At 43.7% G+C, this 71,826-nt stretch overlaps 1 protein-coding gene and 1 long non-coding RNA gene across 3 annotated transcripts; both read right to left on the reverse strand.

Annotated features, from left to right (window-relative positions):
- Positions 1 to 1,169: 1,169 nt before the first annotated feature.
- RGMA (repulsive guidance molecule BMP co-receptor a) lies at positions 1,170 to 31,828 on the reverse strand. 2 transcript variants are annotated; one of them, XM_087941313.1, is made up of 4 exons: positions 31,762 to 31,828; positions 31,405 to 31,721; positions 6,435 to 6,946; positions 1,170 to 5,875 (listed from the first exon to the last, which is right to left on the reverse strand). In XM_087941313.1, the coding sequence occupies exons 2-4, from the start codon at positions 31,484 to 31,486 to the stop codon at positions 5,162 to 5,164; spliced, it is 1,308 nt and encodes a 435-aa protein (XP_087797439.1). In that variant the 5' UTR covers positions 31,487 to 31,721; positions 31,762 to 31,828; the 3' UTR covers positions 1,170 to 5,161. The 2 variants fall into 2 exon arrangements, with proteins under 2 accessions (XP_087797439.1, XP_026565221.2); XM_026709436.2 differs by lacking the exon at positions 31,762 to 31,828 and having other exon boundaries at positions 31,405 to 31,715.
- Positions 31,829 to 57,716: 25,888 nt separating this feature from the next.
- Positions 57,717 to 64,695, reverse strand: LOC148124716 (uncharacterized). The gene is made up of 3 exons (XR_015745167.1): positions 64,496 to 64,695; positions 62,056 to 62,176; positions 57,717 to 60,441 (listed from the first exon to the last, which is right to left on the reverse strand). It is a non-coding gene; the product is annotated as an uncharacterized LOC148124716 (long non-coding RNA).
- Between the last annotated feature and the right edge of the window lie 7,131 nt (positions 64,696 to 71,826).

A 71,826-nucleotide genomic window follows, 5' to 3' on the forward strand; every position in this document is an offset into this window, starting at 1 on the left:
ACACCAGTTACAGGGCCATCAATGCTGGAACCAGAAAGCCTGAATACAGTGCTGTAGAGCTTTGGGTTGTAAGAATTGGAAGGGGGTCAAAAGAACTGAATCCACCTGAACTTTAGCCCAAATTTGCCTCCCATCAATATGCTGGATGAACACTGGGAGTGGTCTTCCTTGCACCAAGGGATCTGTAGAGAACAAGGCCAGGTCTACCACCTGTTTCTGCGTTTTTATCCATGATGCCAACTTGAATTCTGGAATTTGATGCATAGTCATGGATTAACTAATATTAATGTGTATTTGTGACAAAGGAATTTGTCACTGTCGAAGTGATTTCTGATGTAAATATGTGGTTTATAAAGTATGCATTAAATTTTTTCTATGGTTAAGCTCCTGTAATTTGGATTGTTATACAATGAAAGTTGAGTTTTTCAAAAATTGGAATTTCCGTCTCTTTTGTTTTTCCCAATAGTTGTTATCCTTTTGGACATCAGGGACCACCAAACTCATAATTTTAAATCCCACGGACCACTTATATGAATTTTGACTGACAGTGGCTTGCTGACATTTGGTGGGAAAGTCGCCCCCATATTCCAGAGCTGCAGTAGTCTGCTCCTCCACCTGGGTGCACTGGCCTGCTATGGACTGGAGGAGGTGCTCCGGGATGACCAAAGGGCCAGTCCTGTGACTACTGCAGCTCTGGAATATGGGACCGACTTTCCCATCCCCCCTTGCTTTGGAGGTTTGTGGTTTGGGGGCGACATTTCTCTGCGGATCACCAAAATTTTCTCGTGGACCACCAGTGGTCCCTGGCCCACCGGTTGGTGACCACGGATGTAACTGATGGGGTTTTTTTTTGTTTGAAATTGTGTTGAAAATATTGAAGAAATTTTTTTACTTCAGTTTAAAAGCCTGATTCTAGATAGTGAAGACAAAATCTTCCTCAGTCATTTCTTCTTCTTCTTCACCTCCTTTTTTTTATATTGCTTGACATTTCCTGGACTTATTTTTTTTTCTTTTTGCTTCTGACATCAAATTGATCTCTTCTCTGAAAAGTATCCCAGCAGTTTGAAAAAGATCTCAACGCAGGAATTTGAAATTAGGCCAAAAGTTATATATAACCTAGGCACCTTCCCCATAACAAAATCTATTCTAAGTGAAAGCTGATGACACACTTTTTAAATTTTTTTTATTGATCTTCAGTTTTCTGAAGTTGGTAATTATTTTGGCAGCAAGGTGAGCTGGGTTTTACAGGGAACTAGCCAATTCAACAAACACATCAAATGTGATCTGGTTCATACCATTTTTTTCACCCTAAAGATTGCATCAACAGAAATTCGGGACTGTGTTATTGGGAAGAAAAAGAAATTTATTTGCATTTTTTTATTCAATAAATAATTTACAATATTTACATCACAACACCCCATACAATTTCCACACACATGCAATAAGCTGGAGAGGGAGGCAGTGTGTTTGTTAAACGCTTTCCCTGTTTTTATTCAGATTTTCATTCAGAGCCTCTTGGGTCTTCATAGGCTGAATTCACTCAGAAGCCAAAATATGACTGAAGATAATACAAAATAAAGTGCTTTGTTAACAACTAGAGGGTTAAGAAACAATATTCCAACACCTGGGAAACGGTTTTAGAGCTCACTGTAATCAGAGAAATAAGTTGAGGGAAATGGAAGATGACAATTGGTTAAGAAAAACGTCCCAATTTGTTAAATTTTACTCTTTCCAAGAATTTTGATTTATGAAATGCTAAAATGAAATGCCATTTTGATAATAGCCAGTCAACTTGGATTAAAGTCCCCCTCCTCCTGTAGTGACATCATTGGCAGGGGAGTTATAGGAGTTGCAGTTAGCAATATGGTTTAGCAATTTCATATACAGTTTATCCAGTTCCCTAAATGCTACTTTGGCAAAAAGACTTTTTAAAAAATCACACTGCATTTCTTCTGTCACAGCTTGGAAGAATTTGAAAAAGCTGGGTGACTTTTGTGTTAATGGGTTGTGTTTCAGAACTGAATGGAAATGGGTGCCATAGGTTTATCCAAGCATGTATGAATTATGAAGGCAAGCTGATCTTCACTCTTCACAGTCACTCATCCCCGGGATCTACCTACCATCTAGGATTTTTCCTCCAAGCCAACTTGCCTGAAATGCCACCTAAATAGGGTCAATGGTGATAAATCCTGGTAGCCAAGCACTGTGTGGAGAATATTCACCGCCTCTCTCCCAGCGCCACCAGGCTCTGTAATGAAATGAAAACTATGGCAGCCAACCTGGGACACCTTATTGAACTAGTACCGAGTCAGATATCGTATCTTTCTTCTCCAAATATATTGGGGTATCCACCGTAAAATCAAAAAGGCCACGGTAGGAATAATCTGTTTGCACAGAATGTCACCTGTGTTGTGATTTCATTATGAGTGCAATTATACAGTGATTTTTGTGGTGTCCTTCTAGCTTGTTTTGAACACCTACGCAACAGTTGGAGATGGTCCATCAAGAGTACAAGTTTGCAATCACTCTCAGAGCAATTGCAGTTACAACTTTAGAAGGTGGAAGATTGTAAGCATCTTGGTAGAGACAATAAAGGAAGTCCTCGACTTACAAAAGTTCATTTAGTGACCGTTCAAAGTTACAACGGCACTGAAAAAAGTGACTTACGACCATTTTTCAGTTACAACCTTTGAAGCCTCCTCATGATCCTGTGATCAACACTCAAGAGGCTCGGCAACTGAGCCCCAAGGTCATGGGATCCCCTTTTGCAACCTCTTGACCAGCCAAGTCAAAGGGGAAGCCAGGTTCACTTAACAAGCCGGTTAAGAACTTATCAACTGGAGTGATTCACTTAACAACGGTGGCAAGGAAGGCCATAAAATGGGTCAAAGCTCACTTAAAAGATGTCTCCCTTAGCCAAAAAAATTTTGGGCTTCATTGTGGTTGTAGGTCAAGGACTACCTGTCCTGTGGGATGAACCATTCACATGACATTCTGACCTGGACTTTCTAGACATCTGAAAACGTGGGAAGAGAGCACCCTGTCTCCCCTAGGACCCTCTCTAAATGGCCCCAATTTGGTTTCCTCAAACTGACACAAAGCAATGGAGAAGACATTCATGTCCACTGGTGAACCAATCATGAAGAGAAGTAATAAAAGTATTCCTTTTAATATTTTAGGAAGCAGGCAGGGGAATCCCATCTCTTTGCTAACTCACGCTGAACCAACACAACACTCTATGCATCATAATAAGCAAATACCTGCATCCGGTGGCTACACCCTTGTGTTTCTTTGCTGAATGCGTATTGCCCACAGTGAAACTGGGATGAAAATGGCAGTCAGACAGTGAAAATTGGCCCAATGAACTTGGATTGTTCTTGGTAGAAACAAGTCACTGATTTCTCCAAGAAGCATGTGAAAGCAAGGCTTTGTGTATATCTATCTGGATGTCCTTCTGCTGGTGTGGTGGACAGATGCAGTTCACAATTTGGGAGCAGACTGAGCTCACTTTCAAAGGTTTCCCTAAAACTTGCAGGTTGTCAATATACACAGCAAACACACCCACCTGATATGTCCCCAAGAATGGGAATACACCCCCTATGGTGTATTCAAAATAGACAGGGATCCGGATCAGTTTTAGGATGGGAGACTTCTCATCTGGCACCTTGACCTAAACCCAACATAATGATTCAGAGATTCCTTAGCTCAGGTGTTGCCAAAGAAAAACCCAGAACTAAAGAAGCTGCATTTTGTAAAACGGTATTTCCAGAATACTGAGGCAGACCTTCCACCTCCACCTTCATCCCTCAAATAAAACAGTGGCATTGTTTATGAGGCCTACCCACCTTGTGGGAAATGCACAGCCCAATTTTTTGCATAAATTGCCGGTCAATTTGGAGTGAGCTTCCTAACGATTTATGATTATGACCTATGACCCAATACTTGTTTTTTATGCTATACGAGCTTTTGCACCAGAGACAAATTCCTTGTGTGTTCAATCACACTTGGCCAATAAAGAATTCTGTTCTATAATACAAGACCTGATTGGTAGAGTAATGCCACCAACTCAGCAGGCAGCCTTCTGGGCAGGGGGAGTGACCGGAGCAACTCACCATACCCTCTGCAGAAGCAGAAAGGAACATGTCATTGGAGAAGAAGGTGTAATTGCAGTCTGAAAACCAACACCACTGAAAAAGATATTCCAGCTCTCCTATGGATTGGCATGGTTTGTTTTCCAAAATGAAAGACTTGAGGATTATGTAATCCAGAAGATTTGCACCTAGAGGTGGCACAGACTGGAGTTATACTGGCCTAGTTCCCTAGCTTATTTTCCTAAGTACCAGAACAGGAGTGGACAACGAGTTTGAAAACAGGAGAAGCTTTGTGATTCTCGATCCCGGCCCAAGAGTTGGAAAGAAACACAACCTGCTCACATTGCCCATGAAACCAGGTCATCCCTCCCGCTCCTTCCCAGTTCATCCTCTGCCAAGGTGAAAGGAAGCCATTTTCTATGAAGGAGACCGAAGTAGAGCGAGCGAGGAAGGAAACGAGTTTGTAGGGGTGGCGTCTGCCCAGAGGCGGCAAAGGGACAATCCAAACCTTGCAGACTAGTTCCACGGCACCCACTCAACCAGCCAACAGCAGCTGCCAGCAGCTGCCCAAGCCAAACTGGAGAGAGGCGTGCACCAGCAGGCTCCCATGCACAAGGATGCAACTACGCGAGCCCAGTTTTCATGAGTAGGATGCAAAAGCAGACCCCCAAGGTCATGGGACTCGCCTATGTCTGGCCCACTTAGAGAGTCTTTGAACGGTCTTCTGTAATCTCCAAGCACTATATGCCCGATCCAGGAGCAACAGTTCCGGTTGCCTCTCCAAACACTATTATACAAATGCCGTCGCCAGTGAAAAAAGGCATTCAAGAAAAGTGAGAAGGAAGGGCTCTCCATCATCTGTAGCAACTGGAGGAAGAAGAAACGTGGCTGATGGGACCTCTGACAACCCTTCCACATGGAGGGAGATTTTGTTGACAGGAAGATCCAAAGTCATGTTTTCTAGACGTACCTGGGTCAACACAATCCCCAGTTGCCTCAGTTTCACACCTGCCCCAAACTATAACAGCATTCCTTGGTTTTCCAGCTCAACCAAGTGTGTCTAGACCAGTCTACAAGAAAAGGGATGGATTTTGATTCAAGCAGAGAAATGCCAAGAGTGAAAGAAATAGAGCCATGGAAAGCTCAGAGGTGGCCATACCACCTGACTCCAAGTCTCGTGTCCTTTCAAACAGGTGAAGCTTGTCTTTGTTGGAGTGGAGCATCTTGACGTCTTCAAAAGCATAATAAGCAGCAAGTGTGAAGTTGACATCGCCGGTTGTCAAGAGATCAAAGACACAGGACTGGAAGTACAAATCCTCAACTGGAAGCTTCTCTTTGCATTTGGCTGTGGCTGATTCATAGGTAAACACCTCCGGTGAAGAAGATGGATTTGAGCCTTTCCGGTGAGGACGGTTTTCAGTAGCCTTTGGGGTGGAAGGGAAGGCATGGAAGTCTAGCTGCTGGTTAAATGGACAACCCCGGAGGCAAAGATAGAGGCCCTGGTTGTCTCCATCCTCCACAGGTTTCACGACCTCCTCTGGCATCCGGACGGCAAAAGTGAGGTAGCGACCGACTTGCCTCACTACGATGGTGGTGCCAATGTACTTGGCCTGGATCTCAATGTGTTGGCCAGAGACCTTCTCTGTGATCTTCAGACTGTTGGCACCATGCTTGTCGCCACCATTCTTCGAGCCATCAGCAAAGGCTGCTGGGAGTTCATCCATCTCTGCCTGGTACACTTTTTGATCCACACACTCCTGGAAGCTCTTGAAAATGATAGTGAGCTGGTGGGAATGAAAAGCAAAAGGTTACTGACATTGACAAGACGATCTAGATCTGTTCATCACCCACCCATGTTTGTTGTACCAGGCCTCAACACTCAATTTCTTTCTTCTGCTAGTTGTCCTAACATATTTTTAATCTTAGCTTAGGGATGTGATCAATGATTTTATGATGCCATTGAACTGTGGGAGGCCATTTTTTTCCATTTGTTTAGAAATGTTGGATACCTTTAAAGAGGTATACAAAAGAGGTATACAAAAGAGGTATACCTTTAAATACCCTTTTGGTTCTAGAATCCCTCCAAAGTAGGGAAAATTGCTCTTATTTAAATATTTCAGGGAGGCCTAGAGAGTGAAATGAGAATTCTGAGCCTCTGCAATTTTTCTTAAATCCCCCAAACAAGCAAGTGTTAGACTTTCTTGGATCACAGAAAGATGACGTGGAGGCCTCCAGAACAAGCCAACTCAATTTCGGTGAGAAGTCAAGCAAAATAAGCTTTCCCAAAATGTCCACAAGAGGGCAGATTCCCCAAGCCATGCTAGACTAGGGGGACATTCCTACCTTGGTGGTGGCCGTTGCCAGGGAACCAGGCAAGACAGGAGTATTGGTGACTTGCACATTCAGGTAGTTGTTGTCAATGAGCGGCCAGGCCCCTTGGATTTTGCATGTCTGGAAGCTGTCCGAAAATGTCCGCAGGTGGGGGTCTCCAAACAGCCCACAGTGGGTGTAGTTGGGGCGCAAGGAGTGTTTGTGGAAGCTACGTTCGTAATGGCAGCTCTCGGGGCTGTCTGAGCGCTCCTGGCTGTCGCCCCGGGACAGCGGGGGGAGGCGAGGCTGGGAGGTGGGCCCATCTTTGGAGCAGTTGTGTTGGGTCATGAGATCATCAATGCCATGGACTGCAGAGTGGTAGAAGAGGTCTCCCCGGCAGGTGCGAGCCGTGTGGTGGGTGCAGAGGGCATAGGCGCGCAAGGCAGTGCAGAACTCAGGAGCATCCTCAGCGGCTGGGGGCTGCGTCCCCGAAGTTGCGGCTAAAAATTCGGAGTTGCACTTCATGATCTTGCATGGAGACATGGCTAAGAGAAAGAGAGAGAGAGAGAAGAACACACCTGTTGGAAGTGTCCAGTGAGACTTTCTAATCTACCTGTACAGATAGCCATCAACTTACAGCAGTTCCAATAAAGGAGAATATTTGTACTCAGGGTTGAAGTGAGGGATTCTTGGTTGGTGTCCGAACTTGGTTGTTTTCTTGCAGACGTTTCATTATCCGAACTAGGCAACAGCATGAGTGCTACATTACCTAGTCTGGGTCATGAAATGTCTGCAAGAAAACCAGCAAGCTCAGAGAGCACCAAGGAGGCCATAGTTCTCCTCCTCCTCTTCCTCCTCCTCTCTGCACACTCCATTCCCTTCTAGCACTGATGACATTACCTAGTTTGGGTAATGAAACGTCTGCAAGGAAACAAGCAAGCTAAGGACCTTTCGTTACAATAATTCATTTAGTGACCATTCAAAGTTACAACTGCACAAAAAATGTGACTTGTGGCCATTTTTAACACTTTGGAATGTTGCAGCATCACCCCAGTCACACGATTTACATTCGGATGCTTGACAACTGATTCATATCTATGACGGTTGCAGCATCCTGGGGTCATGTGATCCCCTTCTGCATCCTTCCGGCAAGCAAGGTCAACGGGGAAGCCAAATCCACTTAACAACCGTGTTACTAATTTAATAACCGCAGGGATTCACTTAACAATGGTGGCAAGAAAGGTCATAAAATGGGGGGAAAATTCACCTAACAAATGTCTCACTTAGCCACGGAAATTCCATTGGGTTCCATTGTGGTCGTAAGTTGAGGACTCCCTGTACTGAGTTCCTTGCAAAGCCCTGAGCACCAAGCAAACCAACTTTCTTGGTTAAAGATGCACAATTGCAGCCCTGCATTCTAGACCAGGCTTTAAGAGGAAAAATGGAAAGTCACTAAAATTGTGGGGATTTGCAAGGGAATGCTGGGAAAGACATTATCCTAAAATTCCTGATCGGCTCTCCTTTCTTTAGAGTTAATGAGCTTGCAGGTTTGATATGTAGGTAGTTTAACACCCATCCCTCCCCTAAAATGAAATATCCTAGGAAATATTAAAAAGGCAGAATATTTCCCCTAAAAAGAGAAGTAGAAACTCAGAAGCAGAGGCTCAACCCCCACCTTTGTTAATAGGCAGGCCATTAAGGCCTGGGGCAGAGTATTCTGCATAACAAAGACCTCTACCCATCTCACCACCTGGCCTGGTAAGTGTCAGCTTTGGAATTCTTATTCATCGCTGCCACATAGCTTGAGAAAGTGGGAAGGTGGTGATTTTTATTGAGTAGTTCTAAGTAGACAAAATAGAATTCTTTTGTTAGTTCAAGGTCAACGAGTGTGGCACAGGAAAAAAGGAGTTTACTTTGGGATTGGTTCATGTGATGTGATGATGAGAGAAAAGGGGATAGTTTGTAGTTTGGGACATTATGGGAAGTCTGGGAAACTTTTGGATTCAGGATTCCACAGATGTGCCAGGTGCTATTCTAATAAAGGTACTTTTGAGATTATGCTTGTCTCGGAGTTACTGATCGGAATGGAGGTTCCCTGGAACGCTGACAGTAAGATTGCATCAGCCAGCACTCAGGTGAAGCCCTGTGGTCCAGACAAAGCCTACAAACTTAGCTAAGACCCCTGCCCCTGGGACTCTGACAGCCAATGGGATAAATTTCTTACATAGGAATAGGAAATACTAAGGTGGGGCCCAACAGAGGGTATAAAACAATTGCACTTGCACCTTGTGCCTTCTTTTCTTGCACACAACATCTTGAAGCATGTGATTGTTCTTTTCACTTTGGAGCTACAAGCCAGGTGGTCCTGTCCACCATTAAACCATCTTTCCAAACAGCCTCCATGTTTCCAGTATCTTTTCCCCCACTTGGAACTGAACCCAGAAGGATAATTCTTTCAACAGATAAAATAAAAAAATAAAATAAAACCACTTCTCTGTTCAAACAGAGGCGGGGGGTGGTAGGTAAAAAAAATTGGGAAGAGACCAGGAGGCGCTGCATAAGGCCCATAGAGGGAGGTATCGCTCTACGGATTTTACAGATTTCAACAGAAGGAATGAATCTTATAATATGCTTTGCCGTTTCACTCATCTCTCCATATAAGGCCAAATTTCCAAAGGCAGGTGTCACGCATAAACTCAGCAAGCGTACGAGGGGGGAGTATGCCTCGGTTCTACCGAGCGGGAAAGAGATCAAAACACAACCACAACCAAATCCTTTTCTCAATGTTGCAGACAGTGAAACCCTTGGGAGCCCAGGTTGCATCAGACTCAACAACTTCTGTTTTCCTGGTTTTCAGATCTGCTACGCATGCAATTGGGCTGGGTCTACTACAATTCCCAGGCCATACCTAGGAACCTTTTCAGCTTGCTACAAAAGATGATTTCTTGGAAGATTGTTTTCCAGCAACAACTAATCATTTGGAGTTGGGTTATTCTTTTATGAGCCTAATAATGCCCTAAAATGCTGTTCTCTCTGCACCAACTGGTCTTCTGCTAAAGCTACCCAACTTAACAGAATAACAGAGTTGGAAGGGACTTTGCAGTCTTCTAATCCAACCCAACCGCCCAATTCAAGCAGGAGATTTTCTATACCATTTCAGGCAAATGTTTATTCCGTCTCTTCTTAGAAACCTCCAGTGTTAGAGAATCCACAACTTCTGGAGACAAGTCGTTCCACCAGTTACTTGTAGTAACTGTCAGGAAATTTCTCTTTACTTCTAGGTCGATTCTCTCTTTGATTACTTTCCATTCATTGCTTCCTTTCTTGTCTTCTGGTACTTTGGAAAATAGGTTGACCGCTCCCTTCTTCCTTGTGGCAGCCCCTTAGACGTTGATACGCTGCTAGCATGACACCCCTGGTCCTTCTTTTCATTAAACTCGACGTATATTTTAGTCTCCAGTCACCTAATCATTTTTGTTGCTCTTCTCTGCACTCTTTCCAGAGTCTCAACAATTTTTTTTTAATATATCATGGCGGCCAAAACTGGATGCAACTTCACTAAGATCTTAGATTCAGGGGAAAATCCATCTACTGATGAACCAAATAATCAGACAATCTTATGTGCTGGAGTTCAAAAAAAAAAAAAAAACTCCATAAAGGTTTCTACTAGACTAGCTCAAAATAATTCAAGGAATGAAACAAGTATAGCAATAGCATTTAGATTTATATACTACTTTACAGTGCTTCACAGCCCTTTCTAAGTGGTTTACAAAGTCAGTGTATTGCTCCAACAATCTGGGTCCTCATTTTACCCAGCTCGGAAGGACAGGAGGCTGAGTCAACCTTGAGCCTGGTGAGATTCGAACTACTGAACTGCAGGCAGCCAGCAGGCAGCAGAGGTAGCCTGCAGTACTGCACTCGTAACCACTGTGCCACCATGTCTCTTCTTCATGGTATGTCTTTAATTCACAGACATGGAACCAAATACAGTTCGTTTCACACAACATGTTTAACCAGGTTGCTTACAAACCAAGCAGTTCCATTTGCATCCACCACCTGCTAAGTTGGGTTTTCGGCCTTGGGGTTTTTTTGGGGGGTGGTGTGACTCCAGCCCACTCCGTTTGCGATTCAAAGGGCTGGATAAACTCAGAGAATGTGCTGATGAGATAAGCATGTTAAGCACGTTGTGCGATTCTATCCTTAGAAACCATAATTGGACTAGAATTCACTTTAGAGAGCCCGGATCATCTCCCTTCCTTCCCTAACTTCCTGGGCGCCCCTCCACCCCTTATTCAGCCAAGATTTGGACACGGAGCAACGCTGAGCTTTTTCTGGCCGAGAGCCTGTGCAGCTGCTGTTGGATTACGTTCTGTATCTTTTCCTAGCACAAATGCTCTTGTGACTAAGGCATTTTGGCCAAGAGAGCAGGAAGCAAAGTTCACATTGCTTGCAGGAAAGATGTTGAGACTCTAGAAAGAGTGCAGAGAAGAAGGACAAGGATGATTAGGGGACTGGAGGCTAAAACATGGAAAGAACAGTTGCTGGAGTTGGGTGTGTCTAGTTTAATGAAAAGAAGGACTAGGGGTGACATGATAGTAGTGTTCTAATATCTCAGGGGATGCCCCAAAGAAGAGGGGGTCAAGCTATTCTCCAAAGCCCTTGAAGGCAGGACAGGAAGCAACAGAAGGAAACTAATCAAGGAGAGAAGCAACTTAGAACTAAGGAGAAATTTCCCGACAGTGAGAACAATTAACAAGTGGAACAACTTGCCTCCAGGAGTTGTGAATGCTCCAACACTGGAGGATTTTAAGAAGAGATTGGACAACCTTTTGTCCGAAATGGTATCGGGTTTCCTGCCTCAGCAAGAGGTTGGACTAGAACTCTGTTCTCCTGTTATTTGGGCAAGGATTCAGGAGGAAAGGAGCATGAAAGCCAAAGAGTAAGGCAAGGAAATCTCTGATGACAACTGACTTGTCACAGTTCGACAAGACAAATCTTAGCCCGGAGAACAAAAACCAGAAGTGAAGACAGGCTGGGGAGCAGTTTAGAATTACCACTGCAAGGAACAGTATCCAGCTGTCCTCGATCAGGCTTGGAAAAAAAAAAAAACACTAAGCAGGATCAGACCTGATTATGTCAAATGAAATGGTTAGTACTGCTATGTACAGGTAATTCCTATAAGTATTTGTAGAGGGCATTCATTTTTTTAAAAATAGATATTTATTATGTTTTATCAATAGGAATAAAATACAAAACAGAAAAAAAAAAACCAGAAAAGAACATACATCCAACAGTAACAACAACAAAAGGAAAAAATGTTTACAAAAAAGAGGAAAAATAATAATAATAAAGACCAAACATCCAACATTAAACATAAAAAAAAGTCCATCCTGACTGGATGCTGAAATTTTTTTAAAATAGTAAATCCTGATAAATTATCTTCCCTTTACATAACGGGTCTGCAAATAGTTACAAACTATTTAAACCATGTAAATTTTTCTTAAATAGTTATCACATTGCTCTTATTATATTGCTTTAGCATTTTTTTTCCCAACTCTTTTGGGGTTGTTAATAAATCCGAAAGTTTTATTTGGAGCATCCCGTCCTGTGATCAGGCTGGAAAAAACACCCTGCACTTCCCTCCCTAGCAACTGAGCTACCCCCCTTCTCCCCAGCCCCCCCAAAAAGTCCTAGCCAAAATACTTCTGACAGCAGGCAGTGCTGGCAGAGCTCTGGAAGAACACTCAGTTGAACAGTAGCCAAGAAATCTCTTGTTTGTTCAATTCCGCATAATCCATTTTCCATCGACTCAGAAATGCATTTGGGTTCCAGCCACGGATGACTTAGCATAGGCTGCTTTGTGTCTGCTGCTTGGAAAAGTAACACAAAATGGGTGTGGGGGGGAGGAGCAATATTCAGGAGGTGGGGGAGGCAAAGTCTGCCCTGGGCCCAGAGTTTCCCCAAATAATTGTCTCTTATTTGCAAGCAACGTGAAAGTGTTTATATATACAGGATGCAATTTTGCACACGCACGCCAATTAAAAATGAAACTGATACGGAACACGATGTGTGTGTGTGGGGGGGGGGAATCTTGAGCATTTCAGTTCTTATTCGATTTTATCCCTTTAAAAGCAGCCAGATTCTCGTCCTTTTGGTTGATCCGACAATCTGCTCGCGTTGGCATCAAATGCTGATTTGCAAAGTGGCTCTAATTGAATGAGCCTCTCCGTTCACAGGCAACGACGTTCATTTGTTTAGACACCTACTCTCACAGCGAGAAAAAAAAAATCACATTACAGCTTTGTAGATTTTTGTGCGTGTCAATCACAGTCACCGTACATTGGATGGATGATCTGTGCTGAGATTTGCAAGCTGGCTAAGCAGTTTGTCTGGGGGAGGGGGCTGGGGTGGGGGTGGCCAGGGAATAACCGTCAGCAAAACCAGACGAAATGATGCAGCCAAAATAAGAGGAAGCCAAGAAAGGCTACACAGGCATCCTCAGGGCGCAATGCACAGGCAAGTCACAGGATTTAGGTAGAGCTTCTCAGTCCTCCAGGTCATGGTTGTCCCAAAAAGTGCTTTTTTTTTCCAGGAAGCAACTGGACTTTCTTGTTTTTGCTTTTGAAGACATTTTGTTTCTCATCCAAGAAGCTTCTTCAGCTCTGACAGGATAGTGGGGAATGGAAGGATTTATATTCGTTGCAGACAGCTGGTCATTTGCATCCTTTTTAGAGAGTCGTTGAGGCCACCTGGAGGTTTATCTGTGTCCTCAGGGTCACCTGATAGTGCAAATGGTTCCTTAGAGTCTGCAATTTTTTCCTCTGGAAATCCATTCCTACTCCCACACCAAAAGAGGAAAATATTACAGGAACCAGGAGCATTACTCCGGTGACCTTGAGGAGATAGATAAACCTCCAAGTGCTTCAACGACCCTCCAAAAGGATGCAAATGACCAGCTGTCTGCAAGGAATAGAAATCCTTCCACTCCCCACTATCCTGTCAGAGCTGAAGAAGCTCTTTGGATGAGAAGTGAAACATCTTCAACAGAAAAACAAGAAAGTCCAGTTGCCTCCTGAAAAAAGCATCTTTGGGTAACAGAATTCATATATTCTGAGTGCAGAATATTCCCTGGATCACAGAGTATCTGTAATCTTCCTTTCACAAAAACTAAGACATCTTTGACATATGTCAACATTGGCATCCACTAAGACAATGGGTGTTGTGCAATCAGCATGGATAGAGGGCGGGGCCTCAGCCATACAACTGCAGCCACCATCTTGATTTTTTTTGACCCACCCATATCCAGACAACCTTGCATTCCACTAGCCCCATTTCTTCTCTATTTACAGATGAGAAAGTGTTAACCCACTGCATGCATACCTCCAAATCTTTGACTACACATCCCAGTGTCTACAGCAAGGGTGGGTAAGAACGAGGGATGCTGGAAGAAGTTAGCTGCAACATTTGAGGCTTGTATGCTAAGTGCCCAATGCCTAAACAGCACATTTGCAGCTAAGCTGTGAATTTCCTTTGCGGGGGGCATCATGGCCACCAGGCTTTGCCCCCCAGACCTGGCTGAGTTCACCCCATGGGTAAGTCCGAGCAGATAGGTGGTACTTTCTGTTACAACCAGCCCATTTCTTCAAAGGCAGAACATAATTTGTTTAGCAGCACATTATGGCAACAGTGCAAATTAGTTTTACAGCATGTTGTACCAGAACTGTGGCTTATCTCTGATAAACTTGGGGAGTTTTACAGCCTGAATCCACCCTCTCTGTGTGTTGCGGAGAGGTGTCATCACAGCTGGATTTGAAATTTGACATTTATTTATTCAGTCAATTATCAACAGCATAAAGTAATAACAAGAGAGATAAAAGACAGCAATTACAACCAGGATCTACAGGGAGATGTGGGTGCAATTATAGATTAGCAACTGCAAAATAAATCAAATATGGTATATACTCTACGCACCCATATTATAATACTACATGTAAAACTAATAAAACTAAACTTTAAAAAATACTGTATGTCCTGTAAAATGATTAGGAAATAACTAAGCAAAAGATTAATTAAAAATAAGGGTGCTTAATTGTTTAGCCAGTGTTTCCTTATTATCATTGCACAAGCAGCACAAAATTCTGCTACTGCACGAATGGTGGCTGGATTTCAGTCCAGGAGAAGATGGTGCATGTAGAAATTATCTGATCTGCCTAAATATCCCCTGCCTTTGAATAGGGAGGGCAGAGCTGAAAAAAGAGAGCCCACCTCTCTCACTCATTCTGGCCACTCTAGGCTGAAAGGGAATCCCTGCTTCTTAGAGGCCTTTCATCCTCTGGCTCTCTGACCTGGGAATAGCAGCCCACTTTAGATTAACAGAGTTGGAAGGGACCTTGTAGGTCATCTGGTCCGATCCCCTGCCCAAGCAGGAGGCTGTACACGGCCAAAGAAGAACTGAACATCCCGTCCCTCTGGCAGCACAAAAGGTGGTTGGGAGGGCAGAGCAGGTCCTGCAAAACTGATCGAACGAAGGGAGAATTGCAAGCGGAGGCAAAAAGCCCTGAAACAGCAGCTCTGAAAAACTGAGGACAATGGGAAGAAGTGTCTATGGAGGTTCTTGGTCATCCAAGTCCTGGTTTGTCCCAAAAGTGCTTTTTTTTCCCCCAAGAGACAAATGGACTTTATTGTTTTCTCTTTGAAAACATTTCACTTCTCACTCAAGAAGCTCCTTCAGCTCAGAGCACCTTTGGAGACAATGCCGGCTGGGGTCTCTAGCAAAGGAAGAAGAGGAAAAAGGCCCATAAAAGGTAAAGGTTCCCCTCGCATAAACGTGCTAGTCATTTCCGGCTCTAGGGGGCGGTGTTCATCTCCGTTTCAAAGCCAAAGAGCCAGTCCAAAAACGTCTCTGTGGCCACATGTCTCCGTGGTCATGTGGCCGGCATGACTAAATGGCAAAGGCACATGGAACGTGGTTACTTTCCCACCAACATGGTCCCTATTTTTCTACTTGCAATTTTTTACGTGCTTTCAAACTGCTAGATTGGCAGAAGCTGTGATACGTAACGGGAGCTCACTCCGTTACGCGGCACCAGGGATTTGAGCCACCAACCTTTCTGATCGACAAGCTCAGCGTCTTAGCCCCTGAGCCACCAAGTCCCCGTCATGAAAAACAAAGCAGACCCCTTTTGAAAGGCAGTAGGAGGGGCACCATGCAGAAGTGTGAATTAATAAGCCAGATGAAAAGTTTTCCAGGCACGGCATACAAACAGGATTCTGCATTAATAAATTGACAACAGAAGGCAAGGGGGAGAAAACTTCACACAGGGCCCAACGGTTGAGTCAAGCACCAAAGGAACCGCTCAATTCTCCGTCCAATTTTCAGGGCCAGAAATTGGATTGGACAGCTTTTTTTTTTCAAATTTCTCTCGGGGAAAGAAAAATCCTTCAACCACTTCTCGGTGACCTTCAGCGCTAGGAGTTTCCACCTGAGGATTCCGCCATTCCTCCCGCCTTGGAGTCTTTTTTTAACGGAAGAACAGAGCACTGCGGAAGGGACTGTGCAAGGAGAGTGATAACATGTATGTGCTCTCCTAATTAAATCCGAGCGAGAGTGTAAGATTTTGCCAAGAAAAGAGAAGGCAGCATAGATAGTTCTCGACTTACAACAGTTCATTCAAAGTTACAACGGCACTGAAAAAAGCGACTTATGACTGTTTTTCACATTTATGACCATTGCAGCATCCCCATGGTCATGTGATCAAACTTCAGACACTTGTCAACTGATTCCTATTTATGACGGTTGCAGAGTAGTGTCCTGGGGGGGGGTCATATGATCCCCTTTTGTGACCTTCTGACAACCAAAGTCCACGAGGAAGGCAGATTCGCTTAACAACGTTACTAACTTAACAACTGCATTGGTTCATTTAACTACTGGGCCAAGAAAGGTCATAAAATGGGACAAAGCTCATCTAACAACTGTCTCGCTTAGCAACAGAACTGTTTGGGGTCAATTGTGCTTGGAAGTTGAGGATTTCCCGTAAGTGATTAACCAACAGAATAGTGTTTGCTATTCTTCTTCTATTACTCTCCTCCTTTTTTACACTTCTTCTCCTTCCATTCTTCTCCTTCTATTCTTCTCCTTCTATTCTTCTTTTCCTTCTCCTCCTTCCCCTTCTATTCTTCTCCTTCTTTCTATTCTCCTCCTTCTCCTCTCCTCTCTATTCTCCTCCTCCTTTCTATTCTTCTTCTCCTTCCCCTTCTTTCTATTCTCCTCCTCCTCCTCTCTATTCTTCTCTTCCTCCTCCTCCTTCTTTCTATTCTTCTCCTTCTCCTCCTTCTATTCTTCTCCTATTCTCCCCCTCCTCCTCCTCTTCCTCTTCCTCCTCCTTTTGTCTTCTGTTGACATTTTGCAAAATCTGACTTTCCCTCGTGTAGGGCGACCCATTTCCAAAACCACAAAGTTGCCAGGCATGAGGGTCCTCTTGAGCTTGAGAAGGGGTAAAGGGGTTTCTTTTCCCATCTGCCATCCAGGACACAACTTGACATAGCAAAACTGGACTGGGAGAACGGCATTCGCACAGGGTAACCCACAGTCTCTGGAGAGAAGGGCTGCTAACAAGCAACATGACAAATGTGGGTCTTGAAAAACTATCTTTCCCTCTACCGTAGACCCAGACAAGGCTCTCCCTCAGGGACCCACACGTATGTCATTCCTCCCCCCACCCTCTGCAAGGCTCTACTCACCCCACACCAATGCCCAAAGGCTAAAAGAAACATGGAAAGCAGCTGAAATCAGAAGACAGATATCCCAGAAAGTTTAGCGCATGTTCTAAATGCCTGGCAAATCATTCTTTTTTTCCAAATGGAAAAAAATCCAAATGGATTTGGACTGCTCCGATTTTGTGGTTTTCCAAGCAGCTTTTGATCCTGCCCCCCATCGAAGGAAGCGTCAGGTAGAGATCCAGACATTCACAGGAACGGAATTCACAAACTGGGTTTGAGAATTCACAAACCTGGTTCGGGTTTTGCAATAAACTTGGCCCACGTATTCTAGTCCTCCATTTCCTTCATTTGTACATTTTAGTGATGTAATTCCTGGGGGCAGGATCACAAAACATGGGAGGGCTCCAAACCAAAGGGAATGGAATATAATGGACAAATATGAGATGATATGAATGTATGAGTATTAAACAGTGGTTGCCAACCAGCGGGCCGGGGACCACTGATGGTCCACGAGAAAATTTTGGTGGTCCACAGAGAAATGCCCCCCCCCCCCCCAAAGCAATTAATCCAGGCTGCGTGGGAACTCAAGGCTGCGCCACCCACATGGCCTGCGGGAACACAAGGCTTGCGTCGCTTGCACTGCGAACATGAGGTAGTGAGGGGAGGGGGGAAAGGGAGGAGGGAGGGAACTTGCCCCACTCGCCCCACAAGCCTCGCCTGGCCACCGGGCTGCTTCTTCCCGCTTCTTTCTTCTTTCTTGGCTGCATGAATGGAAAGCAGCAAAACTCTTTCTCTCTCCCCCAAACTCTACCAGAAATGAGTCTTTGGGACTCTGCAAAGCATCCTGCTCCAAGAGGCTGCACCATTCTGGCAGTTTGGGGGAGAGAAAGAAAGACTTCTGCTGCTTCTGCTGCTTTCCTTGCATGAAGCCAAAAGTCTCTCTCCCCCCGTCCCCAAGAACGGAGTTGGAGACGGTATCCTGCAATCCCAAATAAAGAATGATCAATCGGTAGGAAAATGGGGTGGGGAACTTTCCTGCAGACTTTTAGGGGGGATTTTCCCAGGGTCTCTGGTCCGCAGGATTTAAAATTATGAGTTTGGTGATCCCTGAGGTCCAAAAGGTTGGTGACCCCTGGTATAAAAGATGGTTGTAAATATGTATATATAGATAAATGTAACTAGAAATAATATGCAGCCAGCACTTATACTAATAATATAAGGGAAAAAGGAAATGAACTGTTATGCGTATCGCTATACTATAGCTTGTATGGCCAAAATGATGGCCAAGAAAGTCACACTGGGTTCAATTGTGTTTAATGTTTATTCAATAAAATTTATTGTAAAAACAAATAAACATTGGGAGGGCTTCAGGTCTCCACAAGCTGCACACCCCAATAGAGGTAATCCTCAACTTGTGTGACTGTTCAAAGTTACAACTGCACTGAAAAATAGTGACTCGTGACCGTTTTTCGCACTTATGAAAGGTGCAACCTCTCCAGGGTCACATGATCAACATTCAAATGTTTGGCAACTGAAACTGTATTTATGGTGGTTGCAGAGTGTCCTTCTTTTGTGACCTTCTGACGAGCAAACTCAATAGGGAAGCCAGATTCACCTAACAACCATGTGACTCGTTTACCAACTGCAAGGATTCCCTTAACAAATGGGACAAGCAAAGTCCTAAAACGGGGCAAAATTCACTGATTGCTAATTTCACAGCTGTGGTTGTGATTCCCTTAACAAAGGTGACAAGTAAAGTCACAACATGGGGGGGACATGCTCTCTTTTCAAAAAATGTCTCGCTTAAAAACAAGACATTTTGAGCTCAACTGAGGTAATAAGTGGAGGACTCTCTCTCTATAGAAAGCGACACTTGTCTTTCTTTTCGATATTTCTTTTATTTCATCACAAACACTGTGGTTTTCCTTTGGAAAGCTCCCATCCAGCTATTGATTGGTAAAGGCAAACTCAAAACAGGTAAATCTTTTTAAAATAAAAAAACCTGGGGAGTCGGCCGCATCTGATTTATTATTAAAATGAACTTTAAAAGACTTTGAGTTCTTTTTCAGGGAGGGGAATGAAAATCTCTCTTCAAGGTGGCTGTTTTGCTACCGAATTTGCAGCATGACCTGAGGGAACATTGGGGCCCCTGGAAAATAAGGATTGCACATGCCCCCCCCCACGCCCCCCCCAAGCTGCATGCTTCGGGGCTAAACAAAACCTCCTTTCTCACACAGGTGTGCACAGGCTCCACCAAGCACTTGCATATCAATCAGGACACCCAGGTGAGCCTGCCCTGTTCCAGGTATTCTCACAGGACTCTGCATGCTGCAACTGTTTTTCTTTTTTTAAAAAAAAATTACTGGCACGGAAGGTTTCCTGGTTGGAACTCAAGCCTTGTTTGGATCGTGCAATGCGCAACCTTTCGCTTGCTGGGCCTCTCACATACGCAGGCCCAAAGGCATACAGGAAAGAGCCTTGGGCGCATTGCTCTAAATAACAACTTGAACACACAAATGAAGCGCCTGCCAAAATCTTGTTGCATCTCAGGCGCTGGTGTCAATTCCAGAAAAGGGTGTGGAAATCAGCAGCTGAAAGCAGGCCGCTTTAATCCATGGGTTTCATCAACAGTGGAACATCGGTTTTGAGAAACAGAGAGGCGGATATATGATTTATGGGCGGGAGAATCCATTTTGGATTTCTCTCGATACTTCCAGGGAGCTGTGAATAGAGAGATGACATCTCCCCTTGGCTGTGCCTCACATTCTATTGGAGCCCTTTCCTTCCACCTTGGTTAAAACTCACTATCTGGATTTGTAGAACATGGAAAAAGACTAGGTGAAAATGGGGAACCCAGCCATTACATGTAGATGGAGCAGCTTGCCCTCGGAAATTGTGGGAGCGCCATCACTCGAGACCTTCAAGAAGAGATTGGACTGCCATTTGTCAGAAATGGTGTAGGGTCTCCTGCTTGGGCAGGGGGTTGGACTAGATGACCTATAAGGTCCCTTCCAACTCTGATTATCTGTTATCTGTTATGGTGCCTGAAACCATATTATAGGTATCTGTTTGAACCCTGTGCAATATATATAACCACTATTTGTTAAACCACATCTCGGAATTATGATGCGTGAACACAGCAAGTGAGATATTTATAATAGTTGAAACATTGCAAGATCCATCTGCTTAGCTGAAAACACTAAAGACCAAAACGAATCTGGTAGGCTGGAGAGGAACAGTCAATTTCTTACTCAACAGCTTTGCTAAGGTGAGACTAGAACTCACCGTCTCCTGGTGATTTGCCCAGTAATCCAGTTGCCTTTCATATTTAAGTTGGACTAGATCAGGGGTGTCCAACCTTGGCAACTTTAAGACTTGTGGACTTCAACTCCCTGAGAATTCTGGGAGTTGAAGTCCACAAGTCTTAAAGTTGCCAAGGTTGGACACCCCTGGACTAGATCTTATTAAAGCCTTCTGACAGAAAGCTGTCCGACTTCTATTTGAAAACATCCATTCAGGAGAGTCCAGTGGCTCTCCAAATTGTAGGTTGCTCCCTCTCAATTAGGAAGGTTTTTTTTTTTTCTAATCTTCAGTTGGAATTGATCTCCCTGCAAATTAAATCCATTATTCCATGTCCTGCATTGTAGAATGGGAACTGATGGATCCTAACTTAATTGCTACCATGATGCGAGCTCCAAATTTTATTTATCTGAAGTTAAATATGACCAGTCCTTTTCGATCTACCCTGGCAAACCAGGTTTAAAATTAAGACTTTTCCCTTGTCCTTCTCTGAATCTATTCCTATTGATCAGGCTCATTTTTCAAAGATCAAAGAAGCTACAGGATCATCCTTGACTTATGACCAGTCATTTAACCATCATTTGAGGTTACAGCAGCACTGAAAAAAGGGACTTATGACTGGTCGTCACACAACTATTGAACCCTCATCCCATAGTCACGTAATCAAAATGTTGGGATGTTTCGCCACAGGCATGTATTTACAATGGTTGTAGCATCCTGGGGCTCTCCGGGCGTTGCCATTTGTGATTTTCCCAGCTGGCTTCTAACAAGTGGAGTCAATGGGAAAAGCCAGGTTCATTTAATGACCACATGATTCACTTTATTACTGTGATTCATTCATGGCAAAACAATATTGTAAAATTGTGCACAACTCAAATAACAATTGACTTGCTTAGAAATGGAAATTCTAGTTCCAAACGTGCACATATGTGAGGGATGACTTATATTTCTTTAGCAAGATTTTCCAAGCTAGATTCTAGATTTCTTGGACTACATTTCACATCATCTGCAGTCATCAGAATAGAATAACAGAGTTGGAAGGGACCTTGGAGGTCTTCTAGTCCAACCCCCTGTTTAGGCAGGAAACCCTATACTATTTCAGACAAATGGTTAGCCAATCTCTTCTTTAAAACTTCCAGTGTTGGAGCATTTACAACTTCTGGAGGCAAGGAGTTCCACTGGTTAATTGTCCTCACTGTCAGGAAATTTCTCCTTAGTTCCAGGTTGCTTCTCTCCTTGATTAGTTTCCACCCATTGTTTCTTGTCCTGCCCTACGGTGTTTTGGAGAAGTTGGGGACAAAGAAGATATAGCAGTCACTAGCCCACTGTGCACCACAGTGGCTAGAGATGAACTTCTTTTTCAGATTCAAATAGCCAGAACTATTGCGAAGCATCACAAGCCTTATTTTAGATCCGTTCTGCAATGTCAAAATCACTTCTGCAAGTGATCAGGTCCAACTTCCCACAAGACCACGTCTCTGTTCCCTGGAGTCTTCCTCGGGAGGAAGAAATGGTGTTGGGGTGGAAAGATGAGCGTATATGACATAGACTCTATGTGATTTCAGACAAATGGGTGTTCAGTCTCTTCTTAAAAGAGAGAACCCATAAATTCTGAACGCAAGTTGTTCCACTGATTAATTGTTCTCAAGGTCAGGAAATTCCTCCTTAGTTCTAGGTTGCTTCTCTCCTTGATTGCTTTCCCTCATTGCTTCTTGTCCTGCCCTCAGTTGCTTTGGAGAATAGGTTAACACCCAACCCCTCTTCTTTGTGGCAGCCTTTCAAATACTGGAACCCTGCTATCATGTCACACACACACACACACAACCCCGTCCTTCTCTCTAAACTAGACGGTTTTGCCATTCACCATCAGCCCAACAAACTTAGACCTCATTCTGAACTTTCCAGCTCCTTGAAACTGGTTTGGAACCTACCTACTGCTGCTATAAAACACACACACACACACACACAAACACACTACCCTTGTAGGTACCCAGGATAATTACGGCAGGTGATTAACAGAGAAACAAGAGTAGAAGAGCTGTGTTGTGGGATTGCCCTCGTAATTACAAAATTTGACAATTGCAGGTTGCAGAGCTCTCGGAAAACGTTTTACAGGCCATTTCCAACCCTCCTAAGAGGAAAAAGGGACGGCTGCGTTTATGACAGAGATGGGCACGATAAGTTCCCTTTGCAGGGCAACTAACTAACCCCAACAGAGACGGTCAATTTCCCTTCCCAGCCTTAATTTTGCAACCCTTCCAATTACGCTGGTTTCTAGCGCTTCCCCTCCCAAAAGCCTTCCCACGCACATCAGATCTGCCGGGCAGATTCTCTTCCAGGTGTCAAAAGCCACTTGGTCTTTGTAGCCAGTAATTCCAGTCTGGATCAGCAACTCACTTGCTTTCCTCCTCAAACTTCCCAGCTCGGCCATCCTGAATCTGCAGTTCTCCCAAAACTTTTGCTCTGCATGTTTGCTAAGGAAGATAGAGCAATCCTGATATTTATCTCAACTCCAAAGGGAGTTAATTGTTTTGCTTTCTTCGGAGGAAAAAAAAAAAGATCTCCGATAAACGTAAGCACGCTTCAAAAGCAGGATGGCAGAAGGTTAGGAGTGTGGATCAGAGGTGTATATAATCAGCAGGTTCTGACCGGTTCTGGAGAACTGGTAGCGGAAATTTTGAGTGGTTTGGAGAATAAATAGATAAAATTCAGTAACAAAGATTAGCCTATACTTAATTCAAATATACCAGTGGTGGGATTCATATATATATATTTTTTTACTACCGGTTCTGTGGGTGTGTCTTGCTGGGTGTGACTTGGTGGGCATGGCAAGGGAAGGATACTGTAAAATCTCAATGCCCACCCCACTTCTGGGGGAAGGTTACTGCAACCTAACCCTCCCCACCCCACTAACCTGCTTTCCAGCTCCGTTCTCCTAGGCAGGGCAACAAAAGAAAACCCAGCCGATCAGCTGGGATTCGGGAGGCAGAGAATAGATGGGGCGGGGCCAGTCAGAGGTGGTATTTTCCGGTTCTCCGAACTACTCAAAATTCCCGCTACCGGTTCTCCAGAACCGGTCAGAACCTGCTGAATACCACCTCTGAAGTATACTATATACTCAGTCATATTTTTCTATTGTTTGGCATTAAAAAATAGACTTTCTGCCTTCTCACAACACACTGGGCATAAATTGGCTTGGCTCTTTTCAGCTTAGCGTGTGCCTAAATTCCCTTTCGCATGGTTATTTTACGGCTCAGTGTGTTGCATGAACACAACGATCTAAATAGCTTAAACCTGCTTACCTATGTTGAAGAGAGACTCAGCAAAGGAACAACCACTGCTCCTGCAGGAGTCAAGAGGCCATTATGAGTAACAAGCCAATCCTTTATGAATTTCTCTATCCTCTTTTGGAACCAGGCAGACTGGCAGCACTGCGACAGTATAGCAGTACCAATAGCATTTAAGACTCGTATGCTGTTTCACAGTGTTTTACATCCCTCTCTAATCGGTTTAAAGAGTCAGCTGCTTGCCCAGAGCCATCTGGGTCCTCATTTTACCCACCTCGGAAAGATGGAAGGCTCAGTCAACCTTGAGCCTGGTGAGATTTGAACTGTGAAATTGCAGGCAGCCGGCAGGCAGCAGAAGCAGCTTGCAGTACTGCACTCTAACCACTGCGCCACTGAGGCTCAGTGCACTTAGACTTATATACCGCTTTACAATGCTTTAGAGCCCACTCCAAGCAGTTTACAGAGTCAGCCTCTTGCCCCTCAACAATCTGGGTCCTCATTTTACCCACCTTGGAAGGATGTAAGGCTGAGTCAACGTTAGTGGGAACTGTTGGAAGGTACTTAACCACTATCTTGATCAGTAACGGAAATGTTGAGCTCAATTATCGTCATAAACTGAGGATTATCTGTGTATTGTCTATATATGACCCTTGGCGGCGCAGGGACCCCTCATTCTGAGGGCTTGGCAGATTAGCTTGGTTCGTTGAACAACCGTGTTACCAACGTAACAATGGCATTGATTCACTTAACAACTGTGGCAAGCAGGGTTGTAAAATGGGGCAAAAGTCAACCACTGTCTTGCTTAGCAGACAGTGGGCTCAATGGTTGTCGTAATCTGAGGGCTACCTGTATTTCAAACTTCTTTCCCACGGTTTCTTTTAATTTTCTAGAGAGTAACATTTTTTGAAACTTCCTCCTTAACACGACAGTCGTTCCTCCCCATTCCCGAGGCCAGGGCTACCGTCTTTTTACAGCATGAGACCAGGAAAGGCTTAAGTGTAACACTCCTATGCTACTGGCTGCTGACATCTCCCCTTCCACAGCATTTACTCAGAAGATAACAGGAGTTAAAACAGCGCCTCCATCCTCAGTCGGCAAAGCCATTGGCACAGGACTTAAAGCCACTTTCGGAAGTGTCTTGCTAAAGGCCTCTTATCTCCCTCTCCTTTTCTTTAGTGATGGTTTGATTCTTAAAGCTGTCTCCAAGGTGCTTTTTCAAAAGGCAGTTGGACTGTTTTCTTCCTTGAGGAGGAGGAGGAAGAGGAGGAAGGAAGGAGAGAGAGGGGGGAGGAAGGAGGAGGAGGAGGAGGAGGAGGAGGAGGAGGAGGAGGAGGGAGAAGGAGAAGGAGGAGGAGGAGGAGGAGGAGGAGGAGGAGGAGGAGGAGAAGGAGAAGAAGAAGAAGAAGAAGAAGAAGAAGAAGAAGAAGAAGAAGAAGAAGAAGAAGAAGAAGAAGAAGAAGAAGAAGAAGAAGAAGAAGAAGAAGAAGAAGAAGAAGAAGAAGAAGAAGAAGAAGAAGAAGAAGAAGAAGAAGAAGAAGAAGAAGAAGAAGAAGAAGAGCTTGAAAACTTTCTTGTGGCTGCTTGGAAGCAAAGCCAAGGGAGAGCAACATTTCCTTCTTTCTATCATTATAAGGACTTGATCTTGTTGAGCTGACAGCTCCAACTCACACGCCCTGAACTTGATGTGGCTTATCTCCAATAACAAAACCAGGACAGAAGACACACAGAATAAGCCTTTCTCAATGTTCAACATTTGAACCCAGCAAGCAACTCTGGCTAAGCCGGTTAGCTCTGACACTTGGTCCTTGGAATCAACAGCATCTTTTCCTGGGCTTTTCCACCACACCCTGGAAACCCCAAAATCCAGCTCAAAGGGGCCCTTTGAGGTGCCAAATCCAACAGGAGCAACAAGCCCGCAGATGCAGCTTCATATTAAAAAGAGGGGTTTTCTTTTTCTCCCCTTCCCAAGCAGCTCTGGAAAGAAATTATGGAGCTTTGCTCCATTGTAACTGATCAATCAATTAAAAAAAAAATCAGTCGAGGGAAATTTAAACGAAGGAAAACAGAGTGAACCAAATAAATACAAGAACAGGGTGTAACAAAAAGTTAAGGGAGACGAATTTGCTTGGAAACTAGCAAGCAGATATGAAAGCGAGAAGGCATGTTGAAAAGAATGGTCTGGCCTAGCAGAAGTAGTAGTTTATTGATTGACTGGTCTTGTGACCTTATCAATAAAATAAAATAAGAATTTAAAAATAAAGTAATAGATAAAATAATGAAAATGATGTAAAGTTAAAATAAAAAAATAAAATAAAATGGAATGGAATGGGATGGGGTGGAATGGAATAAAATACAGTTCATAGTCTAATTTTGGAATAAGGAAGAAATAAAGGGATAACGTACACATAGATTCAAATGAATCTCTCTCACAAAGTCCCCCAATTTGTTCCATATATCGGAGTTCATAGGATCATCATGGCCTTAGCAGTTCTACTCACAATATGTCCAGCCTGAGCCCGGGAGGAAAGGTGCCCATTTGTGCTTGAGATCCCAGTGGGCTGTTCTTTCCAAAAGGTATGATAAAGATTTAAGCCTAAGTGGGGCATAGAACTGAAACTCAAACAAAATATGAGAAATATTTTCAACGGCCGGAGTACCACATATGCAGCTTCTCTGAAAATATGGCAAGTGGGAGAAGCACCCACATTTGACCAGGGAGTCCAATAACACAAACCCTGTTCTAGCTTTGAAACCATGAAAAAGAACATTGCTAAGCCCATCAAAAGTAGAATTCTGTTCCTGGACCCCAGGTTTTTTTTTTTTTTTTTTTTTTTGAGGAGGGGCACATTTCCTGTGGACGCTGTAGGCTAGAACTGCATAACCTGAAGCCTCCTTCAGTTACTCAAATATTTGAGAGCTGTCTTTCCAAAGCCTGCATTCCCCCAAGACCCCCCTGCTTCCTACCCAATGTGACTGAATGATTAAAATACGTGGCATTGGGGCATAGCTGCATTTACAGGATGTGTATGGAGATTCTCAGTTATCCAGGTCATGGTTGTCCCCAAGGTGTTTTTCCAAAAGGCAACTGAACTTTCTTGTTTTGTTTTGTAATTTTTCCTTTTGATCCTCATTCAAGAAGCTTCTTCGGTTTTGCCTTTTCAGGAATTATTTTCAACTGAATGTCAACTCGAAGTCACGTCGTGGCTTTTTAATTTTTCTGTCCTGGTCCAAACCACGCTTGACCCCTTGTAGATTACTCAAAGTAAAGTTTGGACAGGGGACAAATAAAGTCCCTCCCTTGGCATACCAAGCACGAATGTGCACAAAAGCAAGGAAGAAGGATGCAATGCCATCTACAGCCGATTTATTGGTCAATCACTACCATTCTATTCCTACAAAGGAAACTCAAAGTGGTGTCTTAAAAAAAACAACACACAAGCAAACAACGCTTACAGCAGTGTTGCTAAGAGATAAGGGGGGAGGGGTCATTTAATACAGGGTGACTTCAGCCCTGCAGCTCCTTAGAGCCCCACTGATTTAACAGAGCGTAAGTCTTTGCAAATTCTCATCTCTTTCCCCTGCATAAGGGAGACCATTAGCTGCTACAAGATGTGTTGAAGGCTGCAAACTTCCCAGACTTTAAAAAGAGATTAAACAACTTCATAAAAGTAATGAAGAGGTCCAGGAACACCTTGAAAAAAATATTTATGGGTCTTAGTTATCTGAAACGAATGAAGAGGGCCATTAACCCCAGATAAAATACTATACCAACCAGGATAGCCTGGCCCTCGCAAGAGAAACAAAGGCACAAGCTTATCCATTGCCAGAAAGACCCTGTTAGTTAACTGCTCTCCGAGAGAGATTACAACCAAGATGAATTCAGGAAAATTTTAACCCAACCAACCAAGGTTCTTCACAATGCCATCGACCTAAGATTTCTTCATTGATCCTCACCCTTTCTTCCCCATTTTTTTTTTTAAAAAACGGTCAAGTCGAAAGAATACTTTGTAAGTTCCCCACCTCCACCCTAAACCTCTCTTATTATTCATCCTTATTTGGGCTGCTGAGGCTGAAAATAAGGAAATGGATGCATAAACACACCCCAGATCGAAAATCAAGTTCCTTCTTGCAGGGCGATTCAGAGCATGGCGTGTTTTCACCAGAAAAGAATTTTGTACCAATAAAGGAGAGTATCTGTAGCTCAGGGTGGAAATGAAAAGATCCTTGCTGCTCTCTGAGCTTGTTTGGGTTTCTTGCAGATGTTTCATTATCCAAACTAAGTAACACCATCACTTATCATCACTAGCATTGACGATATTACTGGTTTGGGTAATGAAGTGTCTTCAAAACAAACAAACTGTAAATAATTCTAAAGTTGACTGTAAAAAATATGATTTCTGTAATACAATTGTCAAAATCTGGAATGCCCTACCTGATTCAGTTGTCTCAGCTACAAATTTTCATAGTTTCAGTCACAAATGGACTTCCATCATACTTAAGTGGTTAGTGGAGCAGGCATGCATAAGAGCACTAACGTCTTTATGATGTCCCTGTCATTGTATTTTCATTCTCTTATTCTCGTTCTCAGTTTTTTTGTTTGACAAATTCCCATAAATAATAAACTAAACTAAATAATAATAAACAAACAAGCTCAGATAGCTCAAGGACCCCTCAAAGAATTTTGGATTTGCTTGGACTCCATAGCACATGGAGATGGGCAGTTTAAGGGACCCAAGACTATGGCTTTTTACTAAAGGATTATCTGTTTCCCAATTCATGACAATTAGAACAAAGTGTGAACATTAAGAAACAATGGTGGTGGAGTGATTATAGTTTATGGCACAGTCAGTCAGATGTTCCAATAGGAGTTGGCATTTTTATTCACCCATCGAGTCCTTCCCAAGGATTTAGGATAAGCCAGGAGGTTGTTGTTATTATTATTTAATTTACTCTTCAATTCAATTCATAGTCTGGGACTGGTAAAAACTTAACAGTTCAAGTCCTAAACCAAGGGCCTAAGAACTGCTAAGGTAGTACTGAGTATGTAGGCCATTCCAAGTAAGATGGTTTTTTTGCAAAGTCAAAATATTCAGGTCTAATAAGTTCAAATTTTCCATGTAGCCAGGCAGCCCTTTGGGTATTGCTCCAAGGGCTCCTATTACTACGGGTACAACCATCGACTTCTTCCTCCACCGTTGCTCAACTTCAAGTTGCAAATCACAATATTTCATTTTTTTCCCTTCAATTTGTGCATCACCTGGTATTGCAATATCAACGGCCCTGACTTTTTTCCACAATAGTGATGCCAGGCATGTTGTGGGCCAGTTGTCTGTCTATTTGGATCTGAAAGTCCCACAGGATGTTGACCTGTTCATTTGCAAGAACTTTGTCAACTTGTGATAATGATGATAATATTATTATTGTTTTGTCTGCACACTCAAGCAAGACATACACACAGGTGTTAATAAGCTGGATGATCTTTGTTTCTAATAAAAAAAAATATTCCCCTGGCAGTCATCATTTCTCAGCTCCGCAAAGGGGAGGTTTTGAAAAGAAAAAAAAAAAGGCACTGCAGCCTGTATCAACAGACAAATTACACCTCGCGCATTGCCCCCTTTCTCCTGTTCGTCCCCCTCCTCTCCATCGCCTGGAGTAAACGGCGCGGGGAGGGAGGTGGGGGGAAAGAAAGCCCAGCGGCCACGAAATTGGAGAGTTTTGGAAGGGAACAACTCCGCCAGTGTGAAGTTACGCTCCCCTCCCCCAACGAAAACAAGCATGCAGGAATTTGCAAAGCAGGATCTGCCAGAAACGCTGTGAAAAAGCAGTGGGGGAATTCATTGGAAACAGATGGCGTTTTTCAGCTGCGATGCTGAAAAATTCACTCCTTTCCCGACTTAGTAAAAACAAACTGGGGGGGGGGCGAAGAGGAGGAGGAGGAGAAGGAGAGTAGGAAAAGAAAGAGCAGAAGAAAAAACAGAAGGAGAAAGAGAAGGAGAAGAAAGGAGACAAAAGAGAAGAGCAAAGAAGAAGAGAAGAAAAGGAGGAAGAAGAGAAGGAGAAGAAAGAAGAAAGAGTGGAAGAAAGAGAAGGAGAGAGAAAGAAAGAGGTGGTTTTGGAAATCGAGGACCCGCCTGCATCTAAGCAGAAGGAAAGCTCCCAAATAAATAAAGAGCGAGTCAAGAGGGGGGCGGATGCGAGGAAGGAGGAATCAAGAAAAGAGATCAAAACATTCCCATGTATTTTTTTTTCAACAGCTGTCGTCCTTTGGGTTTGAAATATTATTGCATAGATCAACATCTGGCAACCTTGTTAAAGCATAGAAACAAGCGCTTAGCAGCACAAGAGAAGGTTCCAGCCAGGAAATCCATCGGCCGGCATAAGTCTTTCCACAAATTTCTTTTCACCCACCCCCCCCCCCCCGCGTCCCCCTCCCCAAAAGCAGGCATCCAAATGTCCATTCCTTTCTGTTTCATTCCCGTCTTCGCCCCCCCCGCCCCCCCCCCATCCTAAAGTTTGCGAAGAACAATAAAGTAGCATAAAACGCAGGACGGAGCAAGTGAATTCTGCTGTCAGGTCCACGGCGCCATCTTCCTCCTCCCACGAGACCCCCCGCCCACTCCCACCCCCAATAAAAGAAAATCAAATCGTAATGCAAAGCCTGAATAAATTGAAGCGAAAGGCGACGGGCGACGCGCGTTTGCGCGCACTGATTTCCAGAGGTTTTGCGCTTCCTTTTGCAAACTCTTAAAACAACCTCTAATCGGGAGGGGGGGGGTGTCTCGAAACGAGAAGGGCCTTCTCTAGAAAGAAACCGGGGAGAGGGGGGGCTGCAACTTCTGAAAAGGTCTTGGGGGGGCGGGCACGGTGGATCTTTTCGGGACATCTGAGCCCTTGAAAGAAGAGGTCTGAACGGGAGAAGCAGATTCCCCGAGGAAGAGAGATCCCGTAGGGATTCGGAGAGCCAAAACGAGCCACACCGGGAAGAGAACAGCCTAAAAAACACCGCATTCAAAACGGCAGCGCGTGAACTGTGCTAAAGCGACGTTTAGGGACCCCCCCGAACAACGGGCTCCATCTCGGAATAAGCGTCCCGCAAGCGAAGGAGACGCCGGCTGCCTGCAAAATCTTACCCGCTGTTTTGTCTCCCGCTCCCCGCATTTGCAAGGCAGGCCGGTGCGGGGCTGGAAGGAGACCCCCCCACTCCTCCCACCCCCGGTAACGCTTCCCAGCCTAGACTCCAACTAACTATCCAGAAGGGTTTTTTTTCCAACTCTTGCTCTTCCAAAGCGACTTTCTTTTGGCCGTCTCTCTCTCTCTCTCTCTCTCTTTTTTGCAAGGGAGACTCCGTCTTAGGCGAGAGACAAAGGCCGAGCGAAGGAATACTATATACGGGACGCGTTTCTTTTTTTCCTTCTTAATTTTATTTTGAACAAAAGGCAACCGGCCAGGGATGGGGCCAATCCGGCTGGGTTTAAAAAAAAAAACCACCGACCCGGCTCTAATCCGATGCTTTCTAGGAGGGGAGCCCAGGGCCGAAGGACGAGGCCTCGGGGGGGCAGCAACAGCCCGTCGGAAAGGGGGAATCCGAGCAAAAAAAAAAAAACCCCAAGGAAAGTTTCCAAGATTTAAACCAACACAAGAGCAGACAAAACAAAGGGGACGGACGGGGAGGTGGGAAAAGACCCGGCGCTGCTTACCTGCGGGGAAGATGGAGAGCCACAAGAGGAAGAACTGGATCAGTCCGAGGGCTTTCGCGCTTGCCCCTTTCCCCATAACCATCCATCCAGCTTCCGATCTAACCACTGGTCTCTCCCTGTAAGAAGAGTGGTTTCCAGGGAGAAGGAGAGGTGCGGGGCGGAGGGAGAAGGGAGAAGGGAGAAGTGGCGGCAGGAGGAGGAGGAAGAAGAAGAGGAGGAGGAGGAGGAGGCACGGAAGGAGAGAAGAAAACGAGATCAGCAGAAGAGCACACAGAGAAAACGGAGCAGCAGTCAAATACGTGTGTGTGTGTGTGTGTGTGTGCGTGTGCGTGTGCGTGTGTGTGTGTGTGTGTATAGATATATATAAAGGGAAAAGGCAAACTCGAGCGCCCGGTGGCGCAGCGAACTCCGGCAGCAGCCGCAGCCAGCCGCCTCGCAGGAATGCCGCCTTCCCTCCGCCCTTCCCCGCCCCCGTCTCTCTTCCCTGCAAACAGCCCCGGCCGTCAATCACCCCTCCGGCCTGCCAATGGGCTCCCGTTGCTCGCTCGGCGTGTCTAAGCCGCCACCAGGCGCGGGGTCCCGCCTGCCCGGGCAAGGCGGAGATCGGGTGCCCGGCCAATCGCGCCAAAGGCAGGAAGCGAGGCTGCAGCTGGATGCCAGGCGCGCCAGCTTGGAAGGCGAGCGAAGGCGGCGGCGGCGCCCCAGCCGAGAAACCTGGCCGGGTCCTGCGAGCCTCTTGAAAAGCGGCCCTTTCCCATGCAGACGGAATGCAAAAAAGAAAAGAAAAGAAAAAAGAGGGGAGTGGGAGAAGGACCGGGTGGCCGGGATTCTGTCCCCCTTGGAAAGGATTTCGGAGTGGTTTCTGTACCTATCAGAAGAGAATAACAAGAGCTGGAAGGGACCTTGTAGGTCATCTAGTCCAACCCCCTGCCCAAGCAGGAGATCCTCTGCCGTATGGCAGTCCAGCCTCTTCGTGAAAGCCATTCCATCCTTCCGAGGTCGGTCAAATGAGGACCCCGATGTTTATAACAGATAACAGATAATCAGAGTTGGAAGGGACCTTGTAGGTCATCTAGTCCAACCCCCTGCCCAAGCAGGAGATCCTCTGCCGTTTCTGACATATGGCAGTCCAGCCTCTTCCTGAAAGCCTCCAGTGATGAAGCTCCCACAACTTCCGAAGGCAACTTCTGTTCCATGGGTTGATTGTTCTCACTGTCACAAAATTCCTCCTTATTTCCAGGTTGAATCTCTCCTTGATCGGTTTCTATCCCTTGTTCCTTGTCTGGCCTTCAGGCACCTTGGAAAATAGCTTGACCCCTTCCTCCTCTCTTGCCTTGCCTTCAGAAGTTGTGGGAGCTTCATCACTTGGAAGCTTTCAAGAAGAGACTGGGCTGCCATCTGTCAGAAATGGTGTAGGGTTTGCTTGGGTGGGGGGTTGGATTAGATGACCTACAAAGTCCCTTCCAATTCTGTCAATCTGTATCCCTCTTATCTGTGGCAGCCCTTCAAATATTGGAAGGCTGCTATCATGTCTCCCCTGGTCCTTCTCTTCTCTAGACTAGCCAGGCCCAGTTCCTGCAACCGTTCATCATATGTTTGAGCCTCCGGTCCCCTCATCATCCTGGTTGCTCTTCTCTGCACTCTTTCTGGAAAATAAACTGACTATGGGCTACACAGTTTATGGATTGTGATTTTAGTATAGTTAGACCATCTATAATTGAGAGACTGGATTTTATCATAGATTTTATGTGTTATTTATTATTTTATTATAAAAAATTAATTGTATATTTATTGAGTGTTTTTATTTGTTCTGGTCTGTGGTCTCTGTTTGTAATAAATTGAACTGAACTGAAGAAGCTTCTTGAATGAGAAGTGAAATGTTTTCAAAGGGAAAAAACAAAATCCAAGAAAGTTTAGTTGCCTTTTGGGAAAAAAAAACACCTTTGGGGACAGCCGTGAACTGGAATGATGGAGAATCTCCATAGACTTAAAGAAAGAAAAGGTCTACGCAATTCCTGCCCTGGCTATTCCCGCAGGCCTCTCCCCCTCCCTGCCTCCCTCCCCCAAACCCAATTCAGAGGAAAATTTGGCAAGGCTGCCCCCCCCCCCACCCGCTCCAATTTCTCAAAGGGTCCTGCTACAGGCCAGAGAAATTTTGCTTTCTCCCTTTGCATCTCATTCTACGAGATCTTCTCTGGCGAGCAAGCGGTGAGTTGCGGAGGGGAGGGAGAATCGGAGGAGGAGAGCTGAGCGGGTTTGACCTCCCCCAGCCAGGCGGTGGTGCAGGCCAGAAGGGCCCCCACGTGTGCCGAAAAAGGGAGCCGTCTCTACGGGGCCGAGCGGAGGCTTTGCAGACGAACAAAGACTGCCTTGTATGTGTAACTCTTGTGTGCGCCCAACTTGGCAGATGGTACCTTTCGCTCTCGCCTCCCGCAGGAGACAAGGCTGAGAGGTAAACTTCACACTTGTGGGCTTCTTCCACAGTGGGCTGGGAACCATCCATTGTCTATTTTGATCTCTGCAGGGAGCAGCCCTGCCTTTTGCTCGGTCGGAGATGGATTTCCAATCAAGGATATTCTCCCCCCACCCCTTCTCTCTCTGTCTCCATCTTGTCATCCCGCTCCCCATTGCATACATTTCAGCTGCATCCTCCATCTGCACTGGGGATCAAGGGGGTAGCCTCTAAGCCAGGAGTGGGCTGCGAGGGGGTTTTGCAGGGGTTCAGGGGAGCCCCTAGCTAAGATTCTGTCCACAAGTCTTAAAGTTGCCAAGTTTGGAGACCTCTGGCTTAGAGCATACATTATATAGCAATAGCACTTAGACTTGTATACCGCTTCACAGTGCTTTCCAGCCCTCTCTAAGTGGTTTACAGAGTCAGCCTCTTGCCCCTAATAATCTGGGTCCTCATTTTACTGACCTCAGAAGGATGGAAGGCTGAGTCAAACTTGAGCCAGTCAGGATTGAACTGCTGACAACAAGCAGTAAGTTAGCCTGCAATGCTGCATTCTCATGACTGTGCCACCACGGCCCTTCCTTCCTTCCTTCCTTCCTTCCTTCCTTCCTTCCTTCCTTCCTTCCTTCCTTCCTTCCTTCCTTCCTTCCTCCTTCCCTCCCTCCCTTCCCCCTCCCTCCCTCCCTCCCTCTCTCCTTCCTTCCTTCCCACTTAGCTCTTAGACTTATATACCACTTCACATGCTTTCCAGCCCTCTCTGAGTGGTTTATGGAGCCAGCCTCTTGCCCCTCAACAATCTGGGTCCTCATTTTACCCACCTCGGAAGGAGGGAAGGTTGAGTCAACCTTGAGCCAGTCAGGATTGTGGGAATCGAACTCCTATGAGCAGAATTAGCCTGCAATACCGCGTTCTAACCACTGTGCTACCCTGGTTAAATCTATATCATTTTACCCCTCATGTGGTCTGTGGGCCACCTTGCTGTGGAAGAGCTTTTCATAATTGCCAAGACAAGTATGCTTGCTAATTCAGTCCCTTTGCAAAAGAAACTACAAATCCCATCACCCCCAGCTTGGTTGTGCAAATGCTGATTTAAGGGTGTGTCAAGTGCAGCTGAACATCTGTATTGCTATTGACATCTGCTCAAGAACTGTTGTGAATGCGAGTTTCATTTATTAATTATCTGGACATTTTATGTTCCTGACAATAACTGAATTCCAACCCTGGTTAACGAAACACACTTCCTATGTTCTTTTAATATGCAACGCCAACGTCAGTGGTGGGATTCAATTTTTTTTTACTACCGGTTCTGTGGGCGTGCCTCTCCCCTTCCCATCCCACTAACCTGCTTTCCAGCTCCGTTCTCCTGTGCAGGGCAACAAAAGGAGACCCAGCCAGTCAGCTGGGACTCAGGAGGCAGAGAATAATGGGGGCGGGGCCAGTCAAAGCTGCTATTAGCCAGTTCTCCGAACTACTCAAAATGCCTGCTACTGGTTCTCCAGAACTGGTCAGAACCTGCTGGTTCTCCAGAACTGGTCAGAACCTGCTGAACACCCACCTCTGGCCTACGTCATTAAATGTCCCATGGTTTAGGGTGGCATCCCCAACCCTCGATCCATGGACTGGCACTGGGCCATGAATGTGGCATGTCAGAAAACAGGCCGTTGCAAACAAGTGAAGGCCCATCCGTGGGATGCAGGCAGTACATGAAACCATGCCCCTTATGGTCCATAGAAAAATCTCTCTCCACAGAACCGGTCCCTGGTGCTCAAAATTTTGGGGGGCATTGATTTAGGGTGACACACTGAATCACTCTGCATGGACCTGAACAACTAGACACAAGAACAGTTTTTCCCTTGGAGGGCCATCACTCTGCTAAACAAATAATTCCCTCAACACTGTTCAACTATTACAAAGTCTGCGCTACTATTACTGTTAATCTTCTCATCACTCCTTATCACCCATCCCCTCCCACTTGTGACTGTAGGACTGTAACTTTGTTGCTTGTATCCTTATGATTTATATCGACTTTTTCCTAATATGATTGATTGCTTATTTGCACCCTATTATTAAGTGTTGTACTTTATGATTCTTGACTCTTGATGAATGTATCTTTTCTTTCATGTACATTGAGAGCATTTGCACCAAGACAAATTCCTTGTGTGTCCAATCACACTTGGCCAATAAAGAATTCTATTCTGTTCTATGGAAAGACAAAGAATGGATTCCTACAACTTTCTTTCTTCTCAGCTCTCCTTCTCCATTTAATGCTAGCCTTGCATTGTTTACGCTACAGCCTAGCACGCCACTCAAATTTTAAAAAACAACAAGAGATTGATGGCACCATTTAGAGATTTTATCGGAACGTTCACCACACATGATTGTTTTCTTGTGCTGAAAAATAGGAAAAGGAAGGTGTGTGGGATATATTCGATACCTTGAATTAATTTTAAATATAATAAAGGTGGGAAATAGATTAGGTTAGATTAGGTTAGATAGATAGACAGATGATAGATAGATAGGTAGGTAGGTAGGTAGATAGATAGATAGATAGATAGATAGATAGATAGATAGATAGATAGATAGATAGACAGACAGACAGATAATAGATGAGAGGGAGAGGTAGGTAGGTATATAGCTAGATAGCTAGATAGTTATAGATAGATGATAGATTAAAAAAAATATGAATGATGCACTATAGATGGCCAGATATGAGATTTAAACTGAAATCACTTAATAAGGCCTTCCAGATACAGCTGGATGATGCCCCAACACCCCAAATCCCAGCTAATGCAGCCTTTGAGATTTCTTCCAGTTATGGCTGGCTCTTCGATAAAATCCCAGTGAGAATGCTGTTTGAAATGGTGGAGGTTTGGGTTTCAAGTCAGCCACAGGCCACTGTTTGGAGAACGTCTGCTTTATGCCACATTCTTATTACAGGTCTTGTTTTGTGATTTAAGAAAACCAAAAAGCAAAATAGGTATTTTTTTAAAAACTCCAAATAAGATTATATATATGTAGCAACGTTTCGGCAGAATCTCATCTGCCATCATCAGGCTTCTGTATAGAATGGGAAAATACCCAAACAAAGCTGAATACCATATATATAAATACCCAAAAAACTTAAGTGTGTGTATATATATATATATGTATGTATGTATATATATATATATATATATATATATATATATATGTATGTATGTATGTATGTATGTATGTATGTATGCATATATGCAGGTCTTGGCACGTTCAGGTCTTTTCCCGTGTAAGATTGAAAGCATCTTGGCAATGTTTCAATGAGTCCCACTCGCCATCTTCAGGCTGGTGCTTTTAGCTTCGTGCCTGTGCGAGCAAAGCGTGATTGGAGCTGCTGTTTCCCTATATATACTGGTGGGGGTTATATATAGGGAGCTCCGATCCCGCTTTGCTCGCACAAGCACAAAGCTGAAAGCACCAGCCTGAAGATGGCGAGTGGGACCTCGAAGCCTGATGCAGGGTTTTCCTTTTCCCCTCAGGCCTCAAAAACACAAGCAAAGGGTATGTTGTGGTGGGTCTCTCCCTTCGATTTAAGTCCATCGTGAACCGCATTGACCACAGTAGATGGCACTGTTCTCCCTGGAGCGTGGGGGGGCGTGGGGGGGAAATGTTTGGCTCGATGGGGAGAATTGCATATTTAGAATAAATATCCCCTTAAACCGCAGGACCTTACAACTGTTTCCCAGCTTCCCATTAAAGTCTCAATTTTGGGGAAAGGAATCCATCTTGGTGGGAGGTGAGGTCAAATTGGCCACACTATTGTAATTGGAATAAACATGCAAATAAGAATTTATTATAGGATTGTTATTTAAGATATATAATTATTTAAGGAATATACAAGAAAATCAATAAGATAGTGTGGAGAAGGAAATGTCACGTGGAACCTGATGAAGAACATATATGTATATAGTATATGGTAATAGATAAAATGATTGTATTGTTGCTAGAATATATAATTTGTTAAATGAAAAAAAAAAAAGATGGAAAGTATGTGTAATGTAAGGGATTAGAAAAGGACCTAGTGTTAAAAATATAATGGGGGCAAAAGTAATATCAACAAGGGGATGAATACTGGATAATATGAATTAAGGTGAATTTAGGAATGATTAATTGAATGATATTCTTTGATGAAATTTGCAAAAATGATGATTACAAGAACATGTATAAAAATGATGATATTAAGAATATAGGGACTGCTAGCAACATATGAGAATGTTGAATGAAAAAAATGGTAATAGGTAATAATATAAAATCAGATAAGAAAGTTAATAGTTGGAATATGTAATTATGGTCACGTTTGCTTTAAAATGTTAAAGACCTGGAACCACACTGTCCGCCCAAAGATGTATTCAAAGAAATAAAAATAAAAAATGTATTTAAAAAAACTGGCCACAATCGAGAAGCAGGCTCAAACCAAAGCAAAGATTTGAGCATCGCAAATGTTAAACTGACAAGTACACCTACACACTCCTGTTTAACAACAAACCAACGGGCTTAGTGAAGACACGGTGAGAACTCTCCCCGGTGAAGATGAAAAATTACTCTATGTATGACGTGCTATATTATGAAGCTGGACAATGACGGCCTTGGATTCAATGAGTTGGGGCAGCCAATGACTGGAACTACTCTACCTGTTAGTGCAAGGAGTCCTCAACTTACAACCAGAGTTGGAACCAAAATTTCTGTGGCTAAGGAAGACGGTTATTAAGTGAATTGCGGCCGGGCACGAATGATCAGATCCATAACTGCAGAGTTCACACTGGCTACTTTATTGTTCTGTGCTTGTTTTACAAGAATCTTCCCAGACTGGCAATTTTTGTTGAAAAAGGACCTGATAAGGCTCAAAGGCCTTCAGCAGGAACCAGACCTTGCCCTCTTGTGTTTACGTAGTGAGTCCATGCTAATTCCCTATTTGATCCCTCCTCCCAACAGGGGATGATTGTTCTCCAATATCTGCCCCTGTATGGCCTTTTTTTTGTTGTTGGTTTGATTGTTAAGCAAATCATGCAATTGTTAAGCAAATCCCATTGATTTTGCTTGTTGGAATCCAGCTGGGAAGGTCACAAATGGTGATCACGTAATCTTGGAACACTTGCAAACATAATAAAATATATGTCTCCTTCTAAGTGCCCTAATTTTGATCACACAACCATGGGGATGCTGCGGCAGTTGTAAGTGGAAGGACCAATTATAAATCACCTTCTTTTCAGTGCCATTGTAACTTTAAACAGTTGTTAAACGAATGGTTATAATTCAAGGACTATATCAGCTACAAAGGAAGCTTATAAGGGCTGGCATTGCCATCCTGGTTTGTTTAGAGCATGTATAGGTGAAACTGGAAAAATTAGAATATCGTGCAAAAGTTCATTTATTTCAGTAATGCAACTTAAAAGGTGAATCTAATATATGAGATAGACTCATTATATGCAAAGCAAGATAGTTCAAGCCGTGATTTGTCATAATTGAGATGATTATGGCTTACAGCTCATGAAAAACCCAAATCCACAATCTCAGAAAATTAGAATATTGTGAAAAGGTTCCATATTCTAGGCTCCAAGTGTCCCACTCTAAGCAGCTAATTAATCCATAACTCCTGCAAAGGGTTCCTGGGCCTTTAAATGGTCCCTCAGTCTGGTTCTGTAGGAAGCACAATCATGGGAAAGACTGCTGACCTGACAGTTGTGCAGAAAACCATCATTGACACCCTCCATAAGGAGGGAAAGCCTCAAAAGGTAATTGCAAAAGAAGTTGGATGTTCCCAAAGTGCTGTATCAAAGCACATTAATAGAACGTTATGTGGAAGGGAAAAGTGTGGAAGAAAAAGGTGCACAAGCAGCAGGGATGACCACAGCCTGGAGAGGATTGTCAGGAAAAGGCCATTCAAAAGTGTTGGGGACTTTCACAAGGAATGGACTGAGGCTGGAGTCAGTGCATCAAGAGCCACCACACACAGACGGATCCTGGACGTGGGCTTCAAATGTCATATTCCTCTTGTCAAGACGCTCCTGAACAACAAACAACATCAGAAGCATCTTACCTGGGCTAAGGAAAAACAGAACTGGTCTGTTGCTCAGAGGTCCAAAGTCCTCTTTTCTGATGAGAGCAACTTTTGCATCTCCTTTGGAAACCAAGGACCCAGAGTCTGGAGGAAGAATGGAGAGGCACACACTGCAAGATGCTTGATGTCAAGTGTGAAGTTTCCACAGTCTGTGTTGATTTGGGGAGCCATGTCATCTGCTGGTGTTGGTTCACTGTGCTTCATTACGTCCAGGGTCAGCGCAGCCGTCTACCAGGAGATTTTGGAGCACTTCATGCTTCCTTCCACAGATGAGCTTTATGAGGATGCTGACTTCATTTTCCAGCAGGACTTGGCACCTGCCTACACTGCCAAAAGCACCAAAACCTGATTCAATGACCATGGGATTATGGTGCTTGATTGGCCAGCAAACTCACCTGACCTGAACCCCATAGAGAATCTATGGGGCATTGCCAAGAGAAAGATGGGAGACATGAGACCGAACAATGCAGAAGAGCTGGAGGCATCCTGGTCTTCCTTAACACCTCAGCAGTGCCACAGGCCGATAGCTTCTATGCTATGCCGCATTGAGGCAGTAATTGCTGCAAAAAGCAAAATTGCTGCCCAAACCAAGTACTGAGTACATATGCATGCTTATAATTTTCAGAGGTCTGATATTGTTCTATGTACAATTCTTGTTTTATTGATTGCATGTAATATTCTAATTTTCTGAGATTGTGGATTTGGGGTTTTCATGAGCTACCAGCCATAATCATCACAATTATGACAAATCACGGCTTGAACTATCTTGCTTTGCATGTAATGAGGCTATCTCATATATTAGTTTCACCTTTTAAGTTGCATTATTGAAATAAATGAATTTGGCACGATATTCTAATTTTTCGGGTTTCACCTGTAGCAAAAACTACAACCTTCAGACTTACATACCGCTTCCCAGTGCTTTACAGCCCTCTCTAAGTGGTTTACAGAGTCAGCATATTTTCCCCAACAATCTGGGTCTTCATTTTAGCGACCTCGGAAGGATGGAAGGCTGAGTCAACCTTGAGCCAGTCAGGATTGAACTCCTGACAGTGGACAAAGTTAGCCTGCAATATGACATTCTAACCACTGTGCAACCAGGAAGGAGAATGAGAAAGGGAGGGAGGGAGAGAAGAAGGAAGGAAGAAGGAACAGCAATCTCACGTAGACTTATATACCGCTTCACAGTCTTTTACAGAGTCAGCCTATTGCCCCCAACAATCTGTATCCTCATTTTATTGATTTAAGGATGGACGGCTGAGTCAATCTTGAGCCGGCCAGGATCGAATTGCTGGCAGTTGGCAGAAATAACCTGCAATACTGCATTCTAAATCACCATGACACCACAGTTTTTTTAAATATACATACAAGTGCTGGATTCCATATTTTGTTTTGTTCAGCTCTGTTTTTATTTCTTTTATAAAATAGTTCTTGCTTCTTCCTAATCTTTCTTTCTTTTTTCCAGAGCACAACCTGAGCTCCCATCTTGGGCAGAGAGGTAGATTAGAAGACCTCCAAAGTTGCTTCCAGCCTTACAATTCTGTGATTCCATATTGCAAGCCAATCTTCCCCTGTTCGCTGAGAATTCTGGGAGTCGTAGTTCTAGCACATCTGGAAGGCCCTTTTGCCCTTTTGAGGTGCAAGATGGAAGGACAGGCCAAGCTTCATGTTTCTCTCCTTTCTGGTGCACTGCAATCTTGCTTTGGGATGACTGGCTGGGTTTGTCAGCTAACAATTCTCTGGAAAACTCTGCTCTTCCCATCTGTTTTCCATCCTTCTACAGTTTGAGCAGCTGGTTAGCTGCCCATCCTGTGATTTGAACTTTGCACTGCATTTTCTTTTTTTAACTCTTCCAATTTGTCAAAACACAGCAGGAATAAGGTTTCGGGTGATGCTTTTATTTTCCCTCTGCATGCGATTTGTTCTATACAATAGATATTACATAAAACAAATGAAATGCGGAGAGGGAAAAAGACAAAGGCATTTCATCCTAATCTGTTCTTAATCTTGCATTTATTGGGGATGTGTTTTATTCAGAGCAAATTCTTGGTGCTGCATTCACGAAGGACAAAGTTTAGCTGGATCGATGGTGGGTGCATTCACACAACAGTTTAAACGTGGCTGGTTCCAAGTGTGATGGCAGCTTTTGTGCATGTGTTTATGTGTGCATGTACCTTAGCATTTTGTGTGAAAAAGCAGGTTAATCCAGGAACGAGGTTAAGAATGACACAAGACTAAATGATTAGAAAATAGTGGACAATAGAACATAAATGAAAGTTTTGGGGTAAACCTAGAAGAGCCAATGCAAATTTATAGTTGTATCTGTTGTAGAAGAAAGTTGGAAGTTATTTCTTTATATTTTCCTTCTTGGCTTTGCTTCCTCTTTCCCTTCTTTCCCCCAAATGAGACCATTTGCACCAAGACAACTTCCTTGTGTGTCCAATCACACTTGGCCAATAAAGCTATTCTATTCTATTCTATTCTATTCTATTCTATTCTATTCTATTCTATTCTATTCTATTCCATTCCATTCCATTCCATTCCTTCATTATTCTATTCTATTCTATTCTATTCTATTCCATTCCATTCCATTCCATTCCATTCCTTCATTATTCTATTCTTTTCTATTCCATTCCATTCCATTCCATTCCATTCCATTCCATTCCATTCCTTATTGCTATTCTTATTGCTATTCTATTGTTTTGTTTTCTTTCTTAAATATTAGTTTTTGTTAGTTTTTCTCTCCCTAAATTTTTAAAAAAATCCAGTAAATTGACCAAAAATACAGGTGGTCCTTGACTGATGACAATTGAACCCAACATTTATGTTGCTAAGTGAGACATTTGTTAAATGAGTTTTGCCCCATTTTGCAACCTTTCTGGCCACAATTTGTTAAGTGAATTATTGCACTTGTTAAATTGGTAAGATAGTTGTTAAGAGAAGCTGGTTTCCCCATTGACTTTACTTGTCAGAAGGTGGCAAAAGGGAATCACACTGTAGTAGTAAAATCTCTAGAAATCTGTAGAATTCTTTATTGGTCAAGTGTGGTTGGACATACAGGGAATTTGTCTTGGTGCAAATGCTCTTAGTGTACATCAAAGAAAAGATACATTTGTCAAGAGTCAAGAGGTACAACACTTAATAATAGTCATAGGGTACAATAAGCAATCAAATCATTCTAGGAAACAGTCCATATAAATCGTAAGGATACAGCTCTGGGACACTGTAACTGTCGTAAATATGAGTCAGTTGCTAAGCATTTGAATTTTGATCAAATAACCATGGGGATGCCGTAATGGTCATAAGGGTGAAAAATAGTTGTGTCACTTTTTTCCTCAGTGCTATTATAACTTTGAACGGTCACTAAATCAACTATTGTCAGTCAAAAACTATCTGTATAAAAGAGAGTTGCATGAATACAGGCAGCCTGTTGATGGGTGGGTGCATGCACATCTATGAGATATGTTCATAATTGCTTAGATGCACCAGATGAGCCACAATCTTTGGCCACGCTCTCACAACGCATGAAGCTGGGATACACAAGGTGCAAGCATGTTGCACCAACAGATTAATCTAAACACTGCCTCTGAGATGGTTAGTTTCAGCCCCAGCCAGCCTCTAGCACATGGAAATAAGTGCATTTTTTTAAAAAAAGGAAATGAACTAATTAAATCAATTAGTGGGTGTAAATTTGCCTGCCGGGTCTTTAAAGATATTTTCTCTCTTTTAGCAGCGCTCTTGTTAAAAAAAAAAAAGAACCAGTCGTGCAATTAACAGTGTATGGAACATAGCATCAGAAATGCTGTGGGGTCTCCTGCTTGGGTGGGGGGGTGGGGTTGGACTAGATGACCTACAAAGGTCCCTTCCAACCCTGTTAACCTGAATCTATCTAAGGTGGGCAGAATGCTATAATAACCTGCCCACCTAGAAATAGCTGCCATCGCCTCATTTCAGGAGAATGTCTTTTGCGGCCAATGCTGAGAGGGGGTTTAAAAGGAAAATGGGGAAGGAGGGAGGGAGGAGGGAAGCCTGAGAATTGAGGAATGGATCTTTCTTCCTGCAAAGAAACATCAGTCTCAACCTCTTGCAAGGCGTTGGTTTCACACAAGCCCCAACCCCAACTGTAGTTTGGTTAAGGAGGGCAAACTCAGCTGGCGTGGCCTTAATCAGCAGCAAAATGTAAGGATGGCATGACGGTCTGGTTTGAGAACTTGCAAGGATATTGGAAAGCTATTATTAGTTGTTGGTCAATGACTGAGAGATGAGGATAAGGATGAGGATGAGGATGATTACAAAAAATCTTACAAAGCATTCCACTTTTTCTAGTATCTTTTGCCAAACTGATTCCCATGCCATTTAAGACAGCTCATTACTGGAGAAAAAATATATATAACTCTCTCTCTCCCTCCCCCTTCCCCCCTTCTCTCCTCCTCTTCCCCCCTCTCTCTATCCATCCATCCATCCATCCATCCATCCATCCATCCATCTATCTAATCTATCATCTATCTATAATCTCTCCCTCTCCCTCCCTCCCTCCCTCTATCTGTCTATCCATCCATCCATATCTATCCATATCTACCATCCCTCCATCCCTCCATCCACCCATCCCTTTTTCTCTTCCAGTGCACTGCTATGAATTGGCTTGATGCCACCAGGATTGGTACAACCCACTAAACCCAAGTCAACCAAATGTTCTGGGTGAGCTCGTATGACAAACCATGCCCGAACAAGAGAGGGTTTGGCCCAACAGTTTGTGCCTACTTTACACGCCTCACACAGCACGTGGATTCCCAGAGTCCCATCCACCCCTTTTAGCCCTAGTCTGAGGTGTTGTGGGAAGCCAACCCGGGCACTCTCAGTTCTAAGCAGTGTGTGTCAGAGAGAGAGAGAGAGAGAGAGATTCCATGCTAGATCCGTGGTATCAAAATCACGGACTGACAGTTGAGTGATTTATTTTCTCAGAGGAAACAAACCAAGGAAGACCAAGATTTCACCCAGGAAGGAAGGAAGGAAGGAAGGAGGGGGCATCTTAATTTGGACTGGGAATGAATCTAATTGCAACGGTTACCTCCAGCCGTCTTCACACCTTCCTGAAGTGGCTTTATATAGTTTTCACTTAGTCCGAGATACGATCACTGTCCCACATCTCTGGGCTGGGCTGGCAGCTTGCAACCATTGTAGATCTACTGAGAAGTAAACCTGGGTTGACTGGGTGCAGGTACCTTCCTTACAGGCACTGAGAGTGGTAGCCTTACTGCTCGCTGTGCACAAACCTCCTTTCTATGTGCAAATAGCACCCTGAATCCAGGCAATTGTCTCTCTCTCTCACACACACACCCAAAGACAAAAAAGAACCTTACTCCCAAGTAAGCTTCTGCAAACTTAGCCGGTGCGGTCGAATCTAGCTGCGCTCCCACTTACTCCCGAATAAACCTGCACGGGCTCTCTCTCTGTGTGTGTGTGTGTGTTACAGCCGGTTGGATTAAACATCTTAGTCGCATCGTTGGGTAGAATGATCCCTTCTGGAAGAACCGCACAGGAGAGAGTTCGGTGTAGCTTACTCTCGGGTAAAGGTGGGGATCCAGATGTGCTTTTTTTAAAAAAAAAAAAAATCAGGGGTAGGGAAAGAGATTGAATTTCCGAGGAGGTGGCGAAAGAGATCAAGCGCCGGAAAGGAGGGGGAAAAATGGCTTTATTTTAAAGGAGGTTTAAAAAAAGTTGCCGAATTTTAGTGGGGTCGGAAATCCCCAACAGGTTCCCTCGTCTTAGCAAAGAGATGCGGGGAGGGGGGGTGAAGGGCAGGACGGTAAACCCCACCTCTCCCTCGAGTGGGGAAATTAAATGAAATAAATCGCCGGAGAAATTATGGGGAGGGGTAGACGCGGTTCTTATGAAAGGCGTGGAAGCGAAGATACCCTCCTCCTCCTCCTCCTCCCAGTCCTGCCTGCCTCCCCCTAAACCCCGCGCCCCGCTATTTCCCCGGGACCCATTTTGGGAGGGGGCGGGAAAGAGGCGGGGGGGTCAAGCTTACCTTAGCGGCTTCATGAGCCTTTCCACCTGGCGGGGAGGGAAGGTGAGGCTTAAGCGGACAGCCGCGGAGGGTCCTTCGATGCAAAGACGCGGGTGGGGTGCGGGGGATGGAGAGAAGAGAAGGAGGAGGAGGAGGAGGAGGAGGAAGGGTGGGAGCAGAATTGTCCGCAATGGAGTCACCCCCTCCCTGTAGAGTTAAGGGCTGGCGGCGCCCCTCCTCTCCCAGCCGCCCCCCTTTCAGCAGCTGGAGGACTCCGCGCAGACCCCGCGCGCCGCCTTCGGCTCCAGCTGCAGCTCTGCGAAAGGACCCGCTGGAAACCAAACCGCCTCGGGGGAGAGAGAGGGAGGGAGAGGGAGAGAGAGGGAGGGAGGGAGAGAGGGAGGGAGAGAGCGCTTTCTTTCCCTAGGCGATGCCAGCCTTGCCTCCGCCTTTCTAGGGGTTTGGGTTGGGGCTTTGGCTGGAGAAGCAGCGCCAGCCGTAGAAGAGAAGGGGTGTGCGGAGCCCGGGTGTGTGACAGCCCCAATAAACTGCAGCTTGAGAAATGCAACAGGGAGGAAGGAAGGGTCGGAATAGATTTGTTTTTCCCCTCTGGGGAGCTAGTTGTCACTCTAGCTCTAGCTCTCGCCTTGCAGGGATTAATCGGCAATAGCCTTTAGACTTATATACCGCTTTCCGTTGCTTTACAGCCCTCTCTAAGCATGTTTACTGAGTCAGCCTCTTGCCCCCAACGATCTGGGTCCTTATTTCATAGATCTAGGAAGGATGGAAGGCTGAGTCAACCTTGAGAGGGTCGGGATCGAACTCCTGGCAATGGGAAGGCAGAGTTAGCCGGCCAGACTGCATTCTAGCCCCTAAAAAGCAGGAGCGTTTTACTGAGGACTGGGAACAGGCCTCTTCCTTTCCTACAACACCAGGCCATTAGATCCCTGAGCAAATATGAGGCAGAAAGTTCTTTATTGCCTCTGTAATCACTCCTTGGAGGTAATCAATGAATCAGAATGGAGCTGGAAGGGACCTTGGAGGTCTTCTAGCCCAACCCCTACTGAAGCAGGAGATCCTATACCATTTCAGATAAAAGCCTCCAGTGATGAAGCACTCATAACTTCTGAAGGCAAACAATTCCACTGGTTAATTGTCCTCATTGTTAGGAAGCTGCTTCTTAATTCCAGATTGTTTAATCTGCTTCCATATATTGCACAATAAATAAGTGCTTTTTCAATTAATTGAAAATCTATCTATCTGTCTGTCTGTCTGTCTATCTATCTATCTATCTATCTATCTATCTATTAATCTAATCTAATCTAATCTAATCTAATCTAATCTAATCTAATCTAATCTAATCTAATCTAATCTAATCTATTTTATCTATTATCTATCTGCTATCTAAGCTATCTATAGTTATCTACCTACCTATCTGTCTGTCTGTCTATCTAATCTATCATCTATCTATCAATTTGATGAATAACTCAAAGTCAACCCCCCCCCCACCAAACTCCACCCCCCACCCCCCTTCTCTGCCCTTCAGGACATAAAAAGAACCAGATTGGATCAGATGAAAGGCATCTCTGAAAGGCTTTCTCCTTCCACAATTGTTAGCCAGATGCCCGGGATAAGAACAGAAGCCGAAGGAGGAACGTAGCATCCTTCCAGCAACCTTTACTTCCCATCGGGGGAGGCCATTGCATTGCATTGACTGACAACTTTTCATTTAGCATCCTTTGTAAATCACAATGGTATTGAAAAAAGTGACTCCCGGTCCTTCCACTTAGCACTATCACAGCATCGTCCCCTCCCCCACCCCCCATGATCAAAATTTGGGTTTTTGGCAACTGGTGTGTCTTTATGACGGTTGTAGTGTCCAGGGGTCAGGTGATGGCCACATGTGACCTTCCTGGCTGGCTTCAGACAAGCAAAGTTAATGGCATGATTCCTTAACAACTTATGTGATTCGCTTAAATGCCATAGCAGATATAGATTAAGAGAATTGGAAGGGACCTTATAGGACATCTAGTCCAGCCTTCCACCCAAGCAGGAGACCCTACACCATTTCTGACAGATGGCAGTCCAGTCTCTTCTGGAAAGCTTCCAGTGATGAAGCTCCCACAACTTTTGAAGGCAACTTCGGTTCCATTGGTTGATTGTTCTCACTGTCAGAAAGTTTCTCCTTATTTCCAGGCTAAATCTCTCCTTGTTCAGTTTCCATCCATTATTTCTGATCTGGCCTTCAGGTGCCTTGGAAAATAGCTTGACCCACTTCTCTGTGTGGCAGCCGCGTAAATATTGGAGCACTGCTATCATGTCTCCCCTGGTCCTTCTTTTCATCAGACTAGACATACCCAGTTCCTGCAACCATTCTTCATATGTTTTAGTCTCCAGACCCCTAATCATCTTGGTTGCTCTTCTCTGCACTCTTTCTAGAGTCTCAACATCTTTTTTACAGCAAAAAAAGGTGTAAAATCAAGCATGACTCACTTAAGACCCGACTTGATTAATAACAGGTATTCTGGTCCCAAGGATCATAAATCAAGAACTACCTGTTCTGTGCCTTTCCACCAGCTGAGAATTTGGAAGAGAATATGGTGCGGAGGAAATCAATGGGAAAACTTACAAAGCACCATCTGAAGTAGCAGTGTCTATCTCTTCTCAATCTACTAATTCAGGAGTCCCCAACTCCTGGACCACAGACTAGCATCAGTCCGTGGTATACCAGAAACTGGACCACACAGAAACTGGATGCAGGCAGCACACAAAACCACACACCCCTCCGGTTCATAGAAAAATATAGAGTATCAGAGTTGGAAGGGACCTTGGGGATCTTCTAGTCCAACCCCCTGCCTGGGCAGGAAACCCTACACTACTTCAGACAAATGGTTATCTAATCTCTTCTTAAAAACTTCCCACACTGGAGCATTTACAACTCCTGGAGGCAAGCTGTTCCACTGGTTAATTGTTCTCACAGTCAGGAAATTCCTCCTTAGTTCTAACTTGCTTCTCTCCTTGATTAGTTTCCACCCATGGCTTCTTGTCCTGCCTTCAGGTGCTTTGGAGAATAGCTTGACCTCTTCTTCTTTGTGGCAGCCCCTGAGATATTGGAAGACTGCTATCATGTCTCCCCTAGTCCTTCTTTTCATCAGACTAGACATATCTCTCCATGGAACCAGTCCATGGTGCAGAGGTGGTATTCAGCAGGTTCTGACCAGTTCTGGAGAACTGGTAGCAGAAATTTGGAGTAGTTCAGAGAACTGGCAAATCCCGCCTCTGACTGGCCCCACCAATCTCATCTATTCTCTGTCTCCCGAGTCCCAGCTGATTGGCTGGGTTTGCTTTGGTTGCCCTGCACAGGAGAACAGAGCTGGAAAGCAGGTTAGTGGGGTGGGGAGGGAATAGGGATTTTGCAGTATCCTTCCCCTGCCAAACCCACCAAGCTATGCCCACCAAGACATGCCCACAGAACTGGAAATACATTTTTTTAATCTCACCACTTCCATGGTGCCCAAAAGGTTGGGAACTGCTGTTCTAGTGTACACATATTTTCAAATATTATTAGAAAAGAAATACCATGGATTAGAACAAGCTAGGCACGGATTGACTAATACGTTGCTGTCTGTCACAGGAATGTAGTCCTGGTGTTCAAACGTCATTATTACCTACTGCACCAAAGGGAGTCAATGCCTTTTCTTTCTTTCCCTCCTTCTTTTCCACACTTTCCCCTTCCCTGTTTCTCCTTCTTTTTGCTTTTGCGTTTTTTGCTTTTGTATGTTACATCATAAATTAATAAAATTGTTATAAATATTTGTTAAAATGAGGAATGCAATCCCGATGTCAAACCACACTTGGTTTTGCATTGTGCGATGGGTGATCTGAGTCACAACAGTTTGCAAACCACAGTTTGCGGCAGAGGCATCAACAATATTGCTAAACCAACAAGGATTGAAGGGGGGAGGGAATGGCTGGACCGATGGACTGAGGTGGGTTTCTCCTGAGAGAAAGAAGCAGAAGAATTGTTGAGTTGTTTGTGAGATAACCTCTCACAGAAATTATGATGCAAAACAACGACGGCATTATGTGTTCGGTGCACCCCAGACCAGGTCTGCCACCAGAGAGGAATAGCATGGGGGATATGGGTGAATCCGGGACAGAGGAAGTCATTAATCTGGGCCATTGGCCTGATGAGGCCATGACACCATTTGCGCAGTGATGTAATGACACATCTGACTCATGATGACTTCTAGCAAATCTCTCTAAATAAAAGCAAAATACCACTTATACTTCATCACAAAATCTCCAGAACCATAAAGCCTACAAATTTGAAATTTGGTATGTAGGTTCCTCTTGGCTTCTAGGTGCTCACTAAGAAAGGATTTTTCAAAATGACCCTCAGAGCATTAGTATTTCCTATATTATTATTAACACGCTTTGATGCTAAGGAGTTCTACTCCCCCTCCCCACCTGAAAAGAAATATCTTCCAAATGCAAAACACAAGCAGAGGAGTTTCAGTTTTAGTTTCAGTTTCACAGCACTAAGCAGCTTTAGTACAGAACAGTTGAGCTAAGCCAGCCCGGGCCCTTTGCTGTCCCTTTCTTGCTCACACAGCAAATACTGTTTCAGTTTCCAAACAGCCCTCAAACTCTCTCACACAGCTAGATGAATACTAGCTAGATGAATACTGATGGATGCTGGTAAGCAGAGGCACAATTTCTCCCCCTTATTTTCCTCCCCCAAAACTAAGCCCAACCACATAGTTTTGTAGCGAAGTATGGGTAAAGAGTTAGTGCCTTCATATAAATGGAAAAAACACACCAGTGGGCTTAGCTTGCTTGGTGGTTCCAGGCCATGAGTTACATCACCAGATGCTTTCATGCACTTAAGGGGAATGCTTGTTGACCTCATCTAATCTTGCTGCCTTTATGTTGTTTCATGCTTCATGTTTGAGAGCAGAGAATTGATCTGAGGCTTGGAACAAAATGGCACGTAGTCCCCCTCTCACCTTGGAAGAAATAAACGAACTCTCCAGCATGCCCCTGAGCATGGGCAAAGTTAATAAATAGAGGGGGTCTCCAAGAAACTCTTTTGTGAACACAGTTCATTAAGGTAGAAATAGGATTCTCCAGACCAGGGTCTTCAAACTGGGTAGCTTTAAGACTTAGGGACTTCAACCCCCTAGAATTCCTCCTCTAGTCATGTTAGCTTGGGAATTCTGGGAGTTGAATCCCTGAAGTCTTAAACTTGCCAAGTTTGAAGATCCTTGCTCCAGACTGAGGGGTGAAGATGGCTTGAAACTGCAGGTTCTTTGCCACAGAAATCAGCTGATGTCCCTCTTCGTTGGAATGACCCCTTGTGGTTTCCCTGTGCTGATCATTAATGGGGTGAGCAGAGCTGGGCTGTGATTTGTTGTTTGCAAAAGGTGTTTTATACAGGCTGTTGCTAATCTGGAATGGGGGAAGGAGAAATTGAGAAGTAAAGGTGTGTGTGTGTGTGTGTGTGTGTGTGTGTGTGTGTGTGTGTGTGTATCTATAGCAACAGGTCCCTTCCTTGCCAAAGCTGTTAACAACCAATTTTTTTTCTTAATAACACGTGATTTGCTTTAAGCCTGTATTGATATACTGAGTGCCTACATGCAAACAAACATAAAAGGCTGCAATCTTATCTATAGGCACCTTAATATACACTTGGCAAACATCTGCGCCAAGAACCATCTGGGAACATCCTCTTTGTCGGGATGGGAAGACAATGCAAACAAACTCATGGGTTATAGCCTAGAAGCAGAAACAGGCCTGGGCAAGTTGGATTCTCTTTCTTTCTTTCTTTCTTTCTTTCTTTCTTTCTTTCTTTCTTTCTTTCTTTCTTTCTCTTTCTCTCTCTCTGTTTCTTTCTCTTTCTCTCTTCCTTTCTTTCTTCTTCCCTTCCCTATCCTTCCCTTCCCTCTAAAGAGAGAAAGATGAGGCAAAAAAGGAGTTACTTTTACATCGTCTTGGACAGGTTAATTTCACAAGAACAAGAAAGATAGAGTGAAGATGCCCAGAGGGGTTTCTATCATTCTTTCACCTCTCCTGCCAAGCAAATGTCTAAGATATTTAACAAACAAACACAGAAGGCAACTGGCACCAGTCCTTGAGAGGGAAACATTCGGTGGCATGAAGGTTCTGGAATCCCAGAAGTCCTTTAGCGTCAAAGTCCCTTCGAAACATTGAAACAATTTAGTCTTAAGCCCTCCAGAGGGTCTCCTGGGCTTTCTTCATTCTACTAGCAGCTCCGGATCCAGTTGGCTATGCTGGATGGCCTGGCATCCTCCTGGTGCTGCTCATTACCTTATGCCACCATTTAATGCCGGGCTCTTGGGTTCTCAGTTGTCCTTTTTTAACATTTGCATTAGGGTGAAAACCAGCTTCTATCCCAGGGCGGTTACTCTATGGAATTCTACTGTACAATGCAATATTAATGTAATATCAGGGGTTTTCAATTCAATTGTATAGAGTGTGAAGGATGTGGGTTTGTGTTTATTTTCATAGTCATAATGTACACTGAAGATGGTATTTAATTTCATTGCATAAGGTGTGATGACAATAAAGTAAACTAAACTAAACTAATTATGGATTCAACGGTGGGTCCATAAGTAATGACTTTGTTTCATCTTAGAAGCTCAGGCTGCCTTCAGACTCTTGCATCTGCCAGTGGGCAGCCTTTGGGTGAGTCAAGCACTCCTTGTATTTCCATCCCTACCCCAGGGTGCAGGTAATCCTCAACCTATGACCACAACTGACCCCAAAATGTAGTCCAGTGATGGCGAAGCTTTTTGTTGTGGTGTGCCAAAAGTGCGCGTGTGTGTGGGCACCCACAATGCAATGCACCCCCCCTGAGCATGCGCACGCAGCATCCCCGGCCCCTTACCTGCACTGCACCTGTGTGTGGCTCCCAGCTGATTTTCAGCCTGTTTGAGGCCTCCAAAGGCTGCAGAAGCTTCTCTCGAGCCTCTGGGAGGGCGAAAACTGCCTGAAATGGCCTGAAAATCACCTGGGAGGCACGTGCAGGCTCAATGCAGATAAGGGGGAGGGGGCTCATATGCCCGCACAAATGGCTCTGTGTGCCACCTGTGGCACGTGTGCCATAGGTTCGCCATCATGGATGTAGTGGAGTAGTGGAATTTTACCCCATTTTACAGCTTTCTTACAACAGCTGTTAAACAAATCACTCCAGTTAGTAGCAGGGTTGTTAAGGAAATCTGGCTTCCCCATCGACTTTGCTTGTCAGAAGGTCGCAAAAAGTGATCACACAACCCTGGGACACCGCAACCGTCATAAGTATGAACTAGTGGCCAAGCATCTGACTTTTGATCGAATAACCATGGGGACTAGGCTCTTGGTTTAAGTTCCAAGCTTGGCCATTTGGTTGCAAATGTTTCGTCCCCATTCAGAGGAGACATCATCAGTGCTGACAGATGAGCACAACTCAAAACACATTGACGACGTCTCCTCGAATGGTGACGAAAAGTTTGCAGCCAAATGGCCAAGCTCAGACCAACAGCCCAACTACCAACCTGCACTACTAATATTCAAATGCATGTCAACCGTGGGGATGCTGCAATGATCAAATGTGTGAAAAATGGCCGTGTCTTTTCAGGGCCATTGTAACTTCAAACGGTCAATACACACCTGGTTGTAAGTATAAGATTACCTGTACTGCAAAGCTTTTTCCTTTAAGTTGCAACACAGAATTGTTATTCTTTCCTGACCCACAGTTGCCCATTCTCCCTATTGTTTGTTTGTTCGCTTGCTTGCTTGCTTGTTCAAAGAAAAATAAAGTTGGTTGGCGTCAAGGCAAATATTCCTGGGCAAAGTGATGTCCGGGATCATAGCACTGCCTGTCATATGGTTTGATGCAGGGGTGGGCTTCAAAAATTTTAGCAAAGGATTCTCTGCCCGGTTGCTGGGTGGGCGTGGCCATGGTAGGTGTGGCCTAGTCGACCTCCTGCACCATGGTGGGGTGGTGTTTTTGGCTTCCCCGGGCTCTGGAGGCTCTCTGGAAGCTGGAAACAGGCCTGTTTCTGGCCTTCCCAAACTTCTGGGAGGCCCGTTTTTTGCCTTCCCTGAGCCTCTGCACACACCTGCATCCAAAACGGGCTATGTGGGGACTCCTGGTAGGGGAGGGATGGGGTGGGCGGGGCCAGCCAGGAGTGGGATTTGGGGGGTTCTCCGAACTGCGCAGAATCTTAGCTAGGGGCTCTCTTGAACCCCTGCGAACCCCCAGCAGCCCAACCCGGGTTTGATGGGCCAAAAATTGAAATATAAAGCAGTTCTCCCCTCCGACAGATGCATTTCAACTCCCCCAATTCCACAGGCTGCTTGGTGAGAATTTATAGCACATGGAACCATAGGTCTGGAAGAGAGACCCCCAGAGGTCTTGTAGTCCAACTGTCTGTTCCAATTCTGGGACTTGGAGCCTCTGGAAGGCCCTGAATTCAGATTGGGCTGTTCTGCCACAACCGTAACTCTTTGCACTGGCACAATGACTTCCTTTATGGCTCGAGTGCTTTAGTCTTTTCCAACTTCCAACAGACTCATGTTGAAGTGTTTAGACACTTTGGGAAAACATTTACTTTGGGAAACAGAACGGCATTCCTGAGGATATCCAAGGTGAATGAATGTCTGGTCTTTTGTGATAAAAGAGTGAACAAGGAGACACAGAATGATGTCCCATTTCAACACCCATTTTACAGCACATAAACAATTCTGTTTATTACCACTGTTTATTGCTCGTCTCTCTCAGACACGCCATGCCACAGGCAACACTTCAATTGTGTTTATATTTCACCCAATTTTCTTCCAGGGATGAATGTGCTCCCACCCCCACAGAGCACGGAGTACCTTCTTAGGGTGGAAATAAAACTCTGTCATACTATATTTTGGGAGGCTCTTTTGTCATTCAAACCTCCAATTCCTAGTTCAGAAGTTTAAGATCTAAAAACTGCTGCAAAGAACGAAAAAGAGGTTTGGGTCAAGCAAGTAAAGATTTCTTACCCCTCCAAGAAAATAAAAATCTGAAAAGCCAACCTTTCGGCTATTCCTTGGACAATTTATTTCTGGATTTCTTCTGCAAAGGAGAAGAGAATGTTGATGGAATTTTCCTAGAATAAGGAGTTCTTTTCTTGCACTAGTGTGGCCCACCACACTGAATCACAAAATAGTGAGAGGGACATTTTAGCCTAGTGTTGTGCAACCCCATTCACAGTGCAGTTAGTGAATTGTTTGGGGTTGACGGCTATGTAATACCTTCATTTTTCTCTTGTTTGTAGCTTTCCCAACAAGTTGTGAACACAATTCTGGACTGGACAAGGTTTTTTTGATCCAACCCAACTGAGTTTTTCCTCGAAGCCTTGATATTAAGGCTGATGATACAGAACTATTTTACTGCATTCTTCTCTGATTTTAAACTTCATTTCAAAGGAGCATTCCATGGAGAGAGACAGAGAGAGACAGAGAAAGAGAGGGAGGGAAAGAGATAGAGAGAGATTGGGAGAGGGAGAGAGGGAGGGAGGGAGGAAGAGAGAGGGAGAGGGAGCGGGAGAGAGAGGGAGAGAGGGAGAGAGATATATATCTTACCATATAAAAGTCTAGAACTTATAAACTTCAAGAGTTTGTGAGCAAGTCTAAGAAGTCAAAAACATCCCCTGGGCCTTGGTGCTTTTCACAAAATGGCTGGGTAAACCAGAAAGCACTCTTTTACCCCAGAGTCCTTTACTACCTCTTACTATTTTTGTCCTTAAAAAAAATAAAACCTTCAAGAAAGAAAGTGGTTGGTAGCCTGAAGCCATTTTTACTTTATGACAGGGAAGTTTAATATGGGTCTCAGAGTTGTTCTTGCAAATGAAAACTTTGGCTGGGATCGACATTAGCATAATTTTGGCACCAGGTAAAGATCTTTTCTGTTTTCCCTGGCTTTTTACAAGGCTATTAAATTGGCCTTTAGATTAGATGGTTTTACATTTTGAAGGAGCACCATGCTCCTGCCTAGTTTGTGTGGTCTTTGGCGCTGGATTTGATTTTATTACATGCATCTTTATTCAAATTATATCTTTAAGGTGGTTTATTATTTAAATAGCTAACCGCATACCAGGCAGTTCTGGAGAACCTGTAGCAGAAATTTTGAGTAGTTTAGAGAACCGGCAAATCCCACCTCTGACTGGCCCCGCCCCCATCTATTCTCTGCCTCCCATTGAGTCCCAGTTGATCAGCTGGGTCTCCTTTGGCTGCCCTGCACAGGAGAATGGAGGTAGAAAGCTGGTTAGTGGGGTGGGGAGGGAATGGGGATTTTGCAGTATCATTCCCCTGCCACGCCCACCAAGCCACGCCCACCAAGCCACGCCACCCCACCAAGCTGCACCATACCCATCAAGCCATGCCCACATAACCGGTAGTAAAAAAAATTGAATACCACCACTGTTCTGACCTTGACACCAACGAGGTTTAATTTTTGAATAATAACATTTTGCTGGAAGCCTGCCATCTGGTTCACAGCCTGCTACCTTCCCATGCCATTTCAACTTTTAAAAAAGTCTAAAAACACAATGCAATAGAAAAAACAAGGGCTATGAAACTTGCTGTCAACCTAGAGAGATATCAGTTGATGTCCTTGTGCCTCCAGACCCGGGTATTGGAGACCTAGTATGTAACCACTCAGCATAAGACAGAACAAGAAGCAATGGATGGAAACTAATCAAGGAGAGAACCAACCTAGAACTAAAAGAGAAATTTCTTGACTGTTAATTAATTAATGTCAATTAATCGATGGAACAATTTACCTCCAGAAGTCGTAGGTGCTTTATCACTGGAGGCTTTCAAGAAGAGATTGGACAGCCACTTGTCTGGAATGGGATAGAGCCTCCTGCTTGAGCAAGGGGTTGGACTAGAAGACCTCCAAGGCCCCTTCCAAATCTGTTGTTCTGTTACTCTTGCCTAGGCTACTCAATACATTCAAGAGGAACCAAGGTCTGATTGCACCAACTCTCTGAGAAAGATTGCCTTCTTTTGACTTCTGTCCCTCCAGCATTTCCACTCCATTATGACCCAAATTAAGAGCTACGGTGGTGGGAGTGAGGGAGAGGGAAAGTTGTGTGTTATGCAAACTCAACCACCAGTGGTTCCCTGTTCAAAGGTTTCCAAGGGGCTTCCAGTTGCTACCCAGAGACAAAGGGGTGGGTGGGTATATTGCACCCGTCACCAAGAATCCATTGTTAACCTTGTGCTTAGAGTCAACATCCCTGCTGAAAGGAATTGAATGTGGGATCATCGGTAAGGGGTGAGAGAAAGCCCAAATGCCACGTCTAATTGCTAACAACTTCACAGCTTCCAAATTGATGGGCTGAATCAGGAATCCGGCTTTGTTCCACCTGAGCCGCGGTGGGTTTCATTCCATCTGCAACCTGCCCAGAATTGCTCTTGAGTTGGGCGGCTTTAGAAATCTAAGCCAAATTAAAGGAATGCTACATGCTAAGAAAGGGATAACTCTTCCATTAAGCTGCAGTTTGGGATATTGTAGCCTAAATATAGTGAGTCTGAAAATGGGGGACCGTTGGGCTGAATTTTGACCACATGACCATGGAGATGCTTCAATAATCGTTAAGTGTGAAAAATGGTAACAAGTTCACTTTTTTCAGTGCTGTTGTAACTTTGAACAGTCACTAAGAGAACTTGAATGCTTGTTCTGACCCAAACCTTGTTCCAAGGAAACAAACAGGAAACAGAGGTAACAGAAAAACCTTTTAATGATTCTTTACGAATTCCATTCCTTCACGGTTAAAAGGCTGTTTTAAATTAATTATCTCTGATAAGAATGAGCCAAAGTGGTGCAAGGCTGCCAGGAACACTAGATAAAGTTACTAAGAAAGATTTCAGACATAAAGAGTCTCCAAACACCAACCAAGGTATTCCGAACGTCCGTGAGGCTTGAGTGCAAACACTTCTTTGCTTCCTGCAGAGAACTCCAGTTTCTCAGCTGGCTTTTATCTCTTGAGGGAGGGGCCATTACCTTGCAGCCTTACTCCTGAGTCACCCGTGCTGCTGCAGCTGCTCTTTCCTTCAAGCAGCCCTGTGTGCACACGCATTGGCACAGGCTCCTCAGGGACCTCTTCATCACTGCTGCCAGCCTCCATAATCTCCGAAGGCAGCACTCCACTCCCTGATGGTCCTGGCCCCATCCCTGCATCACACACAGGCCCCTCATCTGCGTCCTCACTCTCTGAGACCTCAGCCACCTGTACCTGCTGCTGGCAAACCACAACAGTGCTACAACACACTGAAAAAATTAACTACTCACCTCCATTTTAGCCTAGTCTAACCTAATGTGCAAATGCAGTATCATTTGTTTCTACAAATTTTGAAACCGTGAAGGGGTAGAAGTGCCCCCACTTCCTCCCTCTCTCCTCCTTTGTTCTTTCTCTCATGAAAGAAAATGTAAATTTCCTTTGGGGAGAAATGGAAAGTTATCTTCCTTGGGTTTTTTGTAGCGGCTTTTTGCTCAGTCTAAATTCACCTTGCTATTTTGAAAATGCAAAATACGTCACATAGGCTTGGCTTTACTTCCAAAATTATATTTCTCAAATGTAAAGATGTAATTTAATCAAGCAGTGAGTTGAAGGTACTTAAAAGTGCTTTTATTTCATTATATTGGAGCTAAAAAGCTGCGGAATACTAAAAAATTTGCATCTGTACATTTTGTCAGCTGGCAAGTTGTCAAAAAAAAAAAGAATTTAAGGCAAAAAAAAAACCCAACCATGATCATAAAATAGAAAATGAGAATGTGGCTATAAAACAGAATGATATATTCTGACTTTAGATTGCTGCACATGTTCCTGTTTTTTTTTTTTAAGAAAAGGAGGGAGGTAAACAGGAAAAAACAAGATTCATAGCAAATCAGTTTCACTTTAGACATTGTCTATTCAGTCTAATTTTGGAATGATTTGCATTATTAGGAGTTTCTGCTTCTCTTGAGATTTAATTTTTAGCCTCCTGGCAAAGACTTCTTGGTCTGAAAAAGCTAAAATGGTTCTTATTTTATTATTAGAAAACATTTTGGGTGAAAACCAATATAGCAAGCTGTGAGCCCCTTGATTTGCATTCATAATTATAAAACAATAATTGGAGTTTATAAAAAAACATTCTTTCCAAAAATGTTGATTGTTTTCCTTGCGGTTTGGAAGAAACCAAAACATTTCTTTCTTTCTTGGATTTTTACCCTGCCTTTTTCTCCAGGACTTCAAGAAGTCTTTCACCGCATCCCTGCCTCCATTTTTCCTCAGAACAACAGCCCTGTGAGGTAGGCTAAGCTAAGAATGTAAGAAACATAGTGGCTGGTAGACAAAAACCTGGATCTTCTTAGTTGTAGTTTAGCCTCTGAATCAGTATACGATGGTTTGGGGAGGGTTTGTTGTTGTTGTTTTTTGCCCACGGGGAGTTCAACAGGACTGCTTATAGATCATCCCTTTAGATTTATCTGCCATTCCTGGTAAAATCAAAGGAGATTATTTCTCTTTCCTCTTTTCTGAAATTTTAGATGAGAAGATCCTTGGGACTGGGGCATGTTTTATTTGTTGGCTTGTTTTGCTGGTGATGGTGGAAGAAAGAAAGAGAAAGAGAGAGAGAGAGGAAGGAAGGAAGGCAGGAAGGCAGGAAGGAAGGAAGGAAGGAAGGAAGGAAGGAAGGAAGGAAGGAAGGAAGGAAAGAAGAAAAAATCAAAATCATAGGGGAGGGAGAGAGAGAGGGAGGGAGAGAGAAGGAAGGAAGGAAGGAAGGAAGGAAGGAAGGAAGGAAGGAAGGAAGGAAGGAAGGAAGGAAGGAAGGAAAGAAGGAGGGAGGGAGGGAGAAGAAGCAAGGAAGTCCTTGACCAAGGCATGTTGAACCATAGTACTGAAACTGATTTGAACAAAAAAATGAATTCCATGGTAATTAAATTAAAATTCTATATAGATGTTTCTGCTTTTATACATTATGTTAATCAAATAGATTCAAATGACTTTCCCTTGTTTTGCATCATTTATTCCACAATTTGTAACACTCTGCATAATCCATACAGCTTCCCCATCCTCAGCATAATCAAGATGAATATTCGGAGAGGTGATCTTGAGAACTACACAGTGTACAGACAGATGAGTATGTTATTCCCATGAACATCGCTGTAGAGAGTTCCTGGTTTTATTTTGAGCATGATTAAACTTCAGTGGGGCTTCCACAATTCCTTACCGTTAGCCTCGTCTTTCCTCTAGATCCGTTTATCGATGGACCTTCAATTCAGAATAACTTCTCATGCGCGTGATAGACTCGAGCCAATGAAAATGCCTGCAGCGATTTGGATCCCATCCATGTCCAAAACATTAACAAGAAGAAGACACTGAACAGCAATCCAGATGAAACAGCAGGTCACTCCGAAGTTAAACATCTCAGCCTGAGCAAACCCAGTGAGGCATAAATCTCAAGCTGCAAAAGGAAAGATAAAAAGGATCAGAAAACCCAGGAAGCAAGGGGAAAAATATTTAGATAAGAGCTTTTGTCAACAATTCTCCACTCATGCCTGAAAATCCTGGCTGTCAGGGCATTTTAGACCTCAGCTGGAAGAGCGACAGTGGGTGCTAACAAGGAAAAGGCCTTGCTCTTGGGACATCAAATCAATTGCAGGAACTACCTGGAGTATGAAATTAGATTAAAGGGATAGTGACTCTGGGCTACCACAGAGAGGAGGAAGGGGGTCAAGCTATTTTCTAAAGCACCCGAAGACCAGACAAGGACTAATGGATGGAAACTGAACAAGGAAAGATTTAACCTGGAAATAAGGAGAAACTTTCTGACAGTGAGAACAATCAACCAATGGAACAGAAGTTGCCCTCAGAAGTTGTGGGAGCAGCACCATCACTTCAGACTTTTAAGAAAAGATTGGACTTCCATCTGTCAGAAATGATATAGGGTCTCCTGCTTGGACAGGGGGGTGGACTACATGACCTCCCTTCCAACTCTATCTGTTATCTGTTATCTCTGGCATTCACAATGGTGCAGTGTTTGGAATGCAGTACTGCAGGCTACTTCTGCTGACTGCAATTTGACAGTTCAAATCTCACCAGGCTCCAGGTTGACTCAGCCTTCCATCTTTCCAAGGTGGATAAAATAAGGACCCAAAATTGTTGGGGGCAATAGGCTGACTCTGTAAACATACTTAGAGAGGGCTGTAAAAGCACTGTAAAGCGGTATATAAGTCTCTAGGTGCTATTGCTATTCAACTACAATCACATCTCTGTCTCCTGAGGGATGCAGTTTGGGTGAAAATGAGATGTAAAGTTCTCCATCCACTTCTAAACATTAATGAAACTTTTGGAAAAGTTATACTATTGTTTGGCCATCGTTTGCACACTGTGCAGGATCCTATGGATGGAGAAAGAAGAGCGAGGGATTCTAGACTATAGCCATCAAGCAGGGAAGGCTTTCAAGTTCAGTTTTTTCTCCAGAAATCCTCCAGAAGATAGAGAAAAGTGAGGTCATTTAAGGCAGCGGAGAAATACCTTTCTCTGTAGCTCTTCTTTTTAGGTGCATTCCATGGACATCGGGGAGTGGGGGGTGTGTGTCCTGTAATTTAAAAAGATTATTGACGAACCAGAGTGTGTCCAAAGAAAAGCAAAGGAGGGTGAGAAGGCTGGAAAAACCAACCTTCTGGGAGGACCTGGTGAAACCATGGGGCTGCTTTAGGCAGAAGATGCTGACTATCATTGGAGGAATCTTAAAAAATCAGAGGCGTTATTGTACAAAGAAAAACATTGAGTTCTTCCTTGTTGCTTCAGGGCATGGTTGGAACCAATGGGTGGAAAAGGCTAGGAACTTGGGACCTTCAGATGTGATTGAACTACAATTTCCAGCATCCTAAAGATAAAGGAGTATGGAGATAGTCTTGGAGAATATATATGTAGCAGTAATGCACTATGGTATTAAAAGAAACATTTGCTTAGAGATAGCACTTAGAATTATATACCGCTTCACAATGCTTTCCAGACGTCTCTAAGCATCAGAGATAATCAGCATCTTGCCCCCAACAATCATTTTACCAACCTCGGAAGGATGGAAGGTTGAGTCAACCTTGAGCCGGTCAGGATCGAACTCTTAGCAGTGGGCAGAGTTAGCCTGCAATATTGCATTCTGACCACTGCACCACCATGGTGCAGTCACCTATCTGAAAAGATAGTCAAAATGAAAGGAAGGAAATTTATTCTCTCCTTGGCTCCTACCACCTAACCATCTTTTTTCAGTGTTTGGGAACCTTGCTAGTTCCAGAATCAGCTGATATATTTATGTTAGATGGATAGGAGAAGACCAGGCAGGGCCAGGGGATGGAGTGAAATGTGCCATCAGCTTAGAGTTCTTACGTTGCCACAAAAACCCAAGTCCAACTGCTCTTGACTTCCATTGTCCCGTATCTGGTGTCAATTTGCTGTTGAACTTTAGATTCTTATGTGTAGGCTTCAATAATCAATCTCTTAAACTTCAACTTACTTAATAGATAGCCCAGATCCTTTGCCCATGACAAGATGTGAAGGTCATAAATCTTCCCTCTGTTGTGTAGATTCTAAGGTTCCCAGAATTCTCAACCAGTGCTCCCATTACTGAATCTTTTACATCTAGAGGACACCAAGTTGGCTTGAATATCTCTGACAAACTCCTTTGCAACCTGGAGATTCCGCCAAGCTGGATTCACTTCTTTGGATGCTCAGCATTAAAGTCAGAAAGGATTCCTGATGCTACTGGGGGTTTTCTGCAAACGGCACAGCTACTATCCCCTATCTTCTACTCTGTGCTCCTCCCAGGACCAACAAATGGATGTTAATGCAGGAAATTACTGGGATCAAGCCAGGTTGGTTGGCTCGCTTTGTTAACCTCCCCCTCCCTCCTTCCTGACTTCTGCCAAATGGAGCGGCTGAAGTTGGCAAATGACGCATGAAATGAAAATACCAGGCTGATGCCCAGGGAGAATTAGAAGGAATCAGCCTGTTTCCTGATCTACACTCCAACCTGCTGAGAGTAAAAGCCTGAACAATGGACCAAGGAACCATCATGAATTCCAAAGCTCTCCAGCTTAGCAAAAAAAAAAAAAAACCCCACGGATTTAATCCTGCAGATCCCATCCTCTCTTTCTCTCTCTCTCTCTCTCTCTCTTTTTCTGTATTCTCTTTTATTCGCTCAATTGCTTTCAGCCAGAGAGCAAAAGCAGATCCTTTTTCTTTCTTTTTGCCAAGGGTTTAGAAGCTGCATGTAGCAGCCCTCACTTCTGAGAAGAAAAAGAACTCAATTTGTTAAGGACCCCCAGCAATTTTCTTGAGGCTTTTTGAGCAAAATTATGTCCTGGGGTGAAATTGCAGCAGCAGGGGGAATGAAAAGGAGACCGCGAGGCTAACGGGGTTTATTTGGGAGCCTTGGGCTTGCTTGTGCGGGAATATCAGCATCCCCTGCTAAGTAATTTGGAGAGATAATGAAACTCCCCAAGAGGGAGCAACTCCCCTTAAATGATGCTCAAAGGCCGTTTTTGAATGGTTGCTCATAAAACTAGATGGAGAGATGGAACAGATTGCCACTGAGACCAATCCTGGAAAATAAATATATATATATATATTCTTCAACATGTTCATTAATGTCTTGGATGAGAGGCAGAGGGAACCCTCACTGGGTTGTCAGGTTACAAAACGCTGGGCAGGCAGTGAGTGGTCTCTCCGTGAGGCTGAAACAAAACACACCAACCATCTAGGGGAGATGTGAGAGCAGTCTTCCAGTATCTGAGGGGCTGCCCCAAAGAAGACGGAGTCAAGCTATTCTCCAAAGCCTCTGAGGGCAGGACAGGAAGCGATGGGTGGAAACTAATCAAGGAGAGAAGCAATTTAGAACTAAGGAGGAATTTCCTCACAGTTAGAACAATTAATCAGAGGAATGACTTGCCTCCTGAACTTGTGAATGCTCCAACGCTGGGAGTTTTTAAAAAGATGTTGGATAACCATTTGTCTGAAGTGGTGTAGGGTTTCCTGCCTAAGCAGGGGGTTGGACTAGAAGACCTCCAAAGTCCCTTCCAGATCTGTTGTTCTATTCTATTCTATTCTATTCTATTCTATTCGATTCTATTCGATTTGATTCAATTCGATTGGATTCGATTCCATTCCATTCCATTCTTAACTCTATTCTATTCTATCCTATCTCAAAGGAGGCTGACAATAATCAAATCTAACAGAGGTAGTCCTCAACTTACAACGGTTCACTTAGTGACAATTCAAAGTTGCAACAGCACTGAAAAAAGCAACAACAACAGTTTTTCACACTTAACGACCATTGCCACATTCCCATGATTGCATGATCAAAATTGAGATGCTCGGTCACTGGTTCATATTTATGACGGTTGCAATATCCCCAAGATCATGTGATCCCCTTTGTCACCTTCTGACAAAGTCCGTGGAAAAGCCAGATTCATTGAACAACCGGGCTACCAAACCACCTTGAATGCTGTTCTTACCTCCTGGCTCATTTCCTGTGACCATTAGTAGCTCAGATTTTTGTAGAGTGCTTAAGCTTGCAATAAATCTTTACGCTCATGTGAACAGCCCCAAATCTCCTGATTTCTCAGAGATCGACAGGAGAAGACCTGAGAACTGTAATCGAACAGGCATCTGCACAATGAAGAGGCAACTAATGAAGTCAGTGCAATCTTAGACTACATCAGAAATATTATTTCCAGCAGACGGGAAGCAATTGTTTAACCATATTCTGGATGGTTCAGGTTCTTCAATCGTGGCGTCCAGCTCTTGGCACCAGACTTTGAGAAAGTTCATGCAGGAAATAGACAAATAGACACAATAATCAGACAAAGAGTTAAGTCTTATGAGAAACCGGTCAAACTGGAAATGTTTAGCCTTGGAAATCAAAGACTGAAAAGGCACACAATGCTCCTTTTCATGGACCTTCATGGATGGTACTTGGTAGAAGATCAAGAACTGTCAGAGATAACAAAAGTTACGATCTTCAGAGGATAATGTTCTCTTGAGCTGCATACTTAATACATGGAACTTGACAACTGGACCGAATGAATGGTTGTAAGTTAAGGACTATCTGTATTGCCTTCTCCAAGAGCTGATAGACCAAGGTGATGAATATTCATGGTTTCAGGGAAGAGGTGTTGTCTGACTTGATGCCAAGCCTAACAAGGAATATAGTTTCCTTATTTACTTGGGGTAACCTGGCTCTGTTAGTGGGACTGATAAGATATGGAGATCAGCACCTCCAATATTTCACAGATTTTTTTAAAAAAACTAGCTTTCCTCATGTCAGGGTTGCAGCTTTCCTAACCCATGTTTGGAGCCTCCAGAAGATACAAGCCCTAAACTGGGTAGTCAAAATTTAGGAGGAAAAACCCACAGATTTCAGAGGCAGTAGATTGCCACTAAAATTATATATGTATCTGGGTCATGCAGCACTCTGGGGCATGTAAGAACATGAACATGGAAGCAGTCTGCAATATCTAAGAACATATTTTCCAAGAATTATGTTGTGACACTGTTCACTCGAAAAGATCTCATAAAAGCTTGATTTGTTTTAATCTTTTCCCTCCCTTCCTCCCTCCCTCCTTCCCTCCCTCTCTTCTGTCTAATCCTTCCTTCTTTATTTCTAATCCTTCCTTCCTTCCTTCCTTCCTTCCTTCCTTCCTTCCTTCCTTCCTTCCTTCCTTCCTTCCTTCCTTCCTTCCTTCCTGTTGGATTACTAGTAATGTAATAGTAATAATATTTTTATTTGGTGTTGCTTCTATGAAGTAGCAAGTGGTGCAAGCAAAGCAATAGCAACACAGTACAAACCATCGATCAATAGTTAATTTACCTCCACTATTTTGTGCAAAGTATGGATTAATTTACTAACCAGGTTTAAGGAGTTGTAGATACAGTCAATACTTGCAGTTGCTAATCTGGGTGAGTGGTTTACTAGTTTTATGCATTTTTCCTATGGATGGTTTGATTTTGACATTTCAAATTACCGAAAGTCTTTTTTTGAGTCCACTGTATTAAAAAAAACCTGTAAATGAATGAATGCATATATGTATGCATAAAGCATATATCTGCAGGGTTTGACTGAAATTCCCTTCTTCCAAGCACAATATCTTCCATCAAATAGCATGGAAACAGGTTTTTTGCTTGACCCTGTCTCAATGCCACTATCTTAATGTTACAACTGACCTGGAAATTATTCTCAGAACCCACAGAAGCATTTTGACTTATGACCATTTCCTTAACAACTGTTCAAAGTTATGATGGTCCTGAAAAGAAGTGACTTATGACTATCTCAGTGTCCTTACAATCAAGTAATCAAAATTTAGGTGGTTGGCCGTTGGCATGTATTTAATGGCTGTAGCATCACAGAGTCATGTGGAAATCATTTGTAGCTTTCCCAAGGGGCTTCCCACAAGTAACATCAATGGGAGAAGCCAGATTCACTTAATGACCCTGTGATTCACTAAAGGGCCATTGCAAAAAGGCATTAAATTTAACTTACTCAAGGACGGTATTACTTAGTAATGAAAATTCCAGTCCAGTCGTCTATGAAAGTTCTCAGTCATTCAAGTCATGGTTGTCCCAAAGGTGCTTTTTCAAGAGGCAACTGGACTTTCTGGTTTTTCTTTGAAGACATTTTACTTCTCAACCAAGAAGCTTCTTCAGCTCTGACTGAATGGTAGAAGATGGAAGGATTTATATTCCTTGCAGACAGCTCGTCATTTGCATCCTTTTAGAGGATCGTTGAGGCCACTTGAAGGTTTATCTGTCTCCTCAGGGTCATCTGAGTGGTGCTCCTGATTCCTGTAGTTTGCAATTTTTCCTCTGGAAATCCGTTCCTACTCCCACACCATTCAAAGGGTGTCCATCTCAAATTGCATAGCTAAAAGTCTGTAGAGGTTCGCAGTCATCCAGGTCATGGTTGTCCCAAAAGTGCTTTTTCAGGAGGCAATTGGACGTTCTTGTTTTTCTTTGAAGACGTTTCACTTCTCATCCAAGAAGCTTCTTCACCTCTGAGCTGAAGAAAACAAGACAAGAAAGTCCAGTTGCCTCTTGAAAATGCAACTTTATGATTTCTAGTCCGGTTGTGTTTGTAAGTTCAGGACAACAGCCAGAGGTGGTATTCAGCAGGTTCTGACCAGTACTGGAGAACCAGTAGCGGAAATTTTGAGTACTTCGGAGAACCGGCAAATACCACCTCTGACTGGAGATTTTACAGTATCCTTCCCCTGCCACGCCCACCAAGTCACCCCCACAGAACCAGTAAAAAAAAAATGGATTCCCATCACTGGCAACAGCCCATGAGAATATTCACTGCGACCTCTGACAATTCCAGATGAACTGAAGAACAATGAGTGAACAATTGACCAATGAAGGAATGCAAAGAGCAGCATCCAGTTCAAATGCTTCCATCCTCCTCCTTTTGCTCACTGTCTTTGCTGTATCAGCCCCCACAGCTGAATATTAACTGGGGGCTGCAAAGCTGACCCTCTGCTCTATTTAAGACATTTGGGGTGAGGACCCCAGGGCTTTTTGAAGCAATAGCACTTAGCAATAGCACTTAGACTTGTATATCGCTTCACAGTGCTTTTACAGCCCTCTCTAAGCAGTTTACAGAGTCAGCCTATTGCCCTCAATCATGGATTTAGAGTGGCCTTTTCCCACTTAAGGTAAAAATTCAAGGTAAAAATTCAGCCTGGAAGTGCCCTTAATCAGATGATGGAGAGAACAGCCTTAATTAGTGGAGCTCTTCAAACAATATTTCTTGGCTAAAATTCTCACCCAGCTACAATTAAAGATTACTGCTTGAAGAACTGGGTAGCTTCTCGTCTGGATCAGCTCTTTGCTCACAGAGAGCTGTTTTAAATCTTTTAAAGTAGGCACCATTGTTAAAGTATTATTTTTCTGCATTGAAAAAGTAGGAGAGATACTGAAGGGTGTGTGTGTGTTTCTTGAGAGGAAAATCTTCATCTTTTGTGCTGTTCATGTCCTACCAGCAATATAAAAGGCATCTTGAAATAGACATGGTCTATTCCAAAACAGCACTGAAAGATCAGCGTAACTCCTTGGAGAAGAATGACCAGCTCAGGGCCCAAGCTCATTTTGCTGGGGGAAAAGAGTTGATGGGGTTGTATTGATACTCATATACTGATATCAGATGTTCCCAACCTAAGTTAGGATCCTCAACTGTATTGCTCAACTCTTATGGGAGGTTGTGGTCCAACACTTCTGGGAAAGCCCCAGGTTTGAAAAGGCTGGTTTATATACCAAGGCATCTGGAAAAACAAGAGCTTGTATAACCATAATTGGAATGGGATGAGACTCATTAATTTCCATAAGAATTCCTATGGGAATTCAGTGCAAATCAGTTTAGAAAACAAGGGAAAAGCAAAACAAGAAAGATCACCAATAGGAGAATTGCAAAGTTCAGTAATATTGCAAGTTATCTAATGGTTGTGATGATGATGATGATGACGACCCTCTTTTATTCATTAAATATGAAACTCAGTGACTGACACTAATGATTGATGAGGGTTGCTGCCAGCATCCTAGGTATCAACCAGGTATATTCTTAAAATGTACAATGTTCCGAGTAGCGCAGTTTTTTGTAGTTCCACTGGTGTTATTGCAGGGAGCTGCGATTTATTATTATTGTTGTTGTTGTTGGGATAATTTATAGTTAGATTCATATTCTAAGATTGGTGGAAAACTTGATAATTTAAGTTCGAACCAAGGACCTATGAATTAGGAGGAGAACATCTAAGAATATAGGCAGTTCTGAGCAAAGAGGGATTCTTTAGTGAAAATTTGAAGAATATAGAATTGATAAATATTATGATCAATTCAATATTTCCAGATATCAAGGGAGCCTTTCAGGTATTCCTACAAGGACTAATTGCAACTGATATAACTATCTTTTTCCATAGAAAACCTTCAGTATGGAAATCCCAGTAGTTTGTAAATTTTTTCCAATTGGTTTTTCCGCAATCCCAGCATCACCTAGTGCAGAAACAGCAATGAAGCAGACTAATCAAGGAGAGAAGCAACCTAGAACTAAGGAGAAATTTTCTGACATGCATTTGGGACTTTAAAATCCAAACACACAGCCCTCTTGCTCATAACATGCCTGACATTACAGAACAGTTTTGGAAGGGACCTTGGAGGTCTTCTAGTCCAACCCTTGCACAAGCAGGAGACCCTATACCATTCCAGACAAGCAGCTGTCCAGTCTCTTCTTAAAAGCCTCCAGTGATGGAGCACTCACTACTTCTGAAAGTAATCCATTCCACTGGTTAATTGTCCTCATTGTTGGAACATTTCTCCTTAATTCCAGGTTGCTTTTCTCCATGATTAGTTTCCACCCATTGCTTCCTGTCCTGCCTTCTGGTGCTTTGGGGAATAGGTTGGCCCCCTTGTCTTTGTGGCATCCCCTCAAATATTGGAAGACTGCTATCATGCCCCCACCCCACCCCTTAGTTCAACAATCATCGAAAGAGAAGAAAGTCTGGTTCACTGATGTGGTGAGTGAAACCCAACCTCACCCAACCTCAATATGTCTTGGTGGGATGCAGTGTGAACCATGCAATGAATTTGGTTTTAAGGTTTGATTTTTTTAAAAAAATTGTCAACCATGTATTAGATAACAGATATAACTATTATCATGATTATTTGATAAAGATGTTAAAACAGAAGGTATTTATGATAAGTTGACTGGCTTGGATAAAATTTTGATGGGTACTGATGAAAAGGTAATTAAAAAACTTTATGGACACTTATTAGAATTTAAATTGGAGGAGGAACAAGTTAAAGAAATGATGATTGGTTGGGGAAATTTGTTTGGATATGGGATTGGTTTAGAAAAATGGCAAAAATTGTGGTCTCAAAATTATAAAATGACAATGTCGACTGCATATAAAGAAAATCCATATAAGATGTTTTACAGATGGCATCTACCCCCGATGAGAATTGCGAGAATGTTTAAGAACAAATCGGATAAATGTTGGAAATGTCATCAGATACCTGGTTCATATTACCATATGTGGTGGACATACTTGGACGCAAAGAAATACTGGACTAAAATTCTCTAAAATGGAAAAAATGATAAAACAACATATAGACTTTAAACCAGACATCTTTTTATTGGGGATAATACCAGAAATATACAGCAAAGAGTTGAAATATTTGATTGTAAATGTATTAACACTGGCTAGGATTGTACTTGCTAAAAATTGGAAAAACGATAAAATACCAATAAATTGTGAGTAAATGACTACAAAAGGATAGCACAAAAGATTTGCAACCAACTGACACACTGTATGTATATAAAACGGAAGATGGTTTTATGTTTTTATCTTTTGTATGTGTATGTTCGTTTTTAAAAATAAAAATTCTTTATAAAAAAGTATAATCATGATTATGAATAAATGAAATGGATACGAGTAAAAGGGAACATTAGGACAGGGACAGTAGGCACATTGGTGCGCTTATGCACGCCCCCGACAGACCTCTTAGGAAAGGGGTGAGGTCAACAGTAGACAGTCTAAGGATAAATTTGGGGGGGCTTGGGGAAGAAACCACAGAGTCAGGTAGAGTATTCCAGGCATTGACCCTTCTGTTGCTGAAGTTGCAATCGAGTTTGGAGCAGATACTTTGAGTTTGTATCTATTGTGTGTTCGTGTATTGTTGTGGTTGAAGTTGAAGTAGTCGTCACTTAACCCTCAAAGGAAAGATTGAAGGCAAACAAGGTCCAGGCAGAAGAAGAACGGCATGGCTTCAAACTCTAAGGGACCAGTTTGGACAAAACTCAGCAGCACTTTTTTTGTGTGGCTGTTGATAAAAATAGGATCGCCAACATGATTGCCAATGTCCAATGATGGCTAGGGCAGAAGAAGAAGAGGAGGAGGAGGAGGAAGAGGAGGAGGAGGAGGACGAAGAGGAGGAGGAGGAAGAAGAAGAAGAAGAAGGAGGAGGAGGAGGAGGTGGAGGAGGAGGAGGAGGGGAGGAGGAAGAAAAAGAAAAAGAAGTAGGAGGAGGAGGAGGAGGAGGAGGAGGAGGAAGAAGAAGAAGAAGAAGAAGAAGAAGAAGAAGAAGAAGAAGAAGAAGAAGAAGAAGAAGAGGAGGAGGAGGAGGAGGAGGAGGGAGGAGGAGGAGGAGGAGGAGGAGGAGGAGGAGGAAGAGGAGGAGAGGAGGAGGAGGAGGAGGAAGAAAAAGAAAAAGAAAAGAAAAGAAGAAGAAGAAGAAGAAGAAGAAGAGAAGAGGAGGAGGAGGAGGAGGAGGAGGAGGAAGGAGGAGGAGGAGGAGGAAGAAAAAGAAAAAGAAAAAGAAAAAGAAAAAGAGGAAGAGGAGGAAGAAAAAGAAAAAGAAAAAGAAAAAGAAAAAGAAAAAGAAAAAGAAGAAGAAGAAGAAGAAGAAGAAGTTGTTTTAACTAAGATGTAACTGTAAGTTGCTCAGAATTGCCCTATGGTAAGATGGGCAGCCAATACATTTTATAGATAAATAAATAAACAACAAACATAGACAACAGACAAATGAGCCCAGCTGCCCATGGAGACAATGGGCTCAGCACCCCTGGGATTGGTGAGGGGAGGTGGGAAAACATGTTTCGGCATTGCAAGAGGGCCACGAGGGCGTGTTTAGGGAAGAGCTGTTTTTGCAGCCCAAATTGATTTCCGCAGTACTTAATTAGTGGCCGGACGGCACCTCTTTTTTGCACCTGGGCTGCCCCAGGACTCGCCCAACAAAAATGGGAGAACAAAGCCGACCCTTTTTCTTCGGAGTTTTGCAAAATGCCAAGAGTGCGCAGAGGGAG

The sequence above is a fragment of the Pseudonaja textilis genome, chromosome 13 (assembly GCF_049901715.1).
Source record: "Pseudonaja textilis isolate UNSWEBS1 chromosome 13, rPseTex1.2, whole genome shotgun sequence".
NCBI lineage: Eukaryota > Metazoa > Chordata > Lepidosauria > Squamata > Elapidae > Pseudonaja > Pseudonaja textilis.

Coding starts and splice junctions, on each gene's coding strand:
- RGMA (XM_087941313.1), bottom strand. CDS start 31,486: ATGGTTATGGGGAAAGGGGCAAGCGCGAAAGCCCTCGGACTGATCCAG. Junction 6,947..31,404: donor GCTCTCCATCTTCCCCGCAG/GTAAGCAGCGCC, acceptor TCTTTCTCTTAG/CCATGTCTCCATGCAAGATC. Junction 5,876..6,434: donor TGGCAACGGCCACCACCAAG/GTAGGAATGTCC, acceptor CATTCCCACCAG/CTCACTATCATTTTCAAGAG.